Below are 72,089 nucleotides of genomic sequence, written 5' to 3'. Positions count from 1 at the left end.
GTGACACTGGGAAAGATAGTGCGAGTGTGTTTGGCCAATTGACACACATGATCGTGAGCTATCTGCAATTGTTACCCAATGTTTGCTGTATTGAGGACAGGGGATATACTTTTGGAGTAGTGAGAGATTACCAGTCATGTGGTCGGAAGCGCTAGAGTCCATGATCCATTCCCCGGGTGATTTCTTATTAGATGTAAGGGCACTAGACATGTTACCTGACTGAGCTAGGGAGCTAGTTTCCATTTGAGTGCTGGTGTTTTTCGGGTTTGAGACCTGAATCATCATCAGTTGTAGTGCCTCCAACTGGTCTTTAGTAAATGGACTCATATTGAATGTTGAGTTATTGTCATCGGTTGTGTACGATGTGTTAGCACGACTTCTTGGCTTCCAATCAACTGGTTTCCCATGAATCTTCCAACACGATTCTTTGGTATGTCCCGTCCTCTTGCAATGATCACACCACGGTCTAGCTTTCCGATATTGGCCATCGCTCGAGTTGTTCTGACTTCCGTGCGATACCATAGCTGAGATTTCAGTTGTGAGGCTACTGGTAGTTGATCCCAGCATGACTTTCCTCCTACTCTCCTCTCGTCGCACCTCATAGAAAACTTCTCGAATGGTTGGCAATGGTTTTATAGCTAGCATACATCCTCTCACCTCATCGAGGTTCTTATTCATCCCAAGCAGGAACTTAAAGACTCTCTTCTTGCTGATGATGTCCTTGTATCGGTCTTCGTCTTCTGCACACTTCCACTCATTAGCCTCGAATAGATCCAGATGTTGCCAGTGACGATTGATGGTGTTGTAGTACTGAGTGACATTCAGGTCGTCTTGTCGAAGATCATGGAGGATAGTTTCCATCTCAAACAATTCTGAGGTATTCTTATTGTTTATGTCTCCTTAGCAGCTTCCCAAATTTCCTGAGCTGTGCCATATAACAGAAAGTTCTCCCCAATTTCATTAGTCATTGAGTTGATTAACCAAGACATAACCATGTTATTTTCTGTCTTCCAAGCCTTGAATTTCGGATCATCAGACTTGGGCTGTGTGATGGAGCCCGTGAGGTATTCATCTTTTCCTTTGCCGCAGATAAACATCATCACCGATTGATACCACTGGAGAAAGTTATGGCCATTCAGTTTATGACCAGTAACCACGAGAGAAGTCCCTTCTGATGAGGAGATGGTCGACGATGCAGAGTCAGTCTTATCAGCTGCCATGCCACCGTATTTCACCATTGCGACGTGGTTGAAGATAAATAAACTTGATTGATTAATTTTAGGTCAGAGGAGGCTCTGATACCATGAAAGATTGAAACTTGGACCTAACTCAACCCCAAAAGCTAGCTCAAGGGAAGAGGATTGTCCAATCCCATATATATCACTCAAAGGTTATTTATCCAACCGATGTGGGACAATTAACACACCTCTCTCATGCCCAAGAATGAACATCTGGAGCGTGGAGTTTACAAATGACCTAATTATGGGCAGAACGGGTGGCCTAACTATAGGCAGTCCAACAACACATAACGGTGGAACCCGGGCTCTGAAACCATGAAGAATTTGAGAACAAATATCAATATTCTCCTACCAGTATCAAATGTAGATTGCAAAGAATATATAAAAGATAGCTGAGAAACAGAAAGAGCTAAAACCTAGGAACAATAACAACTATTCCTATAAACCAGTACTACTCTAAACAACCCACATAAATAGAACAAATGAATGGCCTACGAAACATACTAAAAAATAATGCTGACTAGGATACAATAAATCAACACGTCTTTGTGTCGTGAGCAGATGCCATTCCCAGTTGATTCAGGTACCTATAATATAATCACCAAACCAAATACATCGATCAGCTATAAGCAACTACATGGTTCGGTTGCAAACAACCCTGGGATTACCAGAAACTGAACACAAATGTGTTCGTTACTTTATCACATCCACTTTTATATGCCCTTCCAGCAGCATCACCGACCCAAGCAACGACGGGGTCCAGAGCTGTTCACAATACTCTGGAGTCTTGGGAAATCATCACCTCCAGAATCAAGAATAGACGGATTGAGAATCCTAATGATGAGAATAGACGGATTGAGAATCAAAAAACAAATTGCATGTTTCATGTTGAGGTCCTCAAAGTACATTTGTCACATGCCATAGCTGTGTTGTATTCTTGTTTGCTCTGTGGTTGCTTAATTTCAAATAGTTGGACGTTAACTTTCAACAAATCGAACCAAAATTTCACCAAACCGAGGATCTTATTCATACAAATTAAATGTTGACTAGCCAAGTTCTATATAATTTTTTTATTCATGAAGTGATGGAGCCACGTTTAAAACAAGGTAGGAAATTATGAATTATACCAATTGAAAAACCCTCTCGGTATTATCTTGGTATTGTATTTTTGCACCACGAAGGATTAATTTAAAACTTTGATGTCGAATTCAGCTCCACCCTTGGCCACCAGAGCGTAACAAAAACGGAGAAAAACACACGAACTTTAAAACCTAAACAACAAAAGATAGTGATTTCTTCCAATAAAACAATGATAACCATCACATTACTACCATCAAATTCAATCATGTCAAAAGACTTACAAACATATAAGTGTGTAGATGCAGACCAAGTATTCGAAAAGCAGGGAAAAATATCTAAACTTTGGGAGTGAAACTTGAATTTTCCAAAACTTAGCATGCCTATCGCTCGGCTCTCTCTGTCGGAGTGGCAGAGCCAGAAATATGACTCCGTCCGGGTTAAAATTTAAACTCTATAATTTTTTAATATATTAAATTGATTTAGGACTAATATTATATTATTCCAAAATAATATAAAATTTACATATAATTTTTTTAAAAAAAATTGGGTCATCCGGACGCCCGGGTACAAGAGCCTTTGGCTCCGCCCCGTCTGTCCCCTTGTAAACATGGGACAACGATAAAGAAAACATGCTAGGAAGCATACCAAATGCAGCAAAGAAGCGTGACCCCAAATGCAATTCCCACAATCGCATTTCTCAGGCGGCCACCAGTCCAACGTAGCGCATATAAAATTCTTATCCGTCTTAGCAATGGGCCTTTTCCCATCCACGAAACATTTCCCTTCATAGTAACATTAGCATTCACACCACAATTAATCTGAAACACAACAAACACTCTACCACACACCAACCCATTTGCCGGAAAGGGCAACCCACTTCTGTGGCATCGACAGAAGGCTTCAAGTACTCTACTTATATTCCCAGTTGCATGGCCTCGTTAAATACAAGAAAGATTGTAAATTTAATTTAGTGAATGTAAATGTTATAAAATGTGCGTAAGGTGATTTTTGGCCATTAAAGGTTACTGATTCACTTACTCAAAGCTTTGTATAGCAACAAGTCAGAAATTTTCCTTTCAAAAAAAAAAAGAAAAAAAGTCATAAATTGGAAACATTGAATGAGATTATTCAACACACTGATATCCAAGAAAATTCTTAACAACTATATTAATTGTCTTCGGGGAGACTTTATTATTAATTAATTGTTTTTTAAGGAAAGATTCACCTTATTTGACGGTTAAGACTGAGCAAGGTTCATATAATATATTATTATCGTAGAATCATAAATTATATTTAATCAGATAAAATAAAAAATAATAACAAGTAAATAATATCGTCAGTAGATCGCGGCCCAGGCGGCCGAGTTCTTTCCTTGCCGCATTCACCGTGAAAATATCTTACGTTAGTTAAAAGAGTTCTTGAAAGTTATATATATATATATATAGAGACATGAAGTGTCGTTTTTCTTTCAACTAACTTTTGAGATCGAATTATGTCTAAGTCTCAATCTTAACATGATATCAAGCTCAGGCTCATCGTTATATGTTAGATAGTTGAGTTACTTGTTTATGTATTCACGGTTCAGTTTTTCATTCATGGACGTAAGAGAGGTGTGTTAAGATGTCTCACATCGGTTGTACAGAGTTCCTGAGAGTTGAATATATGGACTTGTACATACAATCTTCCTTCTTGAGCTAGCTTTTGAGATTGAGTTAAGTCCAAATGACCAAAAACGACTCCAACCCTCAGTCGGTCCTTCGCAGCATGAAGATCATTGATCTCCCACCGGTGGAGCTGCTGCTTCTTGGCCTTCATCTGGTCGAGCTTCACCCGAGTTTCTTTGGCCTGACGATGAGACGTGGAGGCCTCGGAGGTATGGGTCGAATCGTGACCAGTGGCCCTCATTAGCATGTTCATGCATTGAAAGGAAAGAAAATCAAATAAAAAAGAACAAAAAGAAGATTGATAAGCAAAGAAGATATTATAGAAAAACTTGCGGAGATGAGGTGGTTATTGCCTCCTCATATATGCCTACCAAGGGCATGAAGTACACGATCTCTCGCTCTCGGGCTTTTTGATAATTTTTCAAATATCTTACTTTACATATTTAAAAGATTTAAATCAGAAAATATATTAACATGTTTAAAGATGTTTAAATTTTTATTTGACTAAAGTCAGTTTCAATATCTCGATCATTATAAAAATATAATTTATGATTTTTTTTTGAATGATAAACCATTGTTATCAGATCGTGTATTAAAGTATATGATCAAATATATTTTATAATAATGTCTAAAATTTAAAACTCGCACATATTGAGTATGACTCCTATGAGACGGTCTCACCCGATTCATATTTACAACGAATAGTAATATTTTTCATGGATATGGTCAAATATGATATCTGTTTCACCAAAATTAACATGTGAGATAGTTCTGCCTTTTGTGAGTAAGTGGATAAATTGAAAAAAAATTATTTTGGAACCTTTATTTATCATACATTGGGGAAAGGGGCAGATATATGGTAATTGGAACTATTACAAAATGATAACTATATAAAAATATGATTTGTTTAGGTATTTGTAAATTTTGGTGATATTATGAAGTTTAAAAGTGATATTGTAAATATTGATTTAATATTCTAAAGTTTTTTTTTTTTACAGAAAAATGTATCCATTGTATTAAGAAAGCAATGTTCACATATACATATTAACCAACCAAGATGAAAATTCCGCATTGACCCAACAAAAAGGTGAGGAGGGGAGAAATAACAAATTGAGCTAGAGAATGAGCTATGACATTAGCAGAGCGTCTCATGTGTTGTAAACTCAGTATCCACGGATCTTTTATCAGGTTCTTAATCTCTTGTGCACAAGAGCAAATATATCCAAGTTCTGAAGATGGATCCATGACTGCTTGCACGACCATCTGTGAGTCCGAGTAAATATGAGTGCAGACCAATCCCCTCTGGCATACTAGCTTTATTCCTTCCTGAATAGCCAACAATTCCGCATGGACCACCGATATTGGTGGCTCGATTTTCTTTCCAAAATCCAGAACCATATTTTCGTCCCGATTTCTAACTACCCCAGCAACCCCATAGATATTGAGTTGCTCATTAACAGCCGCATCCACATCAAGCCGCAGGTGTTGAGTGGATGGAGGAGTCCAAACCTTTGTTACCTCAGCCGTTGGTTCAGGTATGTTAGTCTGAGATTCATTCCTAAGGGCCCAGAATTCTTCGATATAGTTGTCATTCCATTGAGTCAGCAGAGCTGGTTTTGCATCATCGATGTTATGGGTAACACGAAGTTTGCCACACCAAACGCTCCAAGTTTGACAAGCAAACCTCTAAAAGTGAGCTTTGCTTAGTTGGATCATCATCCAATTACATATCTCCATCGTGTCCCAACCACGGACTTGATTTAAGAGCTGTTTATGAATTTGTCCCTTCCAATATCCTTTGACCTCAGTGCAATATTCAGTGCATGAGCCGTTGTATCTCCCACAACCCTGCATAGCGGAGATACATTCAGTACTGGAACATGATGCTTTATCAGATTGCTTCATGTTGGAATTAAATCTAGGGTTACCCTCCACCAAAAGATCTTAATTTTTGGTGGGAGCGTGAGTGACCAGAGGGACCTCCACCACTTCATCATTGGTAATGTCGTTTGATTTTCCAGCATATCGTAAAGCCCAATTCCTACCATGTATCCTTCTTTCACTGAATATCTTCCTTTTCTATCATATTTCCAGTATCTAGAATCAGCTCTCGGTGTTTGCGGGAGGGATATACGGTGGATTTCATCCCCAATATAAGGTAGAATTGATCCTCTTATAGCCTCTTCATCCCATTTCCATCCTTAATAAGAGCACCCACCTTGAGCTCATTTAAATTCGGAGTTGGTAAGCAAGTTACGAAACTTTGGCACCCATTTATCATGGAAGATACGGATTGAACATACATTCCCTACTCGCCAATACATTCCTTCCTCCAATAGTGTTCTGCTCCATAAGAGGGATCGCCATACAAACGATGGGTTACTACCAAGTGGAGCATGCATAATGTCTCAATGTTTAAAGTAGCGGGCTTTGAGGACTCTGCCACAAACGAATCAGGTTTCCTTGGAATTCTCCAAATCTGTTTGGCAAGGAGAGCTTTATTAAATATCTCGATTTTACGAAAACCCATTCATCCCTGACATTTCAGTTTACACATATAATCCCACTTTTTTTCCAATGAAGCTTTCTATTTTCTGCAATAGAGCCCCACCAAAATTTGGCACATTCTTGTTCAATACTATTGCATACGGATTGGGGGATTCGGAAACATGACATAGCGTATGTGGGCACGGCCTAAAGTACTGACTTAAATCAAAAGCTCCTTCCCTCCTACCGAAAACAATTCGTTGCCCCAGCTAGAGATTCTCTTGGCCACTCTTTCGAGAAGATATGTAAATTTCCGGGCTGAGAAAGTTGGCAAACCTAAAATGATTTCATGTCCATGTGCTACTGGAATGGATAACCGTGATTTAATGAGGTCTATCACGTCTGGCCTTGTGTTCGGACTAAAAGAGAGGCTTGATTTTCAAAGTTGATTAGTTGTCCTGAGTCCTGACGCCTTATCGTACTGATCCAAGCAGAGATTAATTTGTACGCAATCTCCCTCGGTTGCCCTAAAGAGAACCAGGCTATCATCCGCAAAGAACATTTGTGAAAGGTTTGTGCATGAGTTTGCAATCTTGATTCCTCTGAATCGGTTTCTCTCCTGAAATGATGATAGCATCGATGAGAGGCCCTGCATGCATAGCACAAATAAGAATGGGGAGAGATGATCGCCTTGCCTAATGCCTCTTTTAGGAACTAACTACCCGAAGTCTTCTGATTTATACGGAACGAATATGAGACTGAGTTGTTGATACATCTCAAGATCTTTTTTGTCCAGAGTGGAGCAAATCCCAATCTGTTCATCATCTACTCCAGGAATCGCCACTCTACTCTATCGTAGACCTTGTTCATATCAAGTTTCAACGCCGCAAAACTATGTTTCCCAACTTTTCTATTGCGCGTCCAGTGGATAGCCTCAAAACCAAGGATTATGTTATCAGAAATCAATCGTCCCGATACGAAAGCACTTTGGTAGTCATCAATTATATCATCCATGATAGGCCTTAGTCGATTTGTCAAAGCTCGGGACACAATCTTATAGCAGACATTACATAGACTAATAGGTCTAAATTATTTCATGAGTAGAGGATTTACAACTTTGGGAATAAGAGTGACCACTGTCTGGTTCCAACTCTCCAGGGAGGCTTCTTCATTAAGAACTGCAAGAGCATACGCAGTGATATCCCGCCCACAATGTGCCAAAATTTCTCAAAAAACAGTGCTGACATACCATCCGGTCCAGGTGATTTATCCAGGTGCGTGTCAAATAGGGCTTTCTTCACCTCACGATCCATAATTACTTGGTGTGTCACACTTTTTTTTATTTATTAATTATTAATTTTTGTCTATTCTTGTTCTCTTAATTTTTTTGATTTTTGTAGAATATACCTTTCAGTCGACCCAAAAGCAAAGCAACAAGAGTCGACCAAAGTTTTGGGTCTACCCATAAACAACAAGCTCCTTGTTCGACCCAAGTTTGGGTCTACCAAGGGAACTTGGGTCTACCAAGTAGCAGTTTGGGGTCTACCAAGCTTTGGTAGACCCAAACTTGGATCTACCAAGCGCTAATTTCGGTCTACCAAGTAGCAGTTTGGGTCTACCAACCCTTGATAAACCCAAGCGTGGGTCGACCAAGCGCTTGGGTCCACCCAATGTCCACAGATGGGCACGAAGAATTTTCATCTCTGTCCACACAGAAGGGTCGACCAAGGTTGATGCCACTCATGTTGCTTTTGGGTCGACCAAGTTGTTTTTGGGTCGACCTTTTTCTAACATGTTAATCCATGGATTTGACAAATATGACCGATAATTACTTAACTTTGACGGATAATTACACAATTTTGACCAATGTTGCGTGTTTTTAACATATGAACACATAATTTCAAAAGTATGTTCTAAAATGTTACATGATTATATTACATGTTATGACTTATGAGTCACAATTTCACATATGTTACATGTATTATGACATATGAGTCACAATTTCACCTATGTTACATGTATTGTGATTAATATGTTAAAACATGTAACATAATTGTGAAATTATGACTCATGTGTTAAAACAAGATGTAACATAGTTGGTTGTGAAACCGTGGTTATAACATAGTTGTGAAATATTGATTATATGTTAAAACAACACGTAAAAATTGTGATTCATATGTTAAAACAACATGTAACATAATTGTGAAATTGTGGTTCATATATTAATACATGTAACATAATTATGAAATTGTGATTAATATGTTAACACATTTAACATAATTGTGAAAGTGTGATTCATATGTCACAACATGTAACATATTTATGAAATTGTGTTTCATATGTTAAAATGAAATTGTGGCTCATATATCAAAATACATGCAACATATGTGAAATTGTGACTCATATGTCATAACATGTAACATTGTAGAATATACTTGTGAAATTATGTAATTCATATGTTAAAAACATGAAACATTGGTCAAAATTGTGTAATTATCCGTCAAAAATTAAATAATTATCGGTCATATTTTTCAAATCCATGGATTCATGTGTATGCGTTAGAAAAAAGGTCGACCCAAAAACAACTTTGGTCGACTCAATATCAACATGAGTCGACCCAGAGATCAACCTTCGTCGACCATCTGTGTTGACAGAGATGAAAACTCTTCATGCACATCTATGGACATTGGATCGACCCAAGCGTAGCGGTCAACCCACGCTTGAATTGGTCGACCCAAGCGCTTGCTGCTACTTGGTAGACCCAAGTTGCCTTGATAGACCCAAAATAGCACTTGGTAGACCCAAGTTTGAATCTACCAGGCGCTTGGGATCCAAGCGTGGGGCTTGGGTCGACCAAGTGCGTGGGTCGACCCTTTGTTTTTCAGGCCAGTCGAAAAAACAGAATAAATTAATCGAAATAAACGTTAATATTATCAGATTTTTGTTAGTCATTTATCTGATTGAGTTTGCTTAGATTGAAAAAATCTGTGTCGAGAATTGTCCGGAAAAGAAAGACGATTTGTATTGAGAATCGTCGTCAAAAAGTAAATGAAAAGGGGTCGACAGAAGTTCGAGTCGACTGAATGATATAGATAGATTTGTGCGTATTTACTGAGGAACATTTATATAAATTGATTTTTTTAAAATAATAAATCAAAGTCAGTCGCTTTTCCCTGAATTCCCCATTCTTCTTATACACGGTTTTGGGTGAAATTGTTGCGGCCTCGTTGCATCTTATCTTTCTTTGAAACGGTGAACAAAGAAACGCCACCTTGATAGATGATCCTTGGTTATCTTCGACTGCGCCAAAGATTCTAACTTTACAAGCTGAAGAATCCGTTGGATGCAATTCAGAAGATAGACAGACGGACAGCTGGCGGCTGTGGTATGGGAATTGAGAAACTATTTTGTTTTTATCTGCGAATCTATTGGATTGGATATTTCAGCTGTCTTTCTAATTTTTTTCCTTATTACTTCAGCGCGGGCTTAAATTTAAGGATTGTTTGCGTTAAAACCAGTTTCATTTGTTTGCTTAAATGTTTGATTATCGGTTGTTTCTTTGCCGAGTAGAGTATATCGGAAGTTGTTAATTGGTGTTGCTGTACTGAACTTCAGTACCAATTGTGAGTTTCTAAAGCTTCATTTGATATTTGTGGAGGTGAAATGAGTGATCTGAAGAAGATTCGAGACATGTTTTATGCATGTGGCTTCTTGTCTGTTTATTTGTGGTGTAATTTTGGGCATATTTTCTGGGAGTTTATGAATTAAACTTGAGGTATATGAATTATCAGGTTATAAAAGAAAACTTAGCGACCTAAGATTCGGGTTGTCTGTATTGAAGGGTCATCGAGATTTTCCTTTTCTTTTTTTGACGCAGTTGAACTGCGGAAACCTTCACTTCTATAGACTTGTCCTTTGTCATTTACTTATTCAGACGATGGACACCATAAACTTCTTTAGGTTGTGTAATTAGGAACATCTGCACTTGAATGATGAAAATGCCAACAGTTGAATTTTATGTAGACAATCGACTATCCAGCAAGACTTGGTTAGCAGCGATATCATATAATAAAATTCTTTTGATCATAGATGAGGATATAGTAAAGGATAGAGCACACCGGTGTAGGAGGATCCATATAGTCAACCTTACATAGTGGGACAAAGGCCTATTGTTCTTGTCATAATAGGCTGCTCAAATAAATATTTACTTTTTTGACAGATATGTTCTTTTCTTGGTTCCATGCTTTTTCACAAGGATTTCACTGCCATGGCTCTATTCTTTTGCATGGTATTGGATGATTGGAAATCTTGTTTGTCCGTTTTAATTACACTTGAGAGAATATTATTCTTTGATTCACTTCCTTTTACAGGTCACAGTTTGCATGGCAAGCATTAAGGATTGGGTTTTATCTCAGATGGTATTGAATTCAAAAGGTTCTACGAGACCAATCTCAGCATCAGAAAACTATCTAGACGAGTCTCTTGATGAAGAGTTAGGGAATCAAGGTAACACCCTTTCCTTTACATTGGTGCTTTTGGTTGTTTTTTAGCTGGAGTTTCTTTTCTTTGTAAGGGTTTTGATATGAAAGCATACAATTATTATTGGTTGGATACAGTCTGAAGATTTATTTTGGAATGAAGTATTATATATACTTTATTTCATGGATAGGAATTTCTCGTTGAGCTTGAGTAGTGAGATTAGGAAGTTGCAATGATAGGCTACCCACAATTTCCTTGTGAGAAATATTCAGAAAATTTTCAGATTTTTTACTGGCTAATTTTGACATTTTAAATTACTTAGGATCTTGAATTAAGAGAAAATCACTAGTTTAAAATAAGATGGTTGGGTCTTTATGTAGATTATGAATTTTTCTGACAGCAGCTGCCTGCCGTAATTTTTAAGCTTCAGGGTTGACCCACGCCAACACTAATTTGGTCATGCAACCAGAACCAGTTTCTGTTGGGGCGCCATGCTCATATGGTGATAATCAGTTGGCTGCACATCCCTTATCCATGGGAATGGAAAGTTCTTCTGGCTCTGGTCTCAGCAGTGACGAGACGGATTTGGAGCCTCTTGTCATGGTTGAAGCTCTACAAATCAAATTTTTGCGTATTCTTCAACGAGTTGGCCTGTCACGAGATAATCTTTTGGTGGCAAAGGTCTTATATCGGATCCAACTGGCAACTTTGATTCGAGCTGGTGAATCAGATCTAAAAAGGGCTAATTTTAAATTAGACAGAGCTCGAGTCACAGCCACAGAGCAAGAAGCCATAGATGTACCGAAACTGAACTTCTCTCTGAAAATACTTGTTTTGGGTAGAACTGGTGTTGGCAAGAGTTCAACAATAAATTCCATATTTGGTGAGTCTAAAGTGACAACTGATGCATTTCATCCTGCCACGCGTCAAGTCCAAGAGATTGTTGGGCTTGTGAATGGCATTAGAATATCTTTTATTGATACACCTGGCCTGTTGCCTTCGTCGAGAAATTATGTGAGTAAAAATAGGAAAATTTTACATTCTGTGAGGCGATTTATTAGAAAATCGCCACCGGATGTTGTTTTGTATTTTGAACGTCTCGACTTGATTGACATGGGGTATCGTGACTTTTCATTACTGAAGCTTATCACTGACATCCTTGGCCCTGCAATTTGGTTCAACACCAACATTGTTATGACGCATGCCTCTGCAGCCCTTCCTGAAGGTCCAAATGGGTATCCTGTGAGCTATGATTCTTATGTTAGTTACTGCACCAATGTGGTACAACACCAAATTCACCGAGCTATTTTGGATACTAAACTTGAAAACCCTGTAATTTTGGTGGAGAATCATCCCCACTGTATGATGGATAATAGTGGGAGGAAGATACTTCCAAATGGACAGCTGTGGACATCCCAGTTCATGTTATTATGCATATGCACCAAAATTCTTGGTGATGTTAATACCATTTTGGAATATGGGGATAAAATACAGTTGGGGCGTTTGAGCACTGTCCGACACCCTTCTTTGCCTCATCTACTCTCGTCTTTCCTCAAGCATAGTGTTCATTTGAATCCAGGTGGAGCTGATAGTGAAGAAACTGACGAATTCTTTTTTTCTGATATGGAAGAGGAAGATGAAAATGAATATGAGCAACTACCTCCCATCCGTATACTGAATAGAGTTCAATTCCAGAAATTGACGTCATCTGAGAAAAAGGATTATCTTGATGAGTTAGATTACAGGGAGACACTTTATTTGAAGAATCTACTGAAACAAGAGTATATCAGAAGAAAGGAAAAAGGTACTTCTGGTTTGGGATCAGATGAGAATGCCGAAAATCAAGAAGGACCACCTGAGGCAATTATGCTGCCAGACATGGCTGTCCCTCCAAGTTTTGATTCAAGTTCCCCCGAGCATAGATTTCGCTGCCTTGTTACAGGTGACCAATTGGTAGCAAGACCAGTTCTCGATCCACACGGATGGGATCACGATGTAGGTTTTGATGGGATCAACCTTGAGATAACCACGGAAGTAACAAAGAACACAATTATGCATGTCGCGGGACAAATGAGCAAGGACAAACAAGATTTCAATGTACAATCTGAATCAACAGCAGCCTTCTTATTTCCAAGGGGGCCCGCATGCAGCATTGGCCTGGATGTCCAATCTACCGGCAAAGAATTGATCTGTTCCATCCGTGGCAACACAAAGCTGAAGAACTTCAAACACAATGCCACTGAATGTGGTGTTCTTGTGACATATCATGGAAATAGATATATTTTTGGTTCCAAGATTGAAGACAGCATCTCAGTTCGGAGGAGGCTTAACTTAAAAATGAATGCAGGTCATGTGACAGGTGCTGGGCTAGTTGCCTACGGCGGGAGTCTTGAAGCGACTTTACGAGGGAAAGACTATCCTGTGAGAGATGAAAAGGTCAGTGTGTCAATGACAATCCTTTCTTTTAACAAAGAACCAGTTTTGGGTGGAAACCTGCTGTCTCACTTTAGATTGAGCCGGAGTACATCAATGTCCGTGAACGCCAAGTATCAATAGCCAGAAAATGGGTCAGTTAAGGGTAAAGATAAATAGCTCAGAGCACATGGAAATAGCTCTTGTCGCAGTTATCTCCATGTTCAGATGCCTGTTTAGGAGAAAATCAAAAAATAATCTTAGCAGTGGAGAAACTCTTGAAACAGGGTAGTTTTTTTTTCGTAATACAGGGTTTTTAGTTTCCTGTTTAATGGGAGAAAGAAAAATAATTCATGAATTTAAACTTTTTTCATATCATAAAGTAGAAAAAGATTTGTCAATATTCCTCAATTATTTAGAGAAAATAACTCGAACCCGATTGTCGTTGTATCACTATCAAGCATAATTTGTAAATGAGTAATGATAAAAACAATTTTTAATCAATAAATTTTAGTTGAGGACATAAACTATTGATTGATTATCAAATTCATTTATGAACTGTTTTTTGTTGAAGTATATACCACTTTCAATGCCATATTTTATTATTATTAAATCAAAAAATTAAAAGGTTAAATTTAGACACATAATTTTTTTAATTAATGTAAAACAAGGAGAATTATATTCCTCATTGTGCCACAAGAAGTTATTTTTTTGAGCTTGTTACTATTTATTTGCTTTTATGATTTCTGGATGAACAACATAACATGGCTTTGTTTTTTGTTGTTTTCTTTTTGAACACCTTATTTAATTCTCATCCATTATTTTTAATATTTTTATGAATATTAATTTTTTTTTTATTTTAGAAATCCATGTTTATCAGAATTAATTTTTATGTTAGTATAATATCATATGCACTATAATTAAATATTTATCTATAGATATTATTTATTTTATTAGTCATACTTAAATATATTTTATAAATTTCTCACTTGACACATACATACATTTTTTAAGTTCTACTAATTTTTTATTTGGTATTTGAATTAACTTATGTAGAAAATATAAATACCACTAATGATATACTTTCAGCCATTCTAACAATCAAATTATGTGTTATTAATAAATCTTTCAAAATAGAGACTTGTTCTTCATTAATAAAATGAAATAAATTGAATTCTATGCCCGAATTTCTTTTATTTGTTTTATGATACGTAATAAAGTCTCACATATCTTTATTCGTTAAATGAGTCAACTTTATCCATACATAAAAAATTAATATATTTTTATAAACAACTCAAATAAAAAATCTATCTATTTAACAATAATTTTTGTGATTTAAAATATTGTTTTCCATCAAACACACTTTTGATAAGCAAAACTCCTGAATAATTGGATGCCTTTTCCGAAAGGAATTAATATATAATATATGGACAAGACATACACGTAGCTTTCGAAATGGTGGTGCTCTGATTAATAAATTGGGACACGTTGCTGGTAAAGGATGGGACGTCGGATGTGGCCCAATATAATCAGGTGCCACGCAGTAACAACCTCGAATTAAACTATTCGACAAAAAAAAAAAAAGAAAAAGAATCTACACGATGGTTGAGAAAATGGGTTAAATTAAGGGGAAAGAGAAAATGGCCTACTCACTCGTTGTACTTGAATGTTCCTTTTATTATTATTATTTTCTCCATATTCACCTCGGCCATGAAAGGACATAAACCTAATCATTATCAGTCACTTCAAACATATATCAAAATCACATGAAATTACCGGTGTTCTAAAAAACACGTTTAAGCTTGAAACTCGACAAAAACGTCTCTGTTTCAGAGAAAAAAGGAAAAATTTGTTAAGCTGTAGTTTGATCGAATTAAGACGTTTAATTATGTGTGCTTAAACACAATTAATCGTATCTATTTATTTTTAAAATTTTTATTTTGAAAGTATGTTTTTTTATTTTAAAATAATAATTAAGTTTATAATTTAGATGTTTATTTTTTTATTTAAATTATGATTAAATATGTTTGTTAATGATTTGAAAAATATTTAGCACTTTTTAATGTGGTCTAGTTGTAAAAACAAATAAAGATTGTATTCTGAGATTTTTATGATTTTATAAATATGAGAATAAATGCATCAAACTTAAATTTATCATATTCATGTATTATTTTATCTATTTTTGGTTTGAGATAATTACAATTACACTAAATATAAAAATATTTTTCCTCGCTTAAGTTTGAAAAGCTTGGAGCTCGACATCCACGCTTCGGGACGCTTCACGTTTTTTAGAACTTTGGAAATTATCAATGATATATAATATAAAGATCATAAATTAAAATTATAGATATCATAAATATTTTCAACTTTAAATTTTTATCCAATTTGAATCAAATTTATGAAAGCAAAGACGTTAAGTGTAACACCTCTGACCGATTTTATAAAATAACACAGCGGAAATTAAAAATTTTACTTGAAGGGATGAAGGATTTAAAAATTTCTCGACGTAAAACATTTACAATCAAAAGTGTATGCACGATCAATCAAGTGATACATTAAGTTTCATCGTTCGATAAATTTCTGGTTAATATTAGATAGATTGCACGAGTGTCATAGAGAGTTCTATTTGATTAAGTTTGAATGTCAAGCTAATAATTTATCAATTGTCCATTTTGTATCGTATCGAATAATTATATTGTGTGTATAAATAGTTGATTAGTATTAGATATTTCTACGAGTTTGACTTAATTATATTTTGACGATATAATCAACTATCATATTTTGATCTAATCGAACGCTGTTATTTTCGGATTTCTAAATAATTCGTTGGTTTATATTTGTTGAAAGATTAATATTGATTACGTTAAAAACATAATAATTTTCGTTCTTAAATGTAGACATAAATAAATCAATGTTTGTTGAGATTTTAAAAGTGAGAATAATAGAAAGCCATGGAATCGGTGGCGGAGCCAGCGGTCCAATATTTTTTTTAAAAAAATTAAACTTAAATTTTTTTATAATTTTGGAATAATATGATATTAGTCTGGTAGATCGATTTAAAATATTAAAAGATTTTAAAGTTTAAAATTCTAGCTCGAATAGAATCATATTTCTGACTCCGACGTTCGATGGAATGTATATTTAAGTTACACGTCATCTGCACAACTGTTGGGAAAAGTAGAAAATAAGAAAGGGAAAGAAGAGAAGAAAGAAAGAGGCCCTACACATGAGACACACACATAAAAATAAATAAATATTAATTTTATGGAAGCATAATTCGGTCGAGGGTATTTATTCTCACGCATATTCCTTAATTGTTACTATTTATTGAAAAAAAATTCTTACTACTTTTCGGATGTACACTGCATACAGCATTTGACTTAACACGGTAGTAACTATGTTAGATTAATTTTGAGATATAATTATATTATATATATATATATATATATAGAGTTTTGATATGCTGCGCACCTACCGTACACACCTATGTGAGCACCGATGAGGTGTCACTCACTCATTGGATACGTAACTTTTCTATATTTCATCACATCCAATAGATGAATGACACATCATCGGTGCTCACATAATGTCTGTATGGTAAGTGTGCAGCATATCAAAACTATATATTATATATATATATTAATAAATAGCTTAAAACTCTGATGTAAATCACATGTAGTTCAATGGATAGATTTTTTGTTTGCTACGTATTAATTTTTTAGATCATTTTTTTATTTTTAAATTTTTTTAATTCATATATCAAAATTACTGTAGAGTTTACTATTTTTTGTATTTACATTTTAATCATTAGTTAAATATAAACTAAATAAATGATAAAAAAATAATTTATAAACATGTCATATACTAGCTACTCTGCACACGTGATGCTTGTGTATAGTTTTTTTATTATTATCGATGGACTAAAGTGAAATTTGATAAATTATGGAGGACTAAATTGATATTTGAATTGTTGAAATAAAAAAATAAAAATAAAAGTGTGTGTTGATTTTATTTTTTTTTTAAAAAAAGTAGAAAACAAAGTATTGTAAAGTTGGGAAAAAAAAGTTAGTGTCAGTATTAGATAGTTACTATAATGCTATCAACTTTAATAAAATATAATAGATTACGGTAAATCGTATTAGTCAAAATAGGTTCGAACGAAAAAATATTGATAAAATTCGAAATCATATACTTTAATGTTTTGTATATTTCACCGACTCGAGAGTCATTTTCTTCGTTGATTTACTAATAATACCTTGGTTGGCCCATTTATTTGAAAAGAATAAAGCGATGATCGTTTTTTGTCAAAATTTCTAGAATCGAAAACCTCTATATATTATGCTTTCTTTTTGGATGCACAGTCTGTCTCTACGCATGTGCATTCGGGTTCATACTCATTCACGGGGATATTAGATTACAAGAAATATACGGATTCATACGCAAAAATTGTACTGTAATGGCGGGAAACGATTGGATTAACAGCTACTTGGACGCGATTCTGGACGTTGGCCCTCCGATTGCGGATAAGAAGTCATCTCTGCTGCTACGGGAGAGGGGGAGATTCAGTCCCACTAGGTATTTTGTGGAGGAGGTGATCACTGGATTCGATGAGACCGATCTCCACCGCTCTTGGGCCAGGGTATGTGTGTTTTTTCTTCTCTATTGCTTGTGCATGTGTTTGTGTTTAGATTATTCTAATGAGATGTGTTTTTTGTGTGGATGTAGGCTCAAGCTACGAGGAGTCCGCAGGAGAGGAACACGAGGCTGGAGAACATGTGCTGGCGGATATGGAATTTGGCTCGCCAGAAAAAGCAGGTGATTTTTTTTTTTTTTTTAAATCTTTGAGTATTGAGGGATTGCTTCGTTTATGATATCTTTTACGGGTGTCTGTGCGTCTTTGATTTCTTCTGCTTTTTGTGGTTACTTTATATATTCGATTGATGCAACGGTTGATGGTTTGAGATTTTAGAGGAATCTGGTGATGGTCAAGGATATGAATGCAATAACTGATGAGGGCAATACAAGTGGACTAAATTTGTTTTTCTGAAAGCCGTTGGTTGGCTAAAATGTAAAGGTGAAACTTCTATACTAGTTTAACATTTTTGAGTGTGGTGGCAAACAAGAGCTGGTTCCTTCACTGCGAAATGCATTTTCATGATCACAATCTTTGCTTGCAAGTGATCATAATAGTTGTGGGATATTTGATAGAACACCGATCATATGCAACCTGCGATCCATTTTCTTCAGCTTCTTCTACAGAACAAGATCTAGAAATCCATCCAAGGTGCTTGAATGCTTTCTTGAAATATATTTATAAATTCATTCCTGGTTTTTGTTTGGATATACAAGGTTAAGCACCTCAATGGCTACAATTTTTGTGATTACTACCATTTGCGGAATCTCCGCTACATGATTTTCTTTGACATCAATCTGATTTGCTTACGTGCTATGATCGCGATTCCACCCTGAAACTTCCCCCCAGTTTTCTTACTCAGTTAATTCCTAAAATGTGTCTTTAATGTTTAGCATAGTAAAATTTTGTTTCATAAACCAAAAGTTAATGGTTGCAGGTTTTGGGATTCACCATGTTTAATTGACTTAGTTTTTAAATTTGTCACTATTATTGACTTTTAACATTTAAGGTTCAACGAGAACAGGCCGACTTGCTGGTGCTTTGATTAGAAAAAGCTTCTTACGTAATTTTGTTGGTTTATTTGTTACATTTTTTATACTCTAGCTCTATATTCATCATTTCTTCATGACTTATAAGTGTAGCTCGAAGGAGATCAAGCCCAGAGGATGGCAAAACGTCGTCTTGAGCGTGAAAGAGGTCGCAGAGAAGCTGTTGCTGACATGTCTGAAGACTTATCCGAGGGGGAAAAGGGAGACGCAGTTAGTGACATTTCAACTCATGCTGAAAGCACTAGGAGTCGACTGCCTAGAATTAGTTCTGTTGATACAATGGAGGCCTGGAGTAGTCAACAAAAAGGGAAAAGGCTGTATATTGTACTGATTAGGTATGAATATAATATTGTAAAGCTTGAGTAGTTATAAGAAGGAATTGACACAGATAGAATGTGTTTTTTCATGGCTGAAGGGAGTATGTATGATCTTTCAATTTTTCTTATTTGATGCTTCTGTCTGAAGATTGTGATCTTCAAAAAGTGAAAACATAATTACCCTTCTTTCTTGACGTTAGTTATCTTGCAGCCTTCATGGTTTGATACGTGGTGAAAACATGGAGCTTGGCCGTGATTCTGATACTGGTGGTCAGGTAGGGCTGGTTTCAAGGAATGCTCATCTAACAGTTATTTTCCTTGTCACGTCCATTTGTGCTTGTGTTTATGAAATTCTCAGCCGCACCGTGTAGCACCGAGTTGAATGTGTCTTGAATAATTCCATGTACTCTTTTCATGCATGTAAATGACTTCTTTCCTATATTTCTTTAGGTGAAATATGTTGTGGAACTCGCAAGGGCTTTAGGTTCAATGCCAGGTGTGTATCGCGTCGATTTGCTTACTAGACAGATATCATCACCAGAGGTAGACTGGAGCTATGGTGAACCAACAGAGATGCTGCCGCCTCCACGAAGTTCAGAAGGCTTGATGCATGAGATGGGAGAGAGTAGTGGTGCTTACATAGTTCGCATCCCCTTTGGCCCAAAAGATGCATATATTCCAAAAGAATTACTGTGGCCACACATCCCTGAATTTGTTGATGGTGCTCTTAACCATATTGTACAGATGTCAAAGGTACTCGGTGAACAAATTGGTAATGGACACCCAGTTTGGCCTGTTGCCATACATGGACATTATGCAGATGCAGGTGACTCTGCTGCTCTTTTATCTGGTGCTCTAAATGTACCAATGCTTTTCACTGGCCATTCTCTTGGTCGTGATAAACTAGAACAACTTTTGAGGCAAGGCCGACAGTCAAGAGATGAAATCAATTCTACATACAAAATAATGCGTAGAATAGAGGCAGAAGAATTATCTCTCGATGCCTCTGAAATAGTCATTACCAGCACAAGACAGGAGATAGATGAGCAGTGGCGCTTGTATGATGGTTTTGATCCTATACTGGAGCGTAAATTACGTGCTAGGATTAGGCGTAATGTGAGCTGTTATGGAAGGTTCACGCCTCGCATGGTTGTAAGTACTTATTACTTCGTTCTCGAAATTTTTTTCTGAAATCATAAGTTCATATGATTGTGTATCTTGCTCTTTCTTTATGACATCTTCCGCTGATCCTCTTTTTTTTAGCCAAGACAGATAATAATTTAGCATGCTGGTACTGAAGTCACGTTTATCATCATGTTTTTATAGTGGCTCTTTTTGGCTTGATGAAACCATCTAGAAGAATTTTCCATATTTTAGTTGGGAAGTTATTGAAATAAAGGATTCACCAATGATGTGACATAATTTGCAATATGATGCCCTAGTCTAATATTTTTAGCTAAACTAATTTTTTTTTTCAATCATTTTGTTTGTGAACTCAAAAGAACTGTGTTACTTTATCACGAGGATGAAAAAATAAAAGCTCTCATTGTTAGCCTCGAGTTTCAGATAAAAGTGGTATCTATCTTAAATGTTATCTTTCATCGGACAGCGTAAATTTATAGTCGTGCTTTCTGGCACTTATAGCTAAGATAGTTTTACTCTTCCATTGTGATTTAATAAGAGCATGCTTTTGTGCTTTCAGGTGATTCCACCTGGGATGGAATTTCATCACATCGTTCCACATGATGGAGACATGGATACTGAACCAGAAGCAAACACAGATGGGAAATCCCCAGATCCAGCTATTTGGGCTGAGGTTAAAGTTGTTAAACCTGTAGTCTCATTCACGTGTGACGACTTTATTTCTAACTTTTTCCCAATATTTAAATATATTCCTCATATATTTTGTAAGGCCTCTAGAGTTTTCAAAGTTCTTGCCACTTTCTAATAGTGATATGCAAACAGGTAATGCGCTTCTTTTCAAATCCCAGGAAGCCTATGATACTTGCACTTGCCAGGCCTGATCCAAAGAAAAACCTTACTACCTTGGTTAAAGCATTTGGGGAATGTCGACCCCTGAGGGAGCTCGCTAATCTTGTAAGTTGGATAAATACTGACATAAATGTGTGGTGAATTCCGATAATGCACTAGTGTTAGTATTTTCAATTGTTTTATTTGTGATAACAGACCTTAATAATGGGGAATCGAGATAATATTGATGACATGTCGAGCACGAATGCTTCTGTTCTTTTATCAATCCTCAAGCTGATTGATAAGTATGATCTATATGGCCAAGTGGCATACCCAAAACATCACAAGCAGCATGATGTTCCTGTTATCTACCGTCTAGCAGCAAAGACTAAGGTATTCTCATGTTTCTGTTACATCAACAGCAATATTGAGTCATTTGACGGGATGGCACTGGCCCATAAAGTCATTAGTACGCTTATTAACTTTCCTTTTCGGGTATCTTTTCATATTCCCTTACCCAACTGTGCTTGGGAAAGCTCTCTGTTGCTATGTTTAAATCTTTGCTTATCCGAGCTGGATGAGTATTTTCAAAACTTTTGACAAAATACATTGACACGGCTATTAGTTTTCTGGTAAAATTTTGTGTTCTAAATCACTCATTATAGGAAGCCTGAGAATTAAATTTGGGAAAGGAAAGATAAGATACTTTTTGAAATATTGTCATGTCCAAAAAACCCAATAAACTTTTTTCATTTAAACACCACCAATATAATACTTTCATACCGTAGGAGTAGGACTCAACATGTCAAAAGTAAATAATTTTGTTTTTCAAAATGCACTTGATGTACTTATTTAAGAATAGATGCGAAATTATTAATCAAATTGGATTTTTTTAAAGTCATTTTCTATGTTTTGACTTAAGTTATATCTAACTGAAATTAATGAATTTAAATACTTAACCTAGGCATGAATGCACACCAATTTAGTCATGACTAAGTAGGTTTACCAGTTCTAGGTTTGTATTATTTGAAAGTACTTAACCCAGGCATGAATGCACACCAATTTAGTCATGACTAAGTAGGTTTACCAGTTCTAGGTTTGTATTATCCTTTCAGATAATACTTTGTTCTAGATTGTACCGTTGTATCATTTATTTCTTCTAGCGTATGCAAAATAAATTTTGTGTGCATGTGCACGATTGAGTTAATGTTTCATTGAATGGAAGAATAAAAAATTCAATCAACTTATCTGATTTAAAAATTTTTAGATTAAGTACCAAGAAATTTGAATTATAATCTTTACAGCATAAGTTAAGGCATATTGTCATATTGGGCATGAAATTACTACATTTTGACACATTGGACTTTTGGTGTGAAATGAGACGATGAGTTTCTAGGGGGGAAAAGTAGTTTTTGGTTCTTTTGGATGTCTACATTCGTAAAGAGGTTGTGAGTACTGTCACTGAAGTTATAATATCTCTGGGTTATTTCGCAGGATTGTTTGAGCATTAATTCATTATTTTTTGACAGGGTGTTTTCATAAATCCCGCTTTTATTGAACCTTTTGGACTTACTCTAATCGAGGTGCGCCTGCCTTCACATTCATTAAGTTTTGGCTAGTATATTATTCTGGTGATCAACCTGATTTATTTGACATAAAAACAGGCAGCAGCATATGGTCTGCCCATTGTCGCCACAAAGAATGGCGGCCCTGTCGACATACACAGGGTATTTTTATTCTTTTTCCTAAGATGAACTTGCAAGGATTCCATTCAACATTAGGTATTTTGGTATATTGTATCTGACATTGTTTTTCCATATTGATGGTAGGTCTTAGACAATGGTCTCCTTGTAGATCCACATGACCAGCAATCTATTGCTGATGCTCTTCTGAAGTTGGTTGCAGATAAGCATCTCTGGGCAAAATGTAGAGCAAATGGATTGAAAAATATTCATCTTTTTTCATGGCCAGAACATTGTAAGACTTATCTCTCCAGAATAGCTACTTGCAAACCAAGAAAACCTCATTGGTTGAGAGACGAAGAGGAAGATGAAAATTCAGAATCAGATTCTCCAAGTGATTCCTTGAGGGATATACAGGATATATCTTTGAACTTGAAATTCTCCTTAGATGGAGATAAGAATGAGAGCCAAGAAAACATGGATGGTTCTGTGGAATTAAAAAATAAGCTAGAAAATGCCGTGTTGACGTGGTCCAAGGGTGTTGTGAAGAGTGCACAAAAATCCGTGTCTATTGACAAAGGTGAACAAATTTCTAATTCTAGTAAGTTTCCAGCATTGAGGAGGAGGAAGCACATTTTTGTGATCGCCGTAGATGGTGATGCGAGTTCTGGTCTCTCTGAAAGCATTAAAAATATATTTGGGGCCGTAGAGAAAGAACGTGATGAAGGTTCTGTCGGATTTATTTTATCAACATCCTTCAACATTACAGAACTACGGGCTTTTCTGATTTCAGAAAGCTTGAATCCCAGCAACTTTGATGCATTTATTTGCAACAGTGGTGGTGATCTTTATTATTCGTCTGTCCATTCAGAAGATAACCCGTTTGTAGTAGACTTATATTATCATTCACATATTGAATACCGCTGGGGTGGTGAAGGGTTGAGAAAGACTTTGGTCAGGTGGGCAGCTTCTACAACAGATAAGAAGGGAGGAAATAACGAACCTGCTGTCGTTGAAGATGAAGAGACTTCGGCTGACTACTGTTATTCTTTCAAAATTAAAAAGCATGGAGTGGTATAATATTTATCTTTACATATTTAATTCCATATCCTTCAGAGCATCGATCCTGTTAACAACTTGAAATGTGTTACATGTCTTAGCATATTATTGAATTACATCTGGTTTAGGATTATGCTCTTATGTTTTTTTAGTTACTCTTGAACTATAACAACCTTTTATTGTATAACATAACAACTTAATTTTGTGTTGCAGGTTCCCCCCGTGAAGGAACTAAGGAAAATGATGAGAATTCAGGCACTACGTTGCCATGTGATCCATTGTCAAGATGGAAGTAAGATTAATGTAATTCCAGTCCTGGCGTCACGTTCTCAAGCACTCAGGTAGCAATTTTATCAATGAATCTGTTTTATGACATCTAGATAAAAACAAGGGTTTTATGACAAGCAAGGCTATCAGCTTCATCTTGGTTGTACGTCAAGGTTCTGGTGCTGCTTGAGTGTATTGTACTTTAGTGTTGAAAAAATAGAACATTAACCCTTGCTAATAAATACTATGACCAAAAGAGAAATCAAAATTACTTATCTGTAATGTTGTACGAGTATCTCATCTGATCTCGTGGTAGTATTGATGGTTCTGTGATTCCAATTATGTTGTTCTGCTGCTGATGTTGCATGTTGAGGATTCTACTGCTCTAGATGATCATGCAAGTTCATTTGTTCCTGATTTATTGGCGTTATTTGACACCAAACTTGTAACAAAGTCTCTCATGGGCATGCCCCAGTGACAAATCTCTCATGCATGGCGTGTAGTTCGGCCATCTAATTCAAATAATTAGGACTTCTTGTTTCTATCTCGTATTCACTTGGAACTTTTTCCATTTGGATAACCAAGCAAGAAGAAATTGCTATCCATGCATGTGGGTCACTGAGTACACTTCTTGGCCGCCCACAAGACCAACTTGCACATATCTCGTATGACCACATGCCTCTTTTTGTAACTCAAAGGTCAATTCGGAATTTTTATGATAGGATATTAGAGTGTTAGATTTCTTGCAAAGTTCGATAATCTTGCTATCAATTCAATTGATGGAGAGAAACTTTCTTTGTAGGTACTTATATCTTCGTTGGGGTATGGAGTTGTCAAAAATGGTGGTTTTTGTTGGGGAAAGTGGTGACACCGACTATGAAGAAATGCTCGGGGGTGTTCACAAGTCTGTGGTGTTGACTGGAGTTTGCAGCGGTGCGAGCAGCCAACTTCATGCTAACAGAAGCTACCCTCTTACAGATGTTATATCTTATGATAGCCCTAATATCATCAAAACCTCCCAAGGTTTTAACAGTTCTGATATCCGAGCTTTATTGGAGGACTCACAGGTCTTCAAGGACTAACCGTTCCAATACTAGCCCGATAATGACCTGATATTATACGTTACTTCATGCTACTTACAGGTATTTACAACATTGTTAAGTCTGCTTCATGTTTGTCACGATCATGTGATCAAGAAAGAACTCTTGGAGCAAAGTCGTCCCTCTAATGGTTTATTTAGATAGAAAAAGAATCGCTTGGGGTTGGCAAATTTGTATATAGATATAATAATTATTATTATACAAAACCCGGAAGATCTCTTGGAGCAACTGACATCAGATTTTGAATAATAATCGGTCGGAAAATGGATATGGATGTGTTCAATGATACAATTTTCTTTTCATATATATTGCATACCGACTACGTTAATTTTGTTGACTTAACAGCAGCACATCAAAATACTTCGAGATAAGGGTTCCTCCGAAGGATGAAATTGACAATTGGGGAAATGAGAACAAAAAAATCACGTATAAACTAAATATATAAAGTGAATATTAGTCATTTCATAATTAAAAATACATTGAAACCTTTTAAAAATGAGGATGAGATACGTAGCTAGCTAGTAATTCAAAAAGACGATCGAGGACCGTCGAGCCTGTTAAAATAATTCAGGGAGGTTATTTGTCAATCAGAAGGTTTACACAAGGTCCGTACACATTTAGGCCGTTGAATAAGATATATATTTAAGGCAAAAACTTGTGTGAGACGGTCTCACGGGTCTTATTTGTGAGACGGATCTCTTATTTGGGTCACACATACAAAAGTATCACTTTTTATGCTAAGAGTATTACTTTTTATTGTGAATATGGGTAGGGTTGATCCGTTTCACGAATTAAGATCCGTGAAACTGTCTCACATGAGACTCACTCTATATTTAATCAACTATTGAATGTAATGTCATTAGAGATGGAATTGAGTGACAAGTGTATTTCATTCATAAGATTGGTGTCAAACGAAATTAGAAAAAATGGAATGAATTTTTTTTAATAACAAATCCCATTTTAATTAAAAATTAAAATAATAGTTACTTAAAATTGTGATCTACATTAAAAATAAAATTTAAAAATTTATTATTATATCCTTTGAAAAATAAAATGAGAAAATATAGATAATTAAGAAAGTTTTGAGATTTGAAATAACTAAACTCAAACAAAATTTTGAGAAACGCTATTCTCATATTCATTCATTCAAGTGGGAACGAGGATTCTCATTTTCATGGATATACCAAGTGAGAGAATAAGAGTAAGATTGAGAATGCTTATTGCATTCTTAGCTCATTTTCATGAACCAAACATACAATAAAGATTTAAAATTCGCAGTGATTAATATAATTGTATGGTAAAAAAAAAAGTATGAAGATGCATTTAAATTTCTTTTATGTAAGTTATCTAATAACTGAAAATACATTAAAATTTATGGATTTCAAATATTTTCATTCAAATACAATATTATATTTAGAGAAGTCGTAAAAACTCTGTGTTTTATTGGGAGGTCCTTATGGTAGAGACGACTTTACACGATATCCAAGTGTCAGTTGTAAAGATAGAAACTTGATTTTAACTCCACCCCATTAAATAGGTAAATGAGAAATGATTGTCAAAATTCATATATATAATTTTCAAAACCTTAATCCAACCAACATGGAACATCTAACAAACTCCTTCATGTACATGAATGAATTAGAGGGTGAATAGTAATCATAATGACAATTCAATACATAATAGTGAGGTTGACCGTTGATAACATTTATAATTAGGACTTCAGCTAAATTCCATCTTAAAAATTAACTCAAAAAGAGATTGTTCAAATTAATATATATACAAGTAGCCCGACTCATGAGAATAATCTAACAAATTACGATGAACTTGAAGTCTGACATAATTTTAATTTATGCAAATTAATTTGTACGATGAACTTGAACTCTGATATAATTTTAATTTATGCAAATTAATTTGACATAACATTCGACAGAATCCATAAAAAAAAAAATTGATAGAAACTTGCGTAGCACTATTATGTCGTCTTCCAAGCCGGATCCATAGTCTGCCGGGTAAACACACACTCCAAACCAGTGAAGAACACAGGGAGATTCGTATGAGACGATTGGACACTCCACCGAAACTTCAAATTCGAAACCGATCGAAAAACTCGTGGTGCAGTTGAGTGACAAGTTCATGGCGAAGAAGAGCGAATCGGAGAGAACTGGTGACGCGGAAGAACTTATAAGCCCTTCCATACCTTCTAGCGACGGCACCGTTTGGGCGGATGTCTCCCACCTCCTCGACCTCGCTTGCAACGGTTCTTTCTATCTATCTCATTGCAATCGTCCTTGTTCTTCGTGTCGATTTAATGATTTCAAACTTAGAATTTACTGGCTTATACACTTGCAGTAGTAATCGTCTGCTGTTTTACTAGTCCTTATGGGCTGTTTGGTTCCAATGAACGTGGATGCTTGGAATGTGAATATCGTATTCGAAGATTAGTCTGTGTAAATGGGTTACTCATATAATTGTTGAAAAGCAGTAAGTAAAGAAGTTTTTGAGGTATTGGAAGTGATGGGCTAATAGATAGCATCACTATCTTGTTTTATTGATTGATCCAAAAGTAGAGAAAATCCTTTTCATGTGATTATACCGCTGTTAGATTGATGTTATTGTGCTCACACAAAACAATAGTAAAAACCAAAAACTTTGATTTGTTTCACCGGCCATATTCTGTTGGCCTTTGGCCTCGGTCAACTTGAAAGTCTGATTAGTCCTCCATGGCCCATGCCACTTGTTTATATATAAGAAGCCACTCTCCAGTCGCCAATCTCCATCATGCTTCTGGCTTTGTTTGAGGATCACTTCCACGTTGTAGATTGACACCTCATGCTGCTTTCTTGAATGGTGGAAGTATTAAAAAATGGTGATGAAAATACGAGCTAGTGAGAAAAATCAGTTACGACTTTGCAAGCGGGTTAAGTGCTCTAACTTACCAACCAAAAACTTAGGTTTTGTTAGAGAAAGACAGGGATGGAAGCAGATAACTAATTACTTTCCTTACCATAGTTCTGATGTTCTGAATTTTTTGTTACAATAAATGGATAGTGAGTTTTTCAGTTTTAAGACGCAGGAGGATTAAATCATCAATTTGTAGAGATTTGATATATTTTATTACAGTCTTCACATGGGAAAGTACTATCTCTGGTTACATAGCTTTTTCCTTGATGTACTTCACACTCATGGCTAAATCTTTCTTTTTCAAAACATGACCACAGATCTTCGAAATGATGAGCTAATAAATGGAGAGAATTTTAATCTTTTCGCTGCCATGTCTGCATTGGAGGTAATACATTATATTTGTTCAAGAGTTCTCATACTATTAAAGTTATAAATTATAATGTTGAAAATTGATAAGGATCTAGCTAACTACACATAATTTGAGCTTAAAAACAATTTATTATTGGGATCCCAGTAGAAAAGAATTGTCTTTTTTTTTTTAAAAAAAATTACTTTCCTTTTCTCATATTTACACACAGTAGTAAATTATTGTCTAAAGCTGCATTATTGCCAGCAGTTAACTGGAAGCCATTTTGAAGAATAATCTTTTTGAAGTTTTATTGTTTGAAATGGGGCAAATATATTTTTACATTCTACATTTTAAGTTTTAAGATGTGGAAATAAATCTATGAAAGAACTAATTAGAATTTTTTTGGAAAGCTAGAAGAACATTATTTACTTACCACTGCACAATTTTCTTTCATGTTCGAATTTTCCTGGTGATGTTTGCTTAGTCTTGTTATTTGATGGCTCATTTTGTAGAATTGGCATCTTATGCCTATGTTAATTGGTTTTGCTTGCATTACTGTAATGTTAGGCCATGTGAATCTGATGGTATTGCTTCTCTTAATGATTTGTTAGACTTGTCTTTTTGTGAATGTTTTGTAAAAATAGGTGTTAAACAAGTCTACTCTGGGTTTCGTTTACATGCGTAGATGCACAAGGTTTCAGTTTAGTAGATCGGATTCACTGCTGTTTTAATTGCACACATAACAAATTACTATTTTAAGGATGTGCCAATTCTGATTTTATTTTATTTAGTGTACCATTTCTGATTTTAGAATCAACTCATAATGCATGAACATAAAAATTTCTTGCATTTCTCATTATTTTCTGTTTTGGTATTTATTGTTAAAATTCATCCTGCTTGAGTAGATTATGGACCCAAAGATGGATTCAGGCATTGTTTCAACATATTATTCTGTGGATGAAGCCATTGAAAATGGTGCTGCTCCTGTTCCATTGAGCTTTGATCGAACTAAGGATATTCAAGGTCTTATTGACATCATGGACCATCTTCTATCTTGTGAGGTGTTACTGTATTACCTTTTAGAAGAGTGATAAGAGTATACTCATGACAGATTGAGAATAGCTGTCCCTGACTTCATTTCTTCTTTTGCAGGCTACATGGCATAAAGGAGGATCTTTGTCCCAGACAGTTTTTTCATGCCTCTATCTTTTAAGGCCGGACAGAACATCATCTCATGCTTTGCTACATTCCTTCAGCAGAGTTGTACGTGCAACTTGCAATGCCGTTGTTTCAGCTGTTTCAGATGCACGTACAAATGAAGTAAAGTACTTCAATCGTTCTTTAGCTCGTCCTTTGAACATGAAACTGTCAATACAGTTGTCTCTGCTGCATGCACAATAATGGAATGCTCTCAAAAGGACATGTTAACTAGAAAGTGCGGAATCAGCCTACATTAGGATTCTAGAAGATGGTTGCTGAGCTGGTTTTTATCAGAGAGATGTCCTAACACTTTTTGACCAAGAGTGATTACATTTTTGGTTTGCGGAGAGCTTGGCTGCCTTTGCATGAAAAATACATATTTTGTTGATTAACAACCATTCCTCTCATTATACAATTTCTTCTCTTATGAAAAACGACTATGATCATCTAAGTTGAAGTATTTAGTTGGATTTTATTGCATATTGCATGATGCTTTGATTACATTATGGTATCACAGTATCACCAAATGGTGTGTGCTTTGTAAAGCTTGCAAGACTATGAGATCCTTAAATTCATATTAGTTGATGCCAGATTTTGAAGTAATTTGTTTTTCATTTGGTTTGTCCTTAAAAGTAACACATCATGGGATATCAAATAAATATTTCGAAGAGAGAAAATGCAGAAAATGTGGAAATTAATGGCATTAGCAAGTATTTTAGATGGTCTGGAGAGAGAAGAAGAAGCAGATATTTTTATTAAAGGATATGAGAATCAGTCGTGGACAACATCATATATTGGTTTGCATTAACTGATGGTGCATTCTGGCATAAATCAAGAGTCTTATGAAATTTTATTTGTCACGTTCAGGAACATAAGATGATGCCTTCATATTTTGTATGAAGATCTCTTATATTGTCCAATTGTACAATTTTATTGTCATCAATGAAGTTTGTTTCTCATAAAAAAAAGAACATGCTGTAACTAATGCTACACCATTGAAAATTTTTGTTCGATAGTTACCGTCAATGTCAACTCATTACATGGTTGTAGGGCATCATAACATAATCGAGTTTTGCAGTCACGTGATTTAAGTTGTTATATATAATGGCTTTTGGGGACCTAGAGGAAGATTTAATTATAAGATGCCCAATGGATTGGAGTTCTCAAATTCCTCCTTGTATATATTTGCTTCTTCTCACCTCACCTCAGGTTTCTGACATTTTCAGTCATAGTGGGGTTTCATTTCGTTACTCATTTTCAGGAAGATGATTTTTTCACAATGGCGTATGGTCTTCCATTGAAGGGAGATGGAGATGAAAAATGCTTATCAATGTTGCATGCAGTGGAAGAAACTATTTTGCGTCAGCTTAAGGCTTGTAAAGCACTGCTATCGAAAAGGATAGTTGTAGAAGGTACTTCACCTATTAGATTTATTGTACTAATATTAGTTAAGGTATGATACAGGTAAAATGTTTTTTTTTTATAGGAAACATAATTATATTATAAAGAAATAGTTTTACAGTTACATGAAGTGGACTAGTGGTCCACTAAGAGCAAATGTAAAACTCAAAATTAGCTATACACATAAGTCCAATCCCTTAAAAGATCTAGTATTGATAAACTCTGAAACTCTTATTATTTCCAATCCAGTTGACTATCTTGATTTTGATTTTCTCCCAACACTCTTCTGCACTGTCTTCCAAGTCTTCAAAGATTTTTCTATTTCTCTCTAGCCAGATGTCCCAGCATATGCCATGGATCACCACCCTCCAAAAAATTCTCTCTCTTTTTCCAACCCACTGTCCAAGATCCATATTGAACAAATCTTGGGTTGTCTTCGGTATGACCCAAACAAATTTCAATTCATCCAAAGCCCTGGACCACAATTCATTAGCAAGCTTACAAAGAATTAGCAAATGATCCTGCATTTCCAACTCATTACGACACAACACACACCAACTGGGAGAAAGAGCACAGTTAGGCCATCTCTTTTGCATCAACTCTGATGTAGGTAACTTTCCAAGGATAGCCGTCCAAGAAAAAATTTGTATCTTTGAAGGAATAGGTGTCTTCCAAATGATATTGTAAAGTTCGAAGTTTTGGACACCAATATTCGCGGAGAAGAATGAATGGAAAAACGACTTGACCGTGAACTTCCCAGACGGATCCCCCTCCCACACTCGAAAATCATCAACCCCTTCAACAAGCCTAACCCTTTCTAAAATACCTAACAACGAGGACAACTGAACAACCTCTTCCTCTCGGAGAGGCCGACGAAAATGCAAATCCCAGGAGTAATCATTTGACACATTGTCGAAAGCGAAGAAATGAGATATTTTCAAGTTACGAGCTGAACTTATACGAAACAAAGAAGGGAACAAATCCCGGAAAGCTACATCCCCCCACCAAACATCCTCCCAAAACCTGATTTTAGTCCCCTCTCTAACCACTAATCTCAATAGTCGGTGATAAGTCGGATAAGTTTTAGAGATAAATTTCCACGGACATTTAAACGTCACATTCATCGCCAACCCTGCATCCCAACTATTTTCTTGTAACCCATATTTACTCCTTATTATTCTTTTCCACAACGGTTCGTTTTCAACGTTGAACTTCCACCACCATTTTCCCAAGAGCGCTTTGTTCCTCAAGAAAATGTTTCTGATACCCAATCCTCCTCTCTCTTTCGGTCTACAAACTTGTTCCCACCTTACCATATGACAATGTGATTCACCCTCGTTTCCATCCCACAAAAAATCTCTCATTATCTTCTCCATCTTGCCCGCTACTCCTTTCGGTACCCTGAAAAGTGACATAAAGTATATAGGCAAAGCATTCAACACCGCATCAATCAATGTTACTCTTCCCCCTTTGGACAAAAAAGCCTTTTTCCACGTTGCCAATTTTCTGTTAATCTTGATCATGATTGGTTCCCAAAAAGACACTTTCAATGGATTGCCCCTTAAAGGAACTCCCAAGTATGTAATTGGCCATTTATCCCTTCGACAACCAATCCTCTGGGCTAGAACCTCCTCTTCAACCTCATCCTGACATAAGCCCAGTAAAGCACTCTTATCCCTATTGATCCTAAGTCCTGACATATCACAAAACAACTTCAAGATTTGCACCAAAAATTTTAGGTGTTCCTCCTTTTTCACGAAAAATAATGTGTCGTCCGCGAACTGTATATCTGATACTTCCACCTTTTTTTGCCCCACGATTCAGGTAAAATGTTTGTATATACAATTTGTTATGGCCTAGCAGATTTGATAAATGAGGACCATACACTTATCAAGTCAGGTGGAATACTCTGCTGAAAGAGTAGTTTACTCTGTGACATAGTCCACTTGTTGGTATCCATGATGTCTTTTTCCTAAACGCTACAGCGTGTGTCATCTATCTGAACATTCCGTTTACATTTGGATTATTGTGCTTATGTATCTAGAGGTGGTACTCTATCATATGATAGGTGTTGTGATGACTTTATTTTGCGTAGTAATTTGCAATGTTTGATATGCACCAGCACTTGAGAATAATCAACTCAGTTTAGCACTATTATCTTCTCCAGAATGCCTTTTCTTTTTTCATTTATACGTTTTTGTAGGCCCACTGGCGTGGGATCATAATGTGCATTGGTAACTATGAACATATTTTTTGCTTTAATGCATTTGCTAAATAATTACTTTCTTCATCAAAGGCTGCTTAGATCTCTATGATGAGGTATTCTGCCTGATTATGCAGATGTGGAGCCGCTGCAAACTGATCTCGGACTTGAAGAAGGGTTTTGCAAAGCATTATTGGGTCGTTTACGCGTTCGTAAGGTCTTATCTTTTAATATATCTTTTGCATTCTACCATTCACTTTAAATAAATGCATTTATGAATATGTTTCACAGAAGTGCTTTATATGCTTATTTTTGGGTAGTTGTTGTATTGCTTATTTTAGTAGTTCAAAATCAGGCTGCTTCTGTTAAAATTATTTTGGACTACTCGCTGCTTAGAAGGTGATACTCATTTTTTCCTAACAAGTTTCAGATATGTTACTCAAAATAAGCTAATTTGTTCTAATATGTTGGCAATCTAGAAAGCATCACAAATATGTAGATCTTTTGCTGTAACTTAAAAACTTCTTGGATGATCTACTTTTGAGCAATCGCCGTTGGAATATGGTCTAATTTGAGTGATATTATTCCCTGTTTGATTTGCGCGACTTCTGTTTTTGTAGTATAATATAATGTTCATAACTAGAGTACAAAGCTCCGTTTTGTTTTCCTGCTGGTGTTGTGCACTTTAACTAGCAGGAACCTTACAAATAAAATAACATAAAATCTCAAGAAACATAAACAGGAAAAATAGTGATTCTGTGGATATTCAGGCTAAACCTTAGTTGATGCATTCCAACTGCTGTGGTAAAAAAGTAAGCCTGTACAAGTGAGAAAGATATTGGGCTCTGGATCGAAAGCTTTTGTGTACGAACCTTTTAGGCTTAATTGTTTGATTTCAGGATTTGAACTTTATTATTATTTTTTTGTTTATGTGGCTTCCCCTTTTGTTTTGTTGTAAAATTGATGTTGGGAGAAAGATTATGTTATGAGCCCAGACCCATTGGTTCCAATTACTCCAGATTCATTTGGTCCAATTGCTCATAACAATGAAAGGCCCAAGTCCAAGATGATAAATGTGTATGTTAGGAAGGGGAAAGGGAAAACACGTGAGAGTAGGATATAACAATGAAAGGCCCATGGCCCAAGCCCAGATCCATTGGTTCCAATTACCCACCATCAAATGTTACTGCGAGAACAGTGAGTTCGGGAGAACAAGCAACTCATAAACCATTTACACTGACATCCTACGTTGGCAGGTCGTTGGTTAACCTACACGGAGTCGGTGGAGGAGATCGGAGCGGTGGGTGGCTATGGTACCATATCAGAAAAATCGAGATGACTGGATTTTGTCTCATCAAGAATTTTTGTTCAGGCGGGAGCAGAGATTATGCTTTAAGTGCGGAGAGCCATATTATCCGATGCACCGATGCGCCAACGAAAGTCTGAGAGTCACGATTTTAATGGAGCGAGTTGGAGAAAGAGGCGAATGGGATCGGGTCGAGGTAGAGGAAGAAATAGAAGAGGTGGTAAGGGCAGACGAGGAGAGGGTGGAAACACCCAACACTGAATATAACACCTTAGAATTGCCCTTGTATTATGTTAATGACATAAATCAGCCACAAACTTTGAAGATGGGCGCGAAGGTGGCTGGTCATGGAGGTAGTAGCAATGGTTAATAGTGGTGCAAGCCACAATTTCGTTTCGAAAAGTTTAATAGGAGAGTTAGGTTTGATGATCAATGAGGGTATGTCTTGGGGTGTGTCTTGGGGATGTGTGTCACATATCATGTCAGGGGGTGTACGAGGAGTTGAAGGTGGATTTGGGACAATGTCAAATTCAAATTGAGGGTTAGTTGTTTGAGCTAGGCGAAATCGATCTTATCTCAAGGGTCGACTGTCTTCACACTTTGGGGGATGTTATACTGAACAAGGCAAAAATGCAGATGATATTTAGTTGGAATGAGCGAACTGTGATCTTAAAGGGAGATCCTTCCGTTTGTAGATCGATGGTATCTCTCAACTCATTTGCTAAAGTCAATGAGGTGGAATTCTGTGGAGCAATATTAATAAAGTGGAATAACAATGAGGACGAAAGGTCCAAGGCTGTGAAAGTGCGTCATGATGAGGCGATGAAAAACATTTTTGTCAAATATGATGGAATATTTCAAGAACCTCATGAATTACCCTTGAATAGGAGAAGATCATGCTATTATTATTAGAGAGGGATGAGTCCGGTGTCGGTAATGGCCTTATCACCATGACCACAATTAGAAAGATGAGATTGAATGGATGGTGGAAGAAATGCTCAAATCTAGGGTGATACAGGCCAACAAATGCCCACACTCAAGCCCCGTAATACTAGTAAAAAAGAAAGGTGGTAGTTGGCGTTTCTGTGTAGACTACCGATCGTTGAACGACATTACAGTGTCTGATAGGTATCCTATTCTGGTTGTGGATGAGTTATTTGATGAGTTGCATGGGGCTACACATTTTGCCAAACTGGATCTTAAATCAGGATATAACCAAATTCGAGTCCGAGCCAACGATATATATAAAACGCCGTTTAGTCGCATGAAGGCCACTACGAGTTTTTGGTCAGGCTCGTCGGGCTTAAAAACGCTCCCGCTACTTTTCAAGCGACGATGAATGTGGTATTTCGCTTCTATATGTGGAAATTTGTTCTAGTTTTCTTTGACGATATACTGGTTTATAACAGTGTTCTAAATGGCGGTTGAGGCGGCCGTCGACCATACCACCTACGCATGAAGTGGGTGTTTTAGGCGGCCCAAGCTATACGGCGTCGGGGAGGCGGTGAGCAGGCGGTCAAGGCGGCGAGGAGGCCCTTGGAAGTTCATTTCCCGAACGTACTCGACTTTTCAAGTTTTGATTAGGGCGGTTTTAAAAAGGGGGGAATTTGGTTCGGTTTTGGGAAGATAGTTGGGGGGGGGGTGTTTTGCCGTTCAAAGATCGATTCCCGTCTCTCTTTCAAATTTCCAGCTCCACTAATAAGCCTATCATCAGTTTTTTAGATGCCAATGCTAGTGGAGTTGGTGATAATCTTTTTCAATGGGATGTGCGTTTCAGGAGAGCGTTAAATGAGGTCGAGGTCCAAGAACTCGGGGATCTTTTGGCCTTTCTAGACACTGTTAGGTTGGAGAGGGGTTCGACTGATTTTAGAGTGTGGTTGGGGGATCCCTCGGGGTTTTTTTCTGTTAGGTCTTTCTACGCATCTTTCTTCCCTGTCACAAGTTTCCCTGCATTTTCGTACCACAACAATATTTGGAAAATACCGATACCGTACAAGGTTCAAGTCTTCTCGTGGATAGTGGCGTTGGGGAAACTTCCCACTAGCGACATATTGCAGAAAAGGTGGCCCACATGCGCTTTAAGCTCGCAATGGTGTCAGTTATGCCGGAAACACGCAGAGAACCAAGACCATCTTTTGTTGCACTGTTCTTTTTCACATCAAATTTGGATAAGAGTTCTGCTAGAGCTTCGATTCGATTGGACATTTCCAAGAAAAGCTCGGGACTTACTTATCATGGAGACGACTTTAGCAGACGGAAAAAGGAACAACAGATTCTGGTACCTGACGGTGTACGCCATCTTTTGGTCTCTGTGGTTAGAGAGGAACAGTAGAGTGTTCGCGGATTCGGAAGAATTTTGGAAGAAGTATGGGCAAAGATCAGATTCAGGGTCGCGACGTGGACAACGATGCTACCGGAGTTCAAACATTTATTTATGACGGATGTTGTTAGGGATTGGAACTTTGTTTGCAGTTAAATTAAGACTGCAAACAGATCGAAGTATTTCCGTTCCAAGCCAATAAAGCAGTGTGGTGGCCACAGAATGAAGAGGATGCGTCGTTCTATTTGCGAATGAAAAAGTCTTTTCTTGAAAACAGAGTCACATTGTCTTTCGAGAGGTGGAATCAGCATAGCAACACCGAGGAGGAAGTTTACGAATGTTGCAACAGCTGGGTGCGCCTACTGGGAATACCTTGGGATCTATGGTCAACAGAGCTTTTCAAAAACATTGGTCAGCAATGTGGAGGGTTGTTGAATATCAGCCAAGATACCATCCTACTCAAAGACTTGTCGGCAGCAAAGATTAAGGTGATGGGAATGGAAGGAGGTTTCATCAATAGAAATCTTCTTATTGAAACTGTTAGAGGCCCATTGAATATTCGGATCTTAGTGGACTCGGTCAATATTGAAGCGTATGCTCATCACGAAAAGAGATCGTATGCACAAGCGGTGGTGAACGGAGATCGAGTTATGCCAGGATGGGGTAGGGGGACAACATTAAAAGATAAAGAAGCAGGAGCTGAAGAAACTCATGACATTAACCCAAGAAGGATGAACAACAGTACTCTCATACAAGCACAAACCAAAGAAGGAGTTGCAACGATTGCTAAGGAATGTGTAGTGATGAAGAATTGCAACAATAAACTTAAAGAGGATCATCAGAGTGCTGACAGGGGTGATATTTCCGAGGGACGGAATTGCACATCAGAACCATGGTACCAAGGGAAACATTTAAAGATTCTCAAAAAGATAAAGCCGAAAGACGCGATTGAATTCACGAAGGGGAAGATTGAAACTACAGAAAGCTCCGTATCACCAGCGTCAAGCCCTCAGGCACGAGTCACGGACATATGCTCAACTGATAGGCAGTTTGATTTCGTTTACAGCAGAAAACATCGCTTGCAAAATGGTGAAGCATCAAAGAGATCATTTGAAGATGTCGAGAAAGATTCGATTCTTGCGGGGAACGAATATTGGGTGGAGAATCTTAATCAACGAATGAGGGATGATATTTCAGACGAAGGTGGAGAGTTCAGCGACGCGGGAAGTCATATCTCAGATCAATCGGATAAGCTGACAAGGCATTCATTGGAATTCGATGATTTGGGCGAATTTTTTGAAGAATCTCCGAGTAAGGTTTGCAAATTACCCTACATTCCTTCTTCTCACCACTGTTCTTCCCATTCTATTAACGTTTCAGATTCGTTACTTGGGTTGGGGGGAGGGTTAGAGGTTAAGTTCGGGCAGAGAGATTCTTCAGTGGGTCATAAGTTGGGTGTATCTGGAAATAAATTCTTAGGGCATTTTGAGGGAGGGGTTGAAGGAGAGAAAGATGTGGGGCTGGGGATTTTGGAATCAAAAAACGCATTACAAAATGAGTGCTTGGAAAGGATGGGTGTAGAGAAGGTGGGTTTAAAAGAGTCGGTTATGCTTGATATAAGGTTGGTAGGCCATGTTGATAGTGGTAAAGAGAATCCCAGGGAAGTTGAAGTGAATCGATGAAAGTTCTCTCATGGAATATAAGAGGGAGTGGGTCGGCAGCAAGGAGAGGGTTAATTCGAGCCGTACTAACCAAGGAAAAACCAGATTTAATCCTACTCCAGGAGATTAAAAGATCAACGGTGGATAGGAGATTTATTTCAAGTATTTGGAAATCAAGATTTGTGGAATGGGTTACCCTACCTGCGGAGGGTCGGTCTGGGGGCATTTTGATTATGTGGGATCCAAGGGTTATTGCGGTTAAGGATAATTTGATCGGTGAGTTCTCGGTTTCAATTCTTATTCAAAAGGAAACTCAATCAGAATGGTGGTTCACAGCTATTTATGGACCATGTCAACCAAAATTTAGATCAGATTTTTGGGATGAACTTGCTGGACTGAGTGTCATTTGCGGTCATAGATGGTGCTTGGGGGGGTGACTTCAATGTAGTACGATCAACAGGAGACAAAATCAACAGCTTTTCAACCACGTCGAGTATGGCCTGCTTCGATAATTTGATACAGGAACTGGAATTATGCGATCCGCCTTTGCTGAATGGAAAAATCACTTGGTCCAACCTTCGGAATCCTCCAATTTGTTGCAGGCTGGACAGATTCATGTTTACATCGGGGTGGATGGAGATATTCCCAAACTACAGACAATCAATTTTGCCGAGAATGACATCAGATCATTTTCCCCTCGTTCTTGATTTGACAAAATCAAAATGGGGACCAACACCATTCAGATTTGAAAACGTGTGGTTAACAGATTCGAGATTCAAACAATCGGCACAATTGTGGTGGTCAAATGCAATTTCTCAAGGCTGGCCAGGCTACAGCTTCATGATGAAACTAAAATCAATCAAGGGAGAAGTTAAAAAATGGAACAAAGAGGTGTTTGGCAGGGTGGATATGAATGTAGCAGAATTGTCAAATAAAATCAGCAGAATTGACAAAATGGAGAGTGAGGGGAGGAGTTCGGAGGACGTGATCACTGAAAGAAAAGAAACAAGGATGATGTTAGAAAAGGGGATAAGTCGGATGAATCAAATGCATTATCAAAAAAGTAAGATCAAATGGATTAAAGAAGGGGACCAAAATACAAAATTTTTCCATTCTTTACTAAGCTACCGTAAAAGCAAATGCACCATTGAAAAAATGGAACGCAATGATGGTTCCATTACAACAAGCGAGGAAGAAATTGTTTCAATCATCTTAGATTACTTCACCAAATTGTACAGTTGCTCGGCACATGCAAGTTGGGGAATTGAAGGAGTGGAATGGTGCCCAATTGAAGAACAGATGAGTAGAGAGTTAGAAATAAAATTCACGGAGGAAGAAGTCAAGAAAGCGGTTTTTCAATGCGATGGAGGAAAGAGTCCGGGGCCGGATGGATTTACTTTAGCGTTCTTTCAGGAGTGTTGGGACTCCATTAAGATGGATCTTATGATGGTATTTGAGGATTTCTTCCAAAGTGGGATTATAAATAGAGCAACGAATGAGACTTACATTTGCTTGATTAGGAAGAAAGCTGATTCATTTAAAGTCAAGGATTACAGGCCGATAAGTCTTATAACCAGTTTATACAAGATTATTGCAAAAGTCTTGACAGCTAGATTGAAGAAGGTGATAGCTGAAACAATATCGAATTCACAAAATGCATTTGTTGAAGGCAGGCAGATTCTAGACTGCGGATTAATTGCTAATGAGCTGTTAGAAGAAGGGAGGAAAAAGAGGAAAAAAGGATGGGTGTTGAAATTGGATTTTGAGAAGGCATATGACAATGTGAGTTGGGAATTCTTGGACTTCGTTTTGCTGAAAAAAGGATTTGGAAGAAGATGGAGATCATGGATGCAAGGCTGTATTTCGAATGTAACATTCTCGATCATGATTAATGGGCGGCCGATAGGAAAAATAAGGGCTTCCAAGGGCATACGTCAAGGAGATCCTCTATCTCCTTTTCTTTTCAATTTGGTCGTCGATGTGTTAGCAAGGCTGATTGACAAAGCCAGAGAGTGTAATCTTGTAAGGGGAATAGAGGTTGGTACCGAAAGGATCGAGATCTCACACATCCAATTTGCTGATGACACACTATTCTTCGGAAAGGAAGATGATCACATAGAGTTCATGGTTCAAGTGGTTAATTCTTTTTGTGAAATGTCCGGACTAAAAATCAATTGGGAGAAAAGTGCGTTGTTAGGAATCAATCGTGACCAAAGAGAAGTTGAAAGATTGGCACAACACCTAGGGTGCAGTGAGGAAAATTGGCCAATTATTTACCTGGGAGTACCGTTGGGTGGAAATCCGTTGAGAGCATCGTTTTGGGAACCCGTTGTTGCTAAGATGAAAAACAAATTGAGTTCATGGAAGAAAGCTTTTCTGTCAAAAGGGGGAAGATTGACATTGATTTTGTCGGTTTTGAATTCCATTCCGATATACTATATGTCTTTATTTAAGATCCCCAAAAGTATAGCCGATTCAATGGATAAGATCTCGAGGCATTTTCTTTGGGATGGAGCGGATGGAGATGATCACATGCATTTAGTTTCATGGGAACAGGTCTGCCGACCGAAGGAGAAAGGGGGTTTGGGAGTGGGCAAAATTGGTTTAAAAAATAAGGCCTTGCTTGGGAAATGGTGGTGGAGATTTTTCCATGAAGAAGGAACATTGTGGAGGAGAGTAATTGTTAGCAGATATGGGTTACAAGAGAATGGTTGGGATGCGGGGTTAGCAAGAAATGTGACTTTTAGATGCCCGTGGAAGTTTATTTCCAGAATATACCCGACTTTTAAACAGAAGGTCTCTATTAAAGTTAGAGGAGGGAATAAGGTGAGATTCTGGGAGGATAGATGGTGGGGGGATTCCTCGTTTAAAGATTGTTTTCCTGCTTTGTTTCAGCTTTCACAGATACACAATTTGCCAATCTCATATTTTACCATTTTCGATCCAATCTCATTAAATCATTCTTGGGATTTCCAGTTTAGAAGAGGGTTGAGAGATGTAGAGATTGATCAGATGTCGGAGCTATTAGGTATCTTAGAATCGGTGAGGTTAGTGGAAGGGGTAGATGATTCGATTGAGTGGTCTGGGGATTCTTCGGGTATTTTCTCTGTCAGTTCATTTTACGATTCTTTCTTTCCTCATACCTTATTTCCTACTTTCTCCCTGTATGATTCTATCTGGAAAACACCGGTCCCAATCAAGATTAAGATATTCTCATGGACAGCTTCTTTGGGTAAGCTTCCGACCTCGGAGATGATTCAAAAAAGATGCCCAGGCATTGCACTTTGCCCCAGCCGCTGTGCCTTATGCAGAAATGAAGTAGAAACTCAAGACCACATCTTCATCCACTGCTCATTCACGACAAATTTATGGGCTCGAGCGTTACAAGAACTTCAATTGGTTTGGGTTATACCGAGGTCAACGAAGGATTTATTACAAATGGATTTGGGACGGCTTACTGGGACTAGAGGTAGAATTTTTTGGCAAGTAGCGGTTCTTTGTGTTTGCTGGACTGTTTGGTTGGAAAGAAACAGAAGAATCTTTGAAGACATTGAGGACAAGACCGACAGTTGTTGGGAGAAGATCAAGATTAACGTTGTCATGTGGATTGGAAACCATAAAGATTTCTCGAATGTATCAGCTTTAGATTTGATAAGACATTGGGAATATGTGTATCACTGAACTAGTTTACCATTTGTTGCAACTCTAAGACAGTGAACTTCTAGTCCACTGATGTACTTTTCAGCTAGTTATATTAAATAAAAAATATCGTTTACTATAAAAAAAAAAAATATTGTATGAAGCTTTTTTGTGGTTAAATATTATTTAGTTAAACATCTTACATAAAAAAAACGATGACTATTTGTGATTATATTGCATGATTATATATGATTATCTATAAAAAAATTACTTAAAAAAATTCAACCGCTTGGGCACCGCCTAGTCGGCCGATTTCCGCCATTTACAACTTTGATTTATAGTAATGGTTGTGAGGAACGTTTGATGCATGTGGAAATGGTATTGGATGTATTGCAAATTACCAGGTTGGTCTTGAATAAGAAAAAATGTCCGTTTGGGTTGGAACAAGTTGAATAATTGGGACGTATAATCACAACTCAAGGGGTGGAAGTGGATCCAGTAAAGGTTGAGAGTGTGGTCCAGTGGCCACAACCATAAAACACATAAGGGTTGAGAGGGTATTATAAAACATTTGTCAAGGACTATGGCAAGATAGCCCGATTTAATAGAACAATTGACGAAAAACAATTTCGCTTGGAATGATAAGGCTCAAGAGGCTTTTGAAGTGTTAAAGCGGGCCCTTAGCATTGCACCGGTTCTGAAAATGCCCAGACTTTTGTAAAGTATTTATGGTAGAATGCGATGGCTGCTAATCTCAAGATAGTAGGCCTATCACTTATTATAGTAAGGCGTTGGCTGACCGAGCGATGGTCAAGTCTACTTATGAAAGAGAGTTAATGGCATTGGTGTTAGTGATCCAACATTGGTGACATTACCCTTTGGGGTGCAAATTCTCATGATAACTGATCACAAGCCATTAAAGAATCTGTTGCAGCAACATATATCCACTTCGGACCAGCAATATTGGTTGGCAAAATAACTTGGTTAAGGCGGGACTTATAAATGGCAGCTGATGCATTATCACGATTCACGAAGGGAGGAAACTGGTGTGTTGAATGCATTAACAAAAGCCAAGTGGATGGAAATAGAAGAAATCAAGGAAGCTGTCTGTAATGATTCGGAGCTGCTGCAAGTGAAACAAAACTTTATATGGTTGATGGCAGTACCAAGCATTGTTCTTTAGTCTGGGGGTGCTTCCTGGACAAAGGAGGAAGGTTGGTAGTTTCTCGGGCATCATCGTGGGTTCCAAAGTTGTTGATTGAATTTCATTCCACTCCAGTTGGGGGACACGCGGGAGCTCTTAGGACTTATAAAAGGCTTGCAAGCAGTTTCTTTTGGCAGGGAATGAAGAAGTATATGTATAAGTTTGTGGCAGAGTGCGTAGTGTGTCAAAAACAAAAGTATGAAACAGCCACATCCACAGGGTTGGTACAACCCCTAGCCATTCCAGAAGCATTTTGGGAAGATTTGACTATGGATTTTATTACCTGGGCTGCCAAAGTTGAAGGGTTATGATATTATCCTAGTGGTGATCAATAGATTGTCCAAATATGGGCACTTCCTTCTACTTAAAAACCCTTACACATCCAGTTCAGTGGCTGAAACTTTTGTAAGAAATGTGGTTAAATTGCATGGAATTCCGAAGACTATCGTAAGTGACTGGGATGCGGTGTTCATGAGTTTTTTCTGGTATGAACTTTTTCGGCTGCAGGGAACGGGTCTAAAAATGAATAATTGTACCACCCTGAAACGGACGGTCAGACTGAAGCCTTGAACAAGTAAGTAGAGACGTATTTGCGTTGTTTATGCTCTGAGAAGCCGAGAAAATGGGGTCGGTGTCTGCATTGGGCTGAGTACTCGTACAACACCTCCTATCAAACTTCTGCAGTGCTGTTACCTTTTGAGGGTGTGTATGGGTGAAAACCATCTACTTTGATTCGATTCCTAGCTGGGTAAACAGTGGTGGCAGCGGTCTCACAAGCTTTGGGGGATCGGGATGAACTTTTGAGGCAGCTCAAGCATAATAAAAAAAAAACAGATAAAAGGGAAACTATATAAACAGCTGCTTGTGTGTTGGAAAGCAAAAACAGAGGAGGATGCTACTGGGGAGAACATGGAAGACTTTACAGCCCAGTTCCTGATTTTTGCCTCGAGGACAAGGTGATTTTTGAAGAGACATGATGTGTTATGAGCCCAGAGTCATTGGGTCCAATTACGCCAAATTCAGTTGGCCCAATTGCTTGTAACAATGAAAGGCGCAAGTCCAAGATTATAAATGTGTATGTTAGGAAGGGGAATGGAAAAACATGTGAGCGGAGGATATAAAATATGAGGGAGGTCGGGTAGAGAAGGCATTCAATTTTTATTTTTTTTTTGATCAGAAACTATGATTTAATATATTATAAAAAGTTGTTACAACTTTAGTGGATGAGCGGTCCACATTACATAGAATTCATGCTTCCACAGTAGTAACCCTATAGCTTTTAATCAAAAGTTAGCTAGCAATAGATAAAACTCCAATCCCTAACAAAGTCCGAGATTGTCAGATGCTGAAATTGTGGTATATTGATTGTCCATGTTGCCACTCTGAATCTGATTTCTCCCATAATTCTTCCCACGAGTCTTCTCTCTCCCCGAAGATTCTACAGTTTCGCTCCAACCAGATAGACCAAAAGATGCAATGTACGACTATGTACCAAAATGTATGCAGTCCCTTTCCCTTTAGGAAGCCCGGCTCCATTATGAACAAGTCTCTCGATCCTCTTGGGAAAATCCACTCGAATCCAAGTGACGCATAACTTTGTTCCAGATTCTAGTCGCAAATGAACAATGCAATAAAATATGATCTTGGTCTTCGTCAGCTTCCTTGCATAGAGTACACCACTGTGGTGATAATATAATGCCAGGCATCCGTTTCTGCACCGCATCACAAGTCTGTAATTTATCCAAAGCCACAATCCAAGAAAACACCTTCACCTTTAGTGGTATAGGTACTTGCCAGATGTTAGAATAGTATGGGAAAACATTAATTGAGTTGTCTGAGAAGAACGAATTATACTGAACTCTCCCAACTCTATGTTGTTTAACCCTCTTCTGAACCTCACATCCCACTGAAAGTTAGATACTCCCTGAGAATCGAAAATAGAATAGAAGTGGTTGATTGGCTTATTAGTCGACAGTGCAAGACGGAAGAGATTAGGAAACAACTCTCTAAAGGACACCACACCCACCCACCTATCCTCCCAAAAACGTATGCAATTCCCCCCCTTAAGCACCGTGCCAATCAACTGGTGATAAGTCGAGTAAGAACGAGAAATAAACTTCCACGGGGTTTTAAAAGTCGAGTTCTCCTCTCTCTTGTTTAGTGAGTTACTAGCAAATATACTCTGGGTTTCATATTTTAGTTCTATACCATATTACGATTCTTCTTAATCGCTCTTCCTTTTACATCTTAATCGCATTTTATTGTGTGAGACATAACAAATTATAGAACTGTAAAATTAATCAACTCGCAGGCCATTGGTTCAGTGGTTGGGCGAAAAATTATCGAACTGTTACTGTGAGTGTGACATTATAAGTATCCAATAAATGTATCTAAACAAAAGCATCAATTAATCACTATTAATTGACCTTTTGAGTTTTGTTTTTTCTTGATAAAGATTCCCCTTTTCAAGCAAGCCGAAGTAATCAAGGAATACTCGAAAACTTTAATATGATTTACTGTTATAATTTTGATCGTAAATCATCTAGTGATGTTTCAAGACATTGAATTTTCCTGACGTACATAGATAAGCAAATAGCTAGTAAGGGAAGCACTCACCTTACCATCATCCAGTATAATAAAAACTTAGAAATGAAAAGAAGAGAATTGGTATAAAATTTGCCGCATAACATATATGATGTCTTGTATACAACATCTTATTTTGTCCAATTTGGCGTCAGGACGTGTAAGCATATGTCGTTTGTGTTGGATTACAGTGTCTTTTGATTTTCCTTTTCTTGATTCATTGACATATGTTGTGTAATATTTATGTTAAACTATGATCATGTTGTGCCACATGTTGGACATTATCACAGCTCAGTGTGAGTACATCAGTTGCTGTACCATAAAGAGGCAGGCATAGATATTTGATAGAATTATAAATTCATGCATGTATAATTGGATATTAGTACATTACATGTAAAAGGATAATCATATGGTATCATAGTCTGGTGATGCTCCAACCATTGGAGACAAACTAGAGGATATGGATACTTACCTGGGCACATAAGAGTGCAGCAAGTTTTTATCTTTCCTAGGGATCAGTGTGAGTGAAAAAAAGTATATTTTCAAATCTGTTTTAAGTTAAGAGAGGACACATGTCAATTTTGAAGGAAGAAAATGAAGTGACAAATACAGCACTGATGGAAGAGCTGAAAAAAAAAACGAAATCTCGTTTTCGCAAAGGCTTGATTGAGAATCAAACTTGATTTGGGTTTAACAGCCATAAACTTCACTTGAACAACTTATGCAATCGTTACGTTTTGAATAGTAGAGCTGAAATGGTGAATGACACAGATGTGGAAGGGAAGAGAAAATGGAGAAAATCTATCAAACTTTAAAGTAAGAAGGTTAGATCACACTCACCAATCAATTTCTGAAAATGAATTGATCCTTCACATATAGTTATGGAAGTCATACAAATCAAAGATTAGAAGAACCTAGAAAAATTATTTTTTGAAATGTGTGTTTCTCAAATATGTTTCTTGATTGGTGCATTTTCATTTGAAATTATTTGTATAAAGCTAACCTTTTGCTGTAATATTATCATTCATTATTACCTAATACTTTATTCTGTTCTATTACTTGGCTGTTTTTTCAGTGTTGTATCTCATTATAGAAAACATTTGTTGTGCGGGCCATTGTTTTTCCTTGGGTAACATTTGATATACACTTTGTTAGCTCAGCACTTTTACCATGTGCTGACATGTATGAGGAGACCTCAAGGCAAAGGTTTGGAGTTGGCCAAGAAACATATTGTTTCCTGCTTGTGGGAGCTAGATTCCATTCTTAAATCAGAGGAATTTTTGAGAACAACCCGTGCTCGTGGAACTTTAGAGGATAGGTTGGAAGACAAGACAACTGCCTCTGGTTGTCGACCAATTGGTTTTGATTCCACCTTGAACAGTAGATCAGCGACACCAACTCCTCCTCGTGCAATTAGACTCCTTAGCTGGAAAGAGGTAAATGTTGAACGACACATGAATGTTTTATTTATCCATATTCTGAATCTAAGTTCTGGTTTTCCTGTATCAGGCGGTTAATTATTTCCGGAAGCTTCTTCATGATCTAGATATTATATGTTCCTACCCTTTGGATCCGATTTTTGAAGGTGCTTTACGCTTTGTGGTTGACTTTCAGAAATTTCAACCTGACTTGGTTGCTAGAGCTCATATTCAGGTAGGACTTAGGAGTGCTCGCGTTTGAAGTTTCTGTTTCTTCCCTCAGTAATTAATATAGAAAGATGATTTAAATCATGAAGTTTTACATAGATGAATATATGAAAATTACGCTTCATGCTTTGATATAAAGTTTTTGCTAGGAAGATGGTAAACTGGCGACATGACATCGCTACAGCAGCGATTCATTTATGACTATATACTTTGATGACTTGGATGGGAGAGCTGGGAACTGAGAAAATGTCTGGACTAAACTGCTTGAATCTGAATCAGTTTTGTCCAGAAAAGATTGAATGAGTAAATTCGGAAATTAATTAAATTTGAATAGCTTGGAGGGAGGTTCAATGATCAAAACTTTATTGGTCTAAATAAATTTTCATTAAATTATTCTGCAAATATTGGTGTTGGATGAGCATGCAATGTTGAGAATCAATGGGTTAACTTTTAGGTTGAGTCCCATTTCTTATTCATCAACAATGGTCTCATCTTGAGCATGTTCCAAAATAATCTACTCTTAATTATGTATTTTAGTTCGAATTGTATGCAACGGTTTTACCGCAGCCACATATAAGAGCCACTTATTTCTTGGGCCACTGCAGGTGTATTGGGAACTAGAGCAGACAACTTTTTGATGATTCCACCATGCTTATTCGTGTGGATATTGTGGAAACACAAATTCATTGAGCTCTTGATGAACTTACATAGTCATTGAAGAAATTAGGTATTTACTATTCTGCTATCATGTGTATTTGGGTGAGAGGGAGTATCTGATGGTTTAGAAGCTATGATGGTTTAGTTACCTAGGTGTTAGAAGCTATAATGGTTTAGGTACCTAGGTGCTAATTATAGAACCACGACGTACTAGCTTCAGTTGGGTTACCTGGCCAAGCATTGCATAGTTCGGGTTCTTTCAGATTTTCTCGTTGCCCTTTTTTTTTACCTCATTTTTTCATCCCAGAAATCCCAAATGATTTTTGATCTTATGCTTTAGTGTCTAATCAAATGCTATCCAAATTGATTTTTAGCTCTCATTCTTCGGTTTTTTTTTGTTGGAAACGGACTTAAAATCCACTCAATTTGCACTTGGCATAATGCAATACAGACTGATGATTTTCTCTCATCCTTTTGCTTCTCCTTATCGGTATAACCAATAGTTCTGCACTGGGCATCCCCTCTCTCAATTTCTCTATTTTTTGGGCCTCCAATTTAGAAGTTTGTGGCATTAGTGGACGAATGGATGAGTCTATGAAGTAAGAAAGTAACGTGCTGACTGTGAGAGATGAAAAGAGGGCATCTTTCAAAGCCATGAATTTTGCACACGGGCACAACTTGAACGAGCCATTGCAGGTTTGGTGAAGATAGAGTGCTCATTAAAGGCTGTTTCAGAAACTATATATTTGTCATGAAGATTGATGTACATGCAAAAGCAAGTGATGAAATCTGAATTAGTGAAACATTAGAATTAACATTTTAAAATAAATAGACTCGGTTAGGGTGGTGTATTTAGACATCATACATAATACTTGATTAAGGCTGCACGGGTTGAACTGATTGACTGTGATCTGCATTCCTCCATTAAATTCTAGAAGATACCAAATAGCAGCTACATCTGAGGAACAATCCCACCTTTATGAACTATAAATGCACGAGTACTTGTGAGAATGGTGAGCTGGATTTGTGGAAAAACAAAAAAAGATAGAATGAAGGCATGCTCGGTCATATGTACATAGAGATTCAGATAGCCCCATTAACATTAGGCAGTGGGAAACGACTTGACAAGATTTGATCTTGGATAGTTTCCATTTGCAGGGAATAATCATGAATATTCTGACATCTTTGGAAGACTTCGACTTGGTGTCACCTGAAATGGGATTATCAAGAATATTGGTTCTTAACTGTTCACAGAGGAAGGATGAGTGGAATCCATGTAGATGACTGTTGGGCAGTTGGGGTATGTTTTTTTTAAGTAGAAACGCATTCGCTCACAAATTTAGTTAGACATCTCAAATCCTTTAGTTAGCTCTAAATGCCAAACTGAGCAGAAATATGAGTACTTCAAGAGTTTTCTTCAAAAATAGACCTGGCAATCCATGTTGAGAGTTTCTATTCAGGGAATTCTTAAAATTGAATATTTATTGTTGTTAAACCTTCCATGAAAGTGGACCACTAGTCCACTATTGTACTTGTTCTCATCATATTATTAATAAAATATCGTCTTTTATAAAATGAAAAAAAAACTTCCATGACAAATCTATTTGTTGCAGCCTTGCCAGACCATTAAAAAATACCTCCAATGCAGCCTTGCAGACCATGGGAAAAAAACCTCCTATGTTGATTTCATTCAATAACACTGGTCGAACTAGCTTTTTGGATTTTTGCTTATGAACGTCGAGTATAAAACCCTTCAGCAGAACGATACCTCTCTGGGTACAAAAGTTGAATACCCATACCCGACCCACACCAATTTAACATTACCCAAACCTGACCCAAATGGGTTAGGTTTGGGTCGGGTACCTGTTCTACCCGTACTCATTGTCATCCCTAGTTGTAATTATAAATTTTCCACTCGATTCAAATCATTTAACTTGTGCTTGGATGGAGAGTTGAAGATATGAATTTCAAATCCATTTGATTGTGTCGATGGATCAAAAATGGGTGAATTTCAAATACTCCTCCTTGACTTATGTAAATGCAATGGTTATTATGATGAATTTGAAATCTACCCAAAAATCACTCCCAAGAAGGTGTTATTTCAAATGCATTCTTCTTCAAATTATCTCAAATCAAATCCACCCATCCAAGCGCAACCTTAGATTATAGCCTACTTGTGAATGTGATTGGGGCTAAAATTAGCTACTGGCCGAGACACTCAATATCATATACCGGAAAGATCGAATTGATTCGATCGGTACTTCAAGGGGTGGAATGCTTCTGGTTAGTTATTCTACTACTCTCTTCTAATATCGTTGATGACATTTAAAGGATTTGTAGGAAGTTTGTGTGGCCCTCGAAGCACCATCCTATCTCGTGGAACATGTTTTGTAGACCAAAGGAAGACTATTGCATGGGGCTTAAGAATTTTTTTTCTTGGAACAATGCTTTGATTGCAAAAATGTAATGGAAAATTCATATGAAGAAGGATAGCCTGTGGGTGAAATGGGTGAATGAGATCCATGTACGGTTTGGTAGTGTTTGGGAATGTAATTGGAACAAAGATGAGTCTCCTTTGATTAAACAAATTCTGAGAATCCGAGATGTTCTTTTACTTAGACTACGCTCGACTGCGAGTGCATGGATGCTGCTGGAGAATTGGTTCGGATGTCATGGTGATCTTGCGCGAGCTTATGATTTCTTTGTTAAAAAAGAAGGGCGATGGCCATGGAAACCTATCAATTGAAACCATTGCGTACTCCCCAAGCATCGTTTTGCCATGTGGTTGTTTGCACAATGGTAAATTCCTAACTAAAGATCGACAATGCTATATCGAGAACAAGATATGTTTACTTTGTAATAACAATGAGGAATGTGTCGAAGAAAATCTGGAACGACATCAAAGAACGGCTAGGCATACTTCAAATCATGAGATCTTCAACATCGGTTCTGAAATCTTTCCGAGGTGTCTATAGAAGTAATTTTGCATTGCCCAAGTTGATATGTATTGCAGTGGCAGCACGTGTCTACAACATTTGGAATGCACACAGTCGAGCTATTTTGAAGAAAAAATGTCGTGTCCCAAGGATATCATTAGTAAAATCGAGATCCTTACTCTTCGTGTTCGCCAAGTCATCTTGATATAGGCTGTTGATTGTATTACTATTTTCTCTTATGATGTTTGTGGATATGATCATCTTTGCTTGTTTTTAGAGCCGGGATATGCCCCGTGTGGTTGGTGATGGTATCGTTTATTCTATTGGTTCAATATTTGGAGCTACAGTAAGAATCAAGAGGGGTAAACGTCTGCCAAAAATCCGACAAATTTCGTGACATATAAGATGATATGATATATACAAATATGCCTCTAGGCAGGTATTGGTCTAGGTTGAACTTTTAGTCTAAAATCTGTCTTGGATTTGTGAAGTGGATTTTTGTCACATTTCCTTTTCTTGTTAAGGCATATATGTCCTTCTAAGGAAGAAATACTTAGATCACCTGATCTCGTTCTTTTATTTTATTTTTATCTTTCTTCTGATAAATGTTTGGTTGTGCCACCAATTCTCATGCTAAAACTAATGGACAGCTTCTACTGGTTCAAGATGGGAAGCTCTATGGACGTGACCCTATATTTGCTGTTATTTGCAAAGCTTCCCTTCTATCTGATGGGACAAAAAATCATGATATCCAGAAGAACGAAGCTGTTGTACAGCTAGGGCAGGTGAATTACCAGATATGATCTTCATACTAAAACCATGTCAATATAGCTTATGATCAGCATGTAAACATTGTACTGTAATATCTTGTTCAGCCTTCTCTTTTAGGTTTTTGGGTTTGCTGCTCATTTCATATTCGGTTTTTGATGCAATGGATAACTGCATTTTAATTGAAATCACTTGTTTGTGCAATGCAGTTATTAATCAGCTTGCTTAGAGTCCTATGCACAAACACCGCATGGCAAAGGCGTAAACTTGGGAAGCTTGTACAGGATTGGCGAATAATATATGTTCAGGTTTGGCAATGTAGATGGGTAATCCTTGTATACCTTTGCAACATGTGCCTTTTCAAGATTGCGCTACTTTTGTTTGTTCTTGTGTTTCATTCTCCATGGTTGAATTCAGCTAATGCCTTTCTTTGGTGTGTCTTATCTGATTTTTGGGTCTCTGTTGAGCCACCAAGTAATATCTTATATCTCAAGTTGACATTAGTCTCGAAAACATAGATGTGATGCATGTACAAATGAAGCTAGCAAGTAAAACTAAAGAAAAGTGAAGATTATAATAAGATTAGTTTTTCTCCATTATCCGTTTGTTCACTTGACTAATCCCTCTTTCATCAAACTATTGTCTATAGGAACACAATTGGTTGAGTTTTCAAGAATTTTAACCAAGCTTCGAGATTTCGATTTCTGCAAATTTGGGGCTAATTGTTATTGTTATATCTCAAAATCGCAAGTGAAGAACAAGTTGAATAAGAGCAAAGAATTTAGAAGAACGATGAATAACCCAAAGCCAACGATTTCAGAGATCAAAGAAGAAATCTTATTGCCGAACCAAAAGTTTACAAAATAACTGTTGCATTTGCCCTTTTATAAAATCAACCCTTTTAACAGTTAACCTGTTGATTCTATCCAATTCTAGCAGTACAAAATTAAGTAACAGCCCATTAATTGATATTGGCTCCCTGCTTCTCTTCACTAATGCAGTGTACTTCACGCTCGTTCCATCTCTTCTTATTCTCCTTAGCAGTGGGTTTTGTTAAAAGGCAAAAGTCTAAGTCATCAACTTAACAGTTCTTTTGTTAGACTTAGATATATCTCCAGGTGGATATAACCTTGATAACTAGTGGGACCAAATAAGACCTTGATGCCGGCTCTTTGCACTTGGGCGGCTATAGTATGTTTTAAGGGTTCAGCTGCTCACCCATCAAAGCAGTATGTGGGCTGGGCTTAGAATGGTGTGAGACAGTTCAGTTCATATCTTGTGTGGGAGTTCGATCGTTGAGATTAAGGATCTGAACTTCAATCGTGCTTTGCTCCCCAACTTCTACTCTTATGAGAGGTTAAAAGAACCAAATAGAGGGAGTCGTGTTCATGTATGGTCAAATCCCTTACTTAATTAGTAGTTGGTTCAAGAATAACGTAGTTCGATCAAGATTGGTTTCCACCAGAGGATTAGCTCCATATACTTTCTGCTTTCACTTACAAATTACAATCTTAAGGCATTCCATCTGGTCAATTTTCAAGCTTAGAAATGTCCTTAAGAAAATTAAGAGCATACTTTGTTTATGAGATGAAAATTCTCTCTATGTTTCTTCCAATTTCTATGCCTAAGATGTATTTAATGCTTCCCAGGTCTTTCCCTTTAAATTCAGGCTGAAATATCTTCTTTTGGGTTCTCAATCTGAAGTTCATCATCTTCTATAATGATAATATCATCTACATAAAGTCATAAACAATAAGATCCTTCTTGTACTTTTTAACTATTGAGGTGTGATTCACATGCCTTTCTTTGCAGTCAAGATGTTTGATTACAGTGTGGAAATAAGTGAAACACACCTGTCCTAAATGAGATTGGAAGGTCCAACCAATGGTATTAGGTTTGAGCAGTGAGCTCCTCATAATCGTGTTTAGCATTTTTAAAACAACAATTTTACTGTTTGGACCTTGTATTTGGTGTAAAATTAATTTTTCCTCTTTGGAAGATATGATAGATCAGCTGTATTTATTTCAAACTTGAGTTTCTAATAACCTTTACTGTTTGCTGATTTAAGTTTGAACTGATTTCACGCTTGCTGAACAGCTTGAATTGGCTTTCAGAGAGAAGTTTGGGGATATAGCGAGCACTTCAATTGATCAGGTAAATGGTCTCATGCTATCTTATCTTTAGTCACATGCCACTGTTCTCTCAGCCCTACTGTGACCGACAGTTCATTGGCGACTCAAGAAAAATGGGGTTTATCATTAAGAAACTTCTATCTTAAGTATACTGTAAATGATTAAATTTTTTCTCCATGTGTATGACCAAGACTGACCTCTATATTCGTGTTACTTGTATACTTGTGAAGGACAATTATTTATGAACTTTTGTTTCTGATTCCAAACATGCTCCCACAAAAGTGGTACTGGAGCATGTGGTGCAATATTTCGTGGTTTATATCTAGTGGCAATACCTTGTTGCAACATATTTGATTCTCTTGGCATGTGTTTTCTAAAGAAGTTGTTTGACGACTATTGATGAAACAAGATAGATTGATCTTTAACAGATACATGTGCTATTACTGGATATACTTCATAATGAATGTAGCGAGAGGCCATGATTCTCTTTAGAGGAATGTGAAAATTACAGAACATCTGTTGTCGAAACTCATGGTGTTCACATGGCCTTTTGTGACTTTTGCCAGAGATAATGTTGTGAGAATATGACAAGAGTTGATGTTGTTTGAATGATGCTAAAATTAAAGATCGTGAATTCGTGATATTTGAATATTAATTTCAAAGTACTGTGTGTGCCTATATGTAATCGACCTGCTTTTTTATATTTGTGGTGTAGAAGTCTAAACAACTCGTCAAAGTCAAATGTGGTGCTAATTCGGGGAAGATGGAATACACGTGAAATGCCAAAATATGAAGTATTTTATTTAATTCCTAAGATTTGCTGTTCTTGAGTAAATTTAAGACCTAACGGCGTAACATTTGATGTGAAGTGGAGGTCTGAATTAATTATAGACCTAATCATGCTAAATAATTATGTTCTAGGCCCAATCTGGAAGCCAATTTTTCAACCATGTTCTTGTTTGTATCTATTAGGTAGGTTTAGCTACTAGCAGTATATGGTCACATGTTCTCTTGATATTTTCTAGTTAGGATTTGATATAAATATTAGTGAGTGTACCTGTTTAAGGCTATTTTTTTTAATCGACGTTAGCCAACTATTTCATTCTGTTGTGTGCTGATGATTTTTGGTGTTCCTGAATGATTATTGTCAAACCTTTTACCTGCTACGACTTCCACTGTGCTGCTACATGTGGTTGAGCTATGGCAATAAATCTTCTATTTTTCAAAATTGTTGAATGAGGCCTTTTAAAGCTGTATGAACATTAATATTGTCTGCACCGGCGTGTGGTTGCTCTGTGCCATTTTTCTCGTATGCTATTTTGATATGCACATGCATTCTCTAAATCTCTTCTTTTTACTTCCTCCAGGACGTGTGTCTCAAGATATGCAAACACATTCTTATTTGGGTGGAGGAGCAAACATATTGGATAGCTTTGCGTTTCCTCACGCTTGGCTTTGAGTTGGAGCTATATTCTCCGAATGAATATTGCATGGTGTATTGGTACATTAATGTTATCCTGATCAAACTTGCTGAGAAAACACATCTGAAAATGATGCTGGGAAATGACTCCTGTGAGTGTCCATTCTTTATTTATTTATATATTTGTGTGGGTGGGGGTGGTATTTGCATATGAACACATGCTATTTGTAGGTGACTTATGTTATGCTTCAATGGTGTTGTCTTCTTGTTCTTTTTTCCTTTTCTATCTGCGTTGGAAAACAATCTTGATGCAAACTTTTCAGATGATGTTTTTAAAAAAAATAAATTGACTCCAAATTTAAGACCGAGGAATACGGGATAAGCAAACCTAGTCTTGAAAGGGCAAGGAATGCATCAGCAATTTATAGAGGATAATCAAGGAAAGTTCTATTTAGTTTTGTAAAAATAGAGATATCTGGGATTTTTGTTTGAAGTTGAGCAGGCCATTATCAGGATTGCTCTTAAACTTGTAAAGTGATACAAAATAAAAAAAATATATGATTGAGTTGAAGTACAGCTTTTGTATCCTACATATAATCATCTAGTTAGTAGAGTCACGTATCTTTTTGCAACTTTGAGTCAACATGCAATGCAATTCATCTTGACCTGTTGGGCATTCACTTGTTGCCTTAGAAGTGATTGATTATGTGTCAAAACTTATGGCATTCAGTTATATCATCTATAAGTTGCTGTAAAAATAGTGGCTTAGAGCTCTCTGCAATAGGACCCAGAGCATAGCTATGTGTTGTAGTCTTTGACTGAACTCATGCTGTTATAAAATCAATTTCCAAGATCTATACGTTCTCATATTATTCTCAACAGTTGCTTTTCTCCTTAAGCTGGTGGATAGAAGTTTTATTTTTCCTCATGTACTGAATCATTGAAGTGTGTCTATTTATCGTGATTCTTTGCTTAAATTGATTTCCAAAAGCAATCTTTCACTAAATTCACCTATTTGTGGTAGTGCAGGGGTTGGTCAATTTGTACCATATGAAAAATTCATATTAGATTGTTTCGAACTCAATTCCCATGCACGTGACTGGAGACATGCAACAATGATTTTGATGTGACACTGAACCACCCCCCGCCCTTCCGATTTTATACCTTGTGCAGAAATTGTTTCATGTTGTATAATTTTCTTTCCTGCTTTCAGTGTGTGCATTTTGCATGGTTTGGGTGACTTACGATCAAGCCTTCTTCTTTTGATGCAGCTCGACGGAAAACAAAGAAGAAGAAAGATTTGATGAAGGACGCAGGAAAGGAATATCAGATTCCACCTCCAGTCTTACTTCTTCAGTGTTACATCCATGTTGCCCAAGTTCTTATGATGGTAATTATTGTATAATTGATTTCTGGAATGTCTTCTCAGTTCTCATCCTGTAACATGAGGGTGTGGCCGTCTGCCATTTTGATGCCTAGCAATGGAGAGCAGTTGCTATCCTATCCTTGACAACTGTGAACATTTATCTTTTATCGTCTAATTGAAGCTCAATTTTATGAGGAAGGATGGTGCCTGCGTTGAATTAGTTTTATGAAAACAGCGGAGCTTTTGAATTTAGTACGAAATTGTGAATGATTAATTAGGCCAATTTGAATATAGCTTGAACTTTTTTGTCTCTCAAAGTCAGCCAAGTCTGAAATTTAGGAACTGGTACGAAGACAGAAGCATTTTGAAACTAAATAGCACTTATTGAATGGGCTCAAATTTTGTTTTTCTTTTCTTTTTCCTTGTAACTTATTCCAATGGAATTGCAATGTCCACAGACCAAAAGACCTAACTTTAGTAATAATTTGCCAACTTGTACATGATGCCTTGTGAACAGAACATAGGCTTAGTGCTGTCCATCTGCAACTTGTGTGATTCTTTTTATATGATTTTCAGATGCTTGCTTCTTCAAGGAATCAGCAGAAAGTCTTTCCTGGCGTGGGTCCTTTCAACAGCGAGCAAGAGGTATCATTTTGTCCCTTTTTTTTAAAATTTTGCAGCTTACTCTACATATAAGAAAAATGCCAAACTTTCTGTTGGCCTATTATTTATCAGAAGGTTTGACTATGAAAAGACCACTTCTATTTTTTTTTTTTTTTTTTAAAAAGAGAGAAAAAACTCATCTTATAAATACCTAGACTTGGCATTTTCGAAATTTAAATAACACAGGAAGATTTTTATTTTCGTAAGGCTTGTAGTTTCACGTGGTAATGGTATTAGTCAATTGTTCTGGGTGTTTTGGCTAGTGAGAGAATGACTGACTGCATTTGCATGGCATTCATAATCTTTGCAGAGATTTATCCAACACTTTGAGCTATTACAGAAAGCTTCCCTTCCTAATCATGCCTCTTACTTTTCGTTCAGAGAAACTACAGATCACGTTCATTTCCATGTAAGTATTTATGATGAATCAGCAATCCTCTTCCATTCATAGTTACAAATGTAATATTTTCATCACAATTGGCAGACTCTAGCGATGCATAATTGCTTCAAGGACGCTCAGAAGATTGCAAAAGAACTACAGGCAAATTTTGCTGGTGATCCAGAGAGAATGGCAGAGCTTCGTCGGTTACAGCAGGTGGCAGAACATAATGATGTTGCTCTTAACCTTCTTCGCCGGTTAGGGACCCTTGACCCATCCCTTAGAATTTCCTTTGAGTTTATCCACCATCCACATTTTGCTGTTGCTTCTGTGAAGAGGTCTTGAAGGAATTCCTCGATGACCTCAACAATTTTGATATTTTATTTGTTCCCATAACTTTCTGTAACATAGAATATTCATAATATCGTCATTGATTTTTCTTTCTTGAAGCCCTTTCCCCACCAAAAAAAGTATGTGCTGTGATTCCGATTGTTCAAAAGGCTATATCTCATTGATGATCATGTACATTATGCGCGATACCGATATAATCGTGGAGCTTTTACCCAGTTCAAAGCCTGTTCCTTAATGTGATGTAGATTTATAATTTGAAAGGAAGAACTTGACTAACGAGTTGTGTTTGTGCATGGTGAAATAGATGTTGCATGTTCTGTTTAAAATATAAATTCCAATAACTATTTATAATGGTCTGAAATAGATGAGATAATACGATTATTATGCTAAATAGGGAAGGTCTCTACCCACACCATTCTAAACTGAACTGGGTCGTGAAATTTACCCATTTTTTCAATTATTGAATTAAGGAAAAAAAAATACTCAACTAGTGCAGTATTTTAATTACGGTCGAGTAAGAAAATAAAATTCCTGCATAATTAATCGATTTGTCGTAGCCAGCATTAGTATAATCTATTACTTACTGGGTAAGATACATACTTAGAGGAAACGGAAGATCTTTAATTTCTTGCAAGAAACAATCAAGAAATAATTTTACAGAATGAAATGATGTTCAACGTACAGTAATAGAAAATCAATAACAATTCCAATAAATACAAATTAACGACGTAAGGGACGACGGAAAACGAAAACGAAAACAAGACAATTAACTGGACTTCCTCGTACGTCCATTTGAATTAGTGGAATCAACGTACGTACACCTGCGCAAAAATAATTATTACTAAAAAAAGTGTAATAAGTAATCATGATTTAAGTTATATCAAAACTAATTTTATGTAATAATTTATTTTAATAATTAGACCAACATACACTGTTTTCTCTCAATTTTTTTAACCTTATTCGGGTAAAAATATAATTGGAATGATTTAAATATGTCGTCCGGAAAAAAAAGTAGAATTATTCGACAATAAAGAATCTTTATTTTTCTAGTGAAGATTTTTTGAGAAAAAAATTTAGTTAGATATGATGTGATCAAGAAATTTTTTTTAACTGTTAAGCGGAAAAGTTTATATAAAAATTAATTACAGAAAAATGTTGGTATTTTGCTATTATTAACAAATCTCCCTCAAAATACTTGATCATAGTTTAGTAATAAATATTTCAACTTTTAGTAATTATATAATTAATTGAATGTACTTCATAATTAGCATCTTTCGGTATTTATATATTAATGTACTTATATAGTTATTATTACTTATTAAACTTTTACCATTTTGATCTCCATTTATAATATACCCAAATAGCATGGAATTTTTTTATTTTTTTGGTTGCAAATATCATATTGTAGGATTTTCCTTTTGAAAGTCCTCTATGCACAAGTTACAATTATTAGTTCTTACTATATACAGTTATAAAAAAATAAGTTTCTTAACTGTAAATTTTGCGGATGCTAAACAGTTTTTTATCAACCAGCGCGTCATATGCATGCAATTATTTTTTTTGAAAAAAAAATATATAATGCATATACAATTTTTTTTATTGTAAAAACTCATTGTACAATACATATCATGCAACTTTTTTTCAATTATTTTCGCATCAATATGTTTATAAAAAATTTAAGGATTTTTTTGAGAAATAAATGTAGGATTTTCGGGTATGAATAAAGTGACTGCGAGCCATCACATTCCTATTACACCTAATTTTTCACTAGTAAATTATTGCTCTCTGCTGAAAACTTATTTTTTCCGACTCCAAGTTCTTCCCGTATATTTGAGTGTTCTATTACATTGTGTTTTATTACATAAATTTGACCTTTTTGATATCATATATTATGTTACCTTGGCAAAAATGTCAAATTTAACTAATAAATTGTGTTAGTTGGAAAACCATGCATGCATGTACGAATTAGTACTTACTCATCCACAAGCTTAGATAGGGCAAGTGTATCCGGGAGGTGGAGTCTTCCCACAGATGACCAGCAGCTGAAGAGCAATGGGAACGTATATATTAAGATTAAGGGCCTTAATCTTAAGGGTTGTGCACAAGCACGCGGCGGCTTCCAGCTCAACCAGCCCTGAGAGCACGGGGCAACACTCGTGCACGGCTGGATCCCCCACCACAGCATGAACCAAACCACCGAGAAGATCCACGCAGGCACCGAGTTTTAGTGTATCAATCGGACAAGTAGTAGGCTTTGCCGGAGGCGCGCACGGTGTTTCCTTGGGTGGGGTGAGTACGGGAGGAGTTGTGACGGGCGGCAACAGTGGCACGTTGGGAACAGTCACCGGTGGCACAGGCACGTTAGGCACGGTCACGGGAGGAAGGGTGACGGGAGGGAGGGTGACTGGAGGGAGAGTCACAGGCGGTAACGGCACGACGGTGGTGGGTGGCTTGACGGTGGGGGGATGGGGCTTGTGGCAGGAGCCACAATCCGGTTCGATGGTGGCTGAGGAAATGGAGAGCATGGAAATTGTTAGGAGAAGGAATAAAGTGGTGGACGAGGACTCCATGATTCAATTAGAGGATGTGATTGGAGCAAAGGTCTGAGCAAGCTCTGCTGTGTTTTATAGAGCTAGCCTCTCAAGTTTGGACAACATTTTATATATATATATATATATATATATATATATATATATATATATATATATATATATATATATATATATATATATATATATATATATATATATATACATACATATTTTATGTTGTTCCTCGATATACGGTTTTAATCCACTAATTTCTTATTTTTTCAATTTTAATCATTTGTCATCAGAATTTTGACATAGTTCGAAAAATTATATATAACGTGACAAGGAAATTTGTTGACACGATAACACATCAACACTTGAAAAAAAAAAAGTTCATGGATTAAAACTATGAATTGATCGACAATATAAAAACAAAAGTGTAAGTTCGGTATTGAATGTAGTGAGCATATATTTGCAGCATATAGCTAGATATGATAAAATGATAAAAATTAATTTAGGGTTAAAACTTAAAATGGTAAAATAAATAAATACCTTAGTTATTATTCAATATGGTATCCCTTGGAAAGTACTTTATTAGTTCAAATTTCAAGTCTTGTATATTGTCAATTTGTCATTGATAGATATAATAAGATAAAAAAATCGAAGTTTAAAATGATTTATAATAGATACAATATACTTCTATATTAACTTAAATTAATTATTTTCGTAAAAAAACGTACAGATACGAAGTAGCTACTCTAAAGATTTATTGATATTATATATCTGTTCATTCAAAGATTAGTAAAACAAAGAAATATTACTTCAAAATTTATATATTTTCATCTTTGATCATCTTTACATAATATTTCCTTAACTGATAGTGTCTTTTGATAGAAACATGGGAAGCTAAAATGAAATTTATATATATTTTCTCCAATTTTTATGAAAATAAATTTAAATTAATTTAACTCTTTTTATTTTCCCTTTTGACGTCAGTTTATATTTCTGAAATGACTCGACTTGTAGCATACATATCACAATTTACTGATCTCTTGGTATAATATATAAATTTTTTAAAATGCTCGATAAAATAATATATTAAATTATAGTTTCAAAATTCACAAAATATTATAGGAATATTTATATACATTTATGATGCGTAAATTAAATTGGAAACGGTAAGATTCATGGTGATGCCCGGAAAGATCCCGACGGACAGAGTAAGGCTATCTCCAATCCATATCTTCTATTTTTCATCATCTATCCTCCAAAATAGAGATTCATTATCTCTATTTTCAAAAACCTTCTCCAATCCATATCCTCTAAATATTACCAAATACTCTATTTATTTAATTTATTTCATTTTCAACTCATATCATCTAAATATTATCTAATACTCTATTTCTTTAATTTATTTCATTTTCAACTTATATCCTCTAAATATTACCAAATACTTTCTTTTTTTAATTTATTTCATTTTCGAATACACATATAATTAATTAATTTCATGATATGGTATGCTTTGGTCAACCAAAGCATGGTGTTTTGGTTGGTCAACCAAAGCACCACCAAGTCTGCTTTGGTCGACCCAAGTGTCGGTACGTGAGTCGACCAAACTTGTGTGTGGATCGATCCTTTCTTCTTCAAGCCATCAGTCGATCCATGAACATTGGTACTTGCCTATAAAAATTCAAAAGGACTATATTGCAATTTATAAATTATCTTTTTTATAATTATTTCTCACCCTCTTCAATCCTCCATATGAACAGTCATACTCTATAAATAGAGGATCACTGTTGCATACTCTAAAATGGAGGAAACAAATAGAGCACGGTTGCAGAGGATTTCATCCTCCATAATGGAGGATTCCTCCATTATAGAGGACGGTTGGAGATCGATGCCCTAAGAAATCGAGAGCATGAAGCTATTGGGGTGAGAACCAATCCAAGTAAAAAAAAATGATCTTATATAAATCATCTCTAGATATGCAACAACTAGAAAAGTTGATTAGACTAACATATACTCATACAAGTCTAAGCTCTCGGCCTAGCCTGATCTATATTATATGAAGGCCAAGTTAATTAATCGGGGACCTGTATATACCCTCACATCATGACCCATGCCCGAGCATATCGGGACATATATCAACCCTGGGCCCACAAATATGGATCATCATACTTCGAAATCATTAATATATCAACGCATATAGGGACGATGTGACAATGCTACATGCAGTATAGGTTGTCTGTCATAACAGTGTCATGACAGTGTCAGAGGGCCGTGGACAGCTGGCTGATCATGAGGAGTAACTAAGCACTAGAAACAAGGTCATATTTATCTTTTTTACTATAAATACTCAAGTTTGATCGATCATTAAAGAGATTCACTCAACAATTCCATAGCACCCACTACATTCTCTATACAATATTTCCTTTTGTGAGGATGCTCGACTGACTTGAGCGTCAGAGTCGAAGTGGTTACGTCGGAACCCTTCTGACGCCTCACTAACCTATTTTGCTCTTCAAGTGTACAGATTACTCAGCTCAGGAGCGCTTTTGTGTGGTCACCCGCATTCACAATAAAGGAAATAATTCAACACGATAGAATTGCCAACTCAGTTCACCAATTTAGTCGGGCTTCATCAATTCATCCGGGTCCATCCTTACATCGAAATCATTAATAAATCTTCCCCTTTTTATTTGATCACGTACGAATCAGAGTTGAACAATTAGTGTTTTTATCTTTGGTTACATGGTAATGATGATACATCTGTCATCTTGTTCAAGTATTGTTTCTTCTTTATCAAGAATCTCTCTTCAAATATATAATTGTATTATATTATAGTTCATGAAAATCGAACATGTCACTTTGCATCTGATATCAATTGTAGGATCAAAAAAGTGTCATTTTATTGAAAATTATAACAACGAAACTCCAATATTTTAAATTATATAACAATACAAATATCACGTTTCGATTACTCTCACAATTACTCAGACATCCTCATAATCTTAATGAAGTTTCACACATTTCATATTAATAATCAAGGTGAGCCACGAGTGCTCCAATTAGTTATCTGCCTCTTCCCACCACAGAATATTTAAATTTTATTTATAAATATTCTCTTTTTTTTTATGGAATATATATTTCGTACATTATGATTTTTTACGCTATAATTTAACTCATAATTGGTCTGAACATGGTCTCGTGAATTCGAGGCTGTATTATTTTGTAAGTTTGTGACATCCGTGAGTTTCTGCTTCATCATCTTTGCTGCCACAGGCCCCCATCCATTTTTTGTCCATCTTCCCTTTATTGGTTTGTATTCTTTATGAATTCTAGCTGATTAATTTCTTATTAACATGATCTATACAACATTAATTTTTCATTTTTGAAAAAAAAAATTGGTTTAAAAAATATTATTTTCTTTTATGGTGGCAGCTAAATTTTTTGAGAAATAGGTTCAAGAATTAATTACAAATTAAACTATATATTTTGAGAAATAGGTTCAAGAATTAATTACAAATTAAACTATATATTTAGAGAAAGTTACAAGAATTAATTACAAATTAAACTATATATTTAGAGAAAGTTAATTATAGTGTTAGATTATTAAAAAAAATTGTTCATAAAATATATGTTTCTATAGAGTTGTAATAATTTATTTTAAATTTTTGAATATCTATTATTTATCTAGAAATAAGATTTTATCTCGTTTAAATCATTTCATTACAATATGTTTTAAAAAAAGCACGTGTAAAAGGAATAATTTGTATTTGCAATTATAATTAAGAGATCTTTAAAATAAATAATTTCGATATTCAACCTTCGAATATAAGCTTTACGTAACTTACATATTAGGATTGGAGCATTGGATCCAAAAATGAGAGGCTCCTGTCAATTCAACAAAAATATCATACCTAATCCAATATATAAATAAAACTATGACAACTTTATATGCAATATACAGAAAATAATAATCGAATTAATCATATAACTTTGTCTCTTTTCATTTTTGTTATCAAATTATTAAAAATTAGATTTTTATGTAATATCTTTATCTTCTTCTTCTTTTTTTTTTAATTCTTGTTTTGACACTGACACACATGTCAACATTTCTTGTGTCACATCAACAATTCGACAGCTATACGTCGAACTAAAACATAAATTGTCAACCTTGCAATATGAAACGATTCGTATATATATATATATATATCATATGTGTTTGTTATCTCCTAACTACTAATGTCTTGCATAGATATGATCATACCTTCATCATTTTCCTTTTTAGCAACTACATTTGGCTTTAGAAACTTATTGAGGAAATTTGATCGCGCGGCGCGGCGCGCACACACACACACAGAATATATATATATATATATATATATATATATATATATATATATATATATATATATATATATATATTCAAGTTAAAAAATGAATGGGACCTATTGTAGGTGAATATAATATCTTACCACGATATCTTGTTGGATTGTGCTGGTAAGGGTACGTCTAAAATATGAACGACCATTGAATTTGAATGAAGAATTTTTGAAGTACGTTAGGTTACATGAAAGAAAGGACAATTTCTTGTCTACTAATACATGTCAGAGATTTTATGCATGATTTCTTCGACCTCTAACTTTAACTGGTTTCAACGAATTGATGGATCATGTGGACATGGGACTTGAGAAATCTGGTGGATGTCATTTTTTTTGAATATGCAGCAATTGGATCCTTGCAACTTGAGACGAAACAGAATGTTTTAACTCCATTTTTTTGGAGTTTTAGTTAGCTCATGCATGGCATCTAGGTTCTTTAATTTTCATAGCATAAACTTGTACGTATATCTAGAGATGACAATGAGTCGGGTATATAAGGAACCAAAACCCAGCCCGTTGAATTTTTTTAGGGATTCATACCCTTCCGACTTATACCCGAAGTTTAACGAGTTTAACCCATTAAAAAATTATATTTATACTATATTTTGACAATTTAAAATTTTAATTAACATAATCATAACCCAAAAAAAAAAGAGTAAGTAATTCAAACTAAGTATCTTGTTAGGAAATTAACTCAATTAAACTAATTAATCAAAGAAATCTTTTTGTAATTCTTTCTCTTTATCAAATATTATAAGACATGTTGATATATTTTTTATGCTTAATTTTTACTATGACTAAACATAAATAATGAGATAAATTTGTCAAACATTATAGTTTGCCAAATTATTATAAAAGTTTGATAAAAAAATATATTTATCATTTAAATCATTTTGTACTTTATAAATATAAAAAAAAAAATTTATTTTATATATAATTCTTTGTCCATCATCTTAATTAGTTTGATCGCATACTAACCAGTGATTTAGGTAATTGAATTTTAACATTATAAATTTTTTAAATTATTAAAATTTGATAATTATGAGAAGAATTTTTCGTTTCAGAACTTTCATTTTGTTTTGGCTTATGCCAACAAAGATAGTTTTTTTGGCAAAAACTTGTGTGAGACGGTCTCACGGGTCGTATTTGTGAGACAAATCTTTTATTTGGGTCATCCATGAACAAATATTATTTTTTATGCTAATAGCATTAATTTTTATTGTGAATATGGGTAGAGTTGACCTGTATCACAGATTAAGATCCGTGAGACGGTATCACATGAGACCTACTCTAGTTTTTTTTTTAAAAAAAATTGTTATTTTTGTTTATATTTGATAAGTCAACCTAAACACTTAAATAAATTTAACAGTCTCGTGTAGTTTTTAGACAATTTCACTAGTTTCTTTAGTTAGATGAATATTAAATTATACGAGTGTAACATACATATCTTAATACATACCAATTTACAAATGTATTTCAAATTTCTAAGTTATATAATTTATAACTATAATATATCTTTTTTTTTTGTTAGATTTAGTCAATAATAAAAACCATGAAGATATTTTTTGGATAGCAAACAAAAAAAAAAAACAATAAGCAAGGCCATAAACAATGAAGATGCGAGCCCATATAATGCAAATGCAAAGGGTTATTTGAAACATATGGTTCACAAGAACAATGGCTAGCGCGCGGTGTTAGACATGCCGGCGACATCAACATGGTGTCTCGAACATGGCTCGGATGCAAAGTGGTGCAATTGAGAATGATTTAGAGGGAAAAAAAACATCAGACACGACTCTATGGAGAAGTTATATTTCATGTAAATGAGATTTTTTTTTCAATATTTTTGAAATTTTATTATAAAATTTTAAAAATATTTCAAAATAATTAAGAGACTGATATATATATATATATAGAACAATCCCTCCCTAGGCTTTTGGGCTTTTTTAATGAACTGGCCCAAAGTCATCTATTGATCAATTAGGCTCTGTCCTCAAATTTCGCTTTTAGATTCTCTTGAATTTGTAAACCCGTTGGATTCAAATATACTTGCGATGTGGCATATGCGTAGTTTGTATATAATATATGTTGAGTAGTTAGGGTGGAAAATCGTTTAATTAGTTTTATTATTGGGAAACCTCTTGTTTCATGAAATTTTGGAGAGATCAACAAGGTTATGATTGCAGAATCTAGATTAGTGGATTCAGTGAAGATATTACGGAACTTTATGAGGTATTATAACCTCCGCCACAACATTAATGGCTTAGCTCTTCGGGCTTACAGTGGGATAGACAAATCTTATGGAAACCCTAATGGTTCGGTCGATGCTGGGGAAGGGGGCACTGCCCCTTTCCATTAATTCCTTGACACGTGTCAAGGAGTTTTCTTTTTTTAATTGCACAAGACTTCTCAACCCCTTTCAGTAATTATTTTACACGTGTCAAGGAGATTTTTTTTTTAATTACACAAACAATGGTTGAGTTAATTCATATCTGGGATATTCTATCTCTTCCGTATTCTCTCTCTCCCGTGGTATTTCATTTCGAAATTCAATTCTTCTCTCTGCCTCTCTTCCCTCTTGGAATCCACTGGAAATCTTTCACACCAGGGGAGAGCTCCTCTCATTGAATCCGGTAAGATGAGGCATTTTCATGCCACAGCACATTTGTTGTTGTATAATGAAGATAAATTTGTTTGTTTCTTATAATATGGGATTTGGTGAATGAAGAATTTCTGTGAAATTTAAGATATATGTGTTTGTTCATGGTAAAATGGAAAGTTTGTTCATTTTCACGCCATTGCACTCTCGATAGCATTTTTCATGTGCCGCTATTTAGCATTTGAGTCATCAATAATCTGGGACACTTTCACACACACACTCACTGTACTTATAATTTTCTGTTAATTATATTAATTTTTTAGTGTAAAGTTTTTAATGTTCTTTATTTTTTCTTGAGATATAGGGGAAAACATGTGTAAATTTCATTGGGCGTAAACCTGGTGTATATGAGACTTGGGAAGAGGCACAAAAACAGGTTAATAAATTTAGCGGTGCGTCTCACAGGTCATTCTCCTCTAGAGATGATGCATTAAAAGCTTTTTGTTCGTATATGGACAATCAAGTTGCAGCTTCTTTCTCTACTCGTAGTGCTGAAGGAACATCGTACGCACCTTCTAGTGCAAGTGCAAATGCAAGTGCAAGTGTCAATCAAACCGAAAAGATAGTTAAATTGGAAGTCGCACTTGCAAATTTAGTAGAGATGATGGACGAGATAAAAAAAACAAATTGAATCTCTGAAAATTAATAGTGATGATTAGATATTTTTTTCTCAATGTATTCTCCCATTTACGTCTTATAACTACTTGGATGGTTGTGTTTTTCTTCTGTGTACTGTATGGGAAAATCCTCATGTTATTTTCTCACTAAATGTTTGTTAGTTCTCTTGCCTATAAGATTGATTTATGTGATGAAATTTTTACAACATTGCTAAACTTTTGTAGAGTTTTGAATTGAATTTTTACTTTTTTTATTGGCTAGAAATAGTTGGAAGAGTTGTGAATTGGATTAGTACCTTTCAAGCATCAATGCTTGTCAGATAACCAGCCTACAATCTAATTTAAATTGTGTTATGTTTTATAATTTTTACTTAGATCATATGATGTTTAAGAAATCATATTTGTGTCTAAATATCCCAACATTGTTATATTTGATAGCCTTAAGTTGTAAAAGACATTTTCACAGAAAAGAGCTCTAAATCAATTTGAATTCATAAGTGGTGTGTACGATCTTTCATGCCTTGAAATGGAAGATATTAAAGAAAATATTATGTGAACTGCCAATCATGGAAATTATTTGTCATCTTATTAACAGTCATGTAAACATCATTTTTAAAAACTTAACTTTTCTTGATCTAAATATACCATTATAAAAACATATGAGCAAATGTCATGGACACAATGACGGAGTCGAGCTAATCCCAACCGCTGGCGACGACATGACCATATTTGTACTCATAAACAGTCGAATGGGACCGAATGAATAAGCAACAAGTGAAGGGTAGTCCGTAGCTTGAGGAATAGGACCAGTCGAGTCTAAATAATAATCATTATACACATCGGTTGAAATGGGATCGGTTACGGTGACCGGAAGCGCAACGGAAGCTCAAAATTTTCGATTTTGACATAAAATTTTCGGCCATCATAAGTTTTGTGCAACAAATACAAAAACACAACTATGTCATACATAGGGTGTAAGAAAATCGTTATCTATCAACCTCTTGAGGTTGATGATGGCTCCAACTAAGGTGTAAACACCTTAGCTCTTGAATGGCATGAAGAAATCTACAAGCTCTCCTCCAAGTTCTTGAATCTTTCCTTCAAATTAGGCCCACCACCAACTAGGTAGATCCCCTAATATTTTGCACTAGAAAAATATGAGGATTTTTCAAAGAGAAGTGAATTGTTTTTCAACAATTGAAGAACAAGAAAATGAGAGAAAAATGGAGAGAAAAACCTTGAAGGTTTCGGCCATATGGTTGTGAATTAGGGGGAGGGAGACTAGCCTTGGTTGTGGGAAAAGTTGAATCACTTTTTGCATGCCATGCCTTGAAAACTCAAAAAGTAGTCTCCCAACCTTTCACCTCCCATGCATGCATATTATATGGTTTTTATCAAAATAAAAACCATGGACTAAATTTAATTATCTCAAACATATTTGAGACTAATTAAACATTACTTGAATTTACCCAAGTCCCACTAGTTAAATAATTAATTTAAATTGAGCTCTACAAGACTCAATATAATTTAATTAATTCAACACTTGAATTAATTTAATTATTTGGACTCTACTAGGTCCACTAGTGTTTAATTAATTCAACACTTGAATTAATTTAATTTAGTCCATAATAATGTTTATGAAAATCACAATTTTCAAATACATTATTCACTTGGCCAAATTTTAATTTAGGAACACTTCCATAAATCAAAATTTATATTTCTCTCATAGAAGTCATACTTCTATTTTTCTTTACACTTATAAACTCATTTATAAGTCGTTCAACACATTGAACTATTTTCTCCTTTATAGAAGTCATACTTCTAATTTTCCTTACGCTTATAAACTCCTTTATAAGCCGTTCAACACATTGAACTATTTTTACTTCTCAACGGGATCTAGAAAGCTAGTACTTGTGTGGCCCTCAATGGTTCATTGATACAACTAGCCGTGGGTTCACATCTCCATGTGATTCGGACTAAACATGTCCTTATTCGAGCATACCCCAATTGCTCCATTCTTACTTATCAACTCCTTGATAATAAGAACGTCAGAACTCAAGTCTGATAGTACCCAACCAATCATGTTAAACGCCTAGGAGCATCGCTTACATGATTTCTTAGGTATCAAATGATAGTGCCTGCAAGAACCATTCAATTATGGTTAGCGTACAGTACGGTCCCTTCAACTCATATATCCCGATCGATTCGACAACCATTGGTTTATCGAGAGTTGTCAATGAATCGATACTATGTGTCACGTCGTAGTTGCATCGATGGTGTAATCTATGAAACACCTTTCATAATTACAACCATACTCTGGCCAGAGATTTCGATCTACATACACATGATAACACATAGGATATCCATACCCGAAGGTAAGCGGTGAATCCCCGACTACAATGCATCGACTCCTATGTGTTTCGACAGAACACCCAACCTTGCCACCTGATGACCCCATAAGAGTCGGTAAACAAGTCAAAGTGTAATTCTAGCACATAGAGTCTCAATGTTGTCCCGGGTCATAAGGACTAATTCTGTACAACCATAAACCAGGACTTTTCTACTCGATAAGTGAGAACCACTTGGAAAGTCCTTTTATGGAGGGTTGTTCAGTGCACTCTACAAGGAGCACCTATCTGCATGTTCGGACATCACAATGTCCCCTACCAATGAAACATGGTACTCACATCGCAGATACTAGTCTCGAACTCGAGCGGCCTATATCCTTCTTAGTGGCGGCTGAATCGACTAGGAACCGTTTAGAATATTCAGTATTACAAATATGAGTTTCATGATACTCATCATATGAGCATCTCATATTCTTTCTACTATTTGTATATTCAAGGGCTTTATCTATGCAACTAGCATGGGTATACAGATAAAGATGTGCCAAAATAATAATATCAAATATTACTAAAATAAAGATTGCTTATACATAGAGTTTCATTGTGAACACTCGGCCAACACTTGGCTCGACGGGCACCTACTCTAACAATCTCCCACTTGCACTAGAGCCAACTACCCATATGATTTAAACCCATTGATTCGCGATGCTTGTCGAATAATTGTCCAGGTAAAGGCTTAGCTAGTGGATCAACAACATTATCTGCAGAGCCGACTATGTCAAAAGACACTTCTCTACTTTCCACAATCTCTCCGAGGATGTGGTACTTTCTCAATACTAGTTTGGATTTCTGATGAGACCTAGGCTCCTTTGCTTGAGCTATAGCTCCCGTGTTGTCACACAACACCGGGACAAGAGCAACTCCATTAGGAATGACGCCCAACTCTTGGACGAAATTCCTTATCCAAACAGCCTCCCTTGCTGCATCTGATGCAGCAATGTATTCGGCCTCTGTAAGGAAATTGCGATA

General features: G+C 36.1%; 4 protein-coding genes across 6 annotated transcripts; 3 read left to right on the top strand and 1 right to left on the bottom strand.

Annotated features, from left to right (window-relative positions):
- Nucleotides 1-9,647: 9,647 nt before the first annotated feature.
- Nucleotides 9,648-13,815, top strand: LOC140839611 (translocase of chloroplast 90, chloroplastic-like). The gene is given in 4 exon segments (XM_073206442.1): nucleotides 9,648-9,854; nucleotides 10,840-10,975; nucleotides 11,379-13,492; nucleotides 13,494-13,815. Coding segments are annotated over 3 exon segments (2,397 nt in total). The 5' UTR covers nucleotides 9,648-9,854; nucleotides 10,840-10,851; the 3' UTR covers nucleotides 13,653-13,815.
- Nucleotides 13,816-17,626: 3,811 nt separating this feature from the next.
- LOC140839610 (probable sucrose-phosphate synthase 1) lies at nucleotides 17,627-25,713 on the top strand. Its single transcript, XM_073206441.1, has 13 exons — nucleotides 17,627-17,999; nucleotides 18,086-18,175; nucleotides 19,136-19,377; nucleotides 19,571-19,634; nucleotides 19,810-20,511; nucleotides 21,062-21,175; nucleotides 21,325-21,456; nucleotides 21,547-21,723; nucleotides 22,860-22,913; nucleotides 22,995-23,057; nucleotides 23,160-24,086; nucleotides 24,285-24,412; nucleotides 25,141-25,713. The coding sequence occupies exons 1-13, from the start codon at nucleotides 17,817-17,819 to the stop codon at nucleotides 25,418-25,420; spliced, it is 3,156 nt and encodes a 1,051-aa protein (XP_073062542.1). The 5' UTR covers nucleotides 17,627-17,816; the 3' UTR covers nucleotides 25,421-25,713.
- Nucleotides 25,714-27,386: 1,673 nt separating this feature from the next.
- On the top strand, nucleotides 27,387-59,262 carry LOC140839608 (uncharacterized). Of its 3 annotated transcripts, none has more exons than XM_073206437.1 (16): nucleotides 27,390-27,695; nucleotides 28,657-28,724; nucleotides 29,594-29,749; nucleotides 29,841-30,008; nucleotides 31,150-31,300; nucleotides 33,630-33,704; nucleotides 47,361-47,641; nucleotides 47,715-47,858; nucleotides 52,095-52,229; nucleotides 52,422-52,520; nucleotides 54,310-54,366; nucleotides 55,712-55,916; nucleotides 57,036-57,154; nucleotides 57,707-57,775; nucleotides 58,104-58,202; nucleotides 58,278-59,262. In XM_073206437.1, exons 1-16 carry the CDS (start codon nucleotides 27,572-27,574, stop codon nucleotides 58,515-58,517), a joined length of 2,190 nt encoding a protein of 729 aa, XP_073062538.1. In that variant the 5' UTR covers nucleotides 27,390-27,571; the 3' UTR covers nucleotides 58,518-59,262. The 3 variants fall into 3 exon arrangements, with proteins under 3 accessions (XP_073062539.1, XP_073062538.1, XP_073062537.1); XM_073206436.1 differs by having other exon boundaries at nucleotides 27,391-27,695; nucleotides 33,630-33,709; nucleotides 47,366-47,641; XM_073206438.1 differs by lacking the exons at nucleotides 57,036-57,154; nucleotides 57,707-57,775; nucleotides 58,104-58,202; nucleotides 58,278-59,262 and adding an exon at nucleotides 56,794-56,990 and having other exon boundaries at nucleotides 27,387-27,695; nucleotides 33,630-33,709; nucleotides 47,366-47,641.
- Nucleotides 59,124-61,163, bottom strand: LOC140839609 (uncharacterized). Its single transcript, XM_073206439.1, has 2 exons — nucleotides 60,500-61,163; nucleotides 59,124-59,344 (listed from the first exon to the last, which is right to left on the bottom strand). Exon 1 carries the CDS (start codon nucleotides 61,091-61,093, stop codon nucleotides 60,512-60,514), a length of 582 nt encoding a protein of 193 aa, XP_073062540.1. The 5' UTR covers nucleotides 61,094-61,163; the 3' UTR covers nucleotides 59,124-59,344; nucleotides 60,500-60,511.
- Nucleotides 61,164-72,089: the final 10,926 nt, after the last annotated feature.

This window comes from Primulina eburnea, chromosome 8 (genome assembly GCF_022965805.1).
Source record: "Primulina eburnea isolate SZY01 chromosome 8, ASM2296580v1, whole genome shotgun sequence".
NCBI lineage: Eukaryota > Viridiplantae > Streptophyta > Magnoliopsida > Lamiales > Gesneriaceae > Primulina > Primulina eburnea.
The sequence above is the reverse complement of the archived record's forward strand: the minus strand, read 5'-3'. Positions and strand labels throughout refer to the sequence as shown.

Excerpts from the sequence above, each read along its gene's own strand:
- LOC140839610 (XM_073206441.1), top strand. The coding sequence starts at position 17,817 with ATGGCGGGAAACGATTGGATTAACAGCTACTTGGACGCGATTCTGGAC. Across the intron at positions 18,176-19,135 it reads TGGCTCGCCAGAAAAAGCAG|CTCGAAGGAGATCAAGCCCA; the intron begins GTGATTTTTTTT and ends TTATAAGTGTAG. Across the intron at positions 24,087-24,284 it reads AAATTAAAAAGCATGGAGTG|GTTCCCCCCGTGAAGGAACT; the intron begins GTATAATATTTA and ends TTTGTGTTGCAG.
- LOC140839608 (XM_073206437.1), top strand. The coding sequence starts at position 27,572 with ATGGCGAAGAAGAGCGAATCGGAGAGAACTGGTGACGCGGAAGAACTT. Across the intron at positions 27,696-28,656 it reads CCTCGACCTCGCTTGCAACG|ATCTTCGAAATGATGAGCTA; the intron begins GTTCTTTCTATC and ends ACATGACCACAG. Across the intron at positions 52,230-52,421 it reads CTGTTGTACAGCTAGGGCAG|TTATTAATCAGCTTGCTTAG; the intron begins GTGAATTACCAG and ends TGTGCAATGCAG.
- LOC140839609 (XM_073206439.1), bottom strand. The coding sequence starts at position 61,093 with ATGGAGTCCTCGTCCACCACTTTATTCCTTCTCCTAACAATTTCCATG.